Below are 72,089 nucleotides of genomic sequence, written 5' to 3'. Positions count from 1 at the left end.
CATTCTTGCTATCTCGATTAATATTTGTTAAAGTTGCAAAGATGATGAAGAGATTAAACTATTGTTTGAGTGTAGTCATCGTATGGGGTTTCTCATGGGAGTCAAGATGAGAAGTCATTGCGAAGCGCAGAGCTGGATGGGTGTTCAACAATGAGTGCTTGATTGTTGGTGAATGTTTCTATGCTGTTTCCTTAATGTTTCTCTTTATGACTTTATGACTCTAATACCCAGTGAATATACAACTTCAACACAAGTAAAGGCAGCAACACTGCAGCAGTACACAGGCAATGCAGAAACCAGTGACTTGGTGAAACTTGTAAATATGTTAAATCGGTTTATTTATATTGAAAAACAGATAAGCAGCTTAGGTCATTCAATACCAATTATGAATGGCAGTTGTTATGTTAAAGAAATCATCCCTTTAACTAATATCAAGCTGTAAATAGAGTCAAATTATAAAGCAAACCATGTATCAATAAACTTGTGCTGGGAAGTGGTTAAGTCCAGTGCAAAACGCTAAACAAAAAAATGACCACAACATGTCAAGGAATAGACATTTGAGCAGTATGCCTCTTCTGGATAATGGGGTGTAAGCTTATTGAGGTCAAGAAGCTCAGACCAGAGCTAATGAAGTCTTATATATGAACAAGCTGAGAGTGTGTATACATTATGATGAAACTATCTCTGGTCGCATAATCTACCTCAAGAGTTGTCAGAGAAAAGGAAATGCAATTACTGCTTGTAATGTAACAAACAGTGATTGAAGATAAAATGTTGTGCAGCACTCTTAGCTGTTGTTGATTTCATGCTAGGATGTGGTATAAAAGGACTTGTTTGTTACTTGTGGCAAGTGGCCTCTCGAGTACTTGAGTGATTGACTTTCCATCAGTATTAATTCAAGACCACTTGAGGTTTGACCAAAATATCTTGTATTGCATATGAGTGTAAAATACTTCGGAGCTGACTAGCTGCTTTCTGGGTTGAAAGAATATTTTGTGAAGTGTTCCAGTGCCAGGGGATGAATAGTTTTTGAACTCTTATGGGCAGCACACCTGTGGAGCAGGTAAAGCCACTGCCTCACGAAACCAGTTGGGTACAATCCTGACCTTGGATACTCTGTTTGGAGTTTACATGTTCTCCCTCTGACGACATGGGTTTCTTCCGGTTGCTCCAGCTACCTCTCACATCCAAAGACTTGAGGTTTGGTAGGTTAATTGGCTGCTGTAAATGACCTAAATGTGTAGGCGAGTGGTGAAATCTGTGGGAAATTTATGATATTGTAGGAAAAGTAAAATGGGATTGGTGCAGAATTGGTGCAGAATTGGTGCAAATGAGTGCTTGATAGCTGGCACGGACTTGGGCTGCAGGGCTTATGGGTGTGCTGTAACTTGTGTATGTGTAGATGCAAACACGTGTTACATGAGGAACTCACACATTTGTCTAAGCTCTTCATGTAATGTGTATGTGTCTGCACATTCTTCAATGCAACCCTCCTGGCTCATATACTTTACGCTTGGTGTGACTTATTATTTAAGCCTTCCCCACCACAATTTTATCAGGTGGTTAGCAGTGAGAATGGCTAGCTCACTGTGACTGCAAATCCTAGGACAAAGAATCATCTTTGGTAAAGATGAATTGGTATTGTGAAAGAAAACCATGATTGGTTTTGCTTTGTCGCAACTCAATATTCCATTTAATTTGTGTCAAGGTAAAAAGACTTAGCCTTTGCTACAATTAGTTATTCCTCCCAGTCTCCTTACACTTCTGCAGTCCTGATGCTATTTATGTTGTCAGATACAAGCATGAAACCCAGCTGAAAAACAAGTTTCCTTTCATATTACCACTTTCACAGCTACTAGTACATGACTTTCACCTTGCTGTTTGAAGTAATCTGTCATTGGACGCTTACTTTGACAGGAATAGCAATGCAATCTTTAATTCATTTTATCTATTCGTTTAACTCAAGGGCCTTTTGGCTAAGAATATCTTTCTGTTTATCTTCTCATCTAGAAGGCTTTGTTTCCAGGTGGTGTTTTAGATTGAGCAAAAAACAAACTGCTGGAGGAACGCAGTGGGTCAGGCACCATCCATGGAGGGAATGGACAGACATTTCAAGTTTGGACCCTTTTTTTCAGATTGAAGTTGCTTGGTTTTAGGCTTCCTTGACTAAGAATTTCAACACAAACAATGACAGGGTAGTTGAGAATACTTGTTAGAAACTGTAAATGTGAATTATAGTAAAAAAATATATTTCTAATTGTTCTTATGACTGGCTCGCCTTGTTCCTTTCTGATTAATATACTTGACTTTTATGCAAAATAATCAATTCCTTCACATTTATCATGCCAACTATTATGTATATAAGTCCAACAAGACTAGTAGCTAGAGATGGTTGGCCAGTTGAGAATAAAATTAATTGAAATAGAGGATCAGTTCCAGTCTGGCAAGGATTTAATGCCTGTGTTGCAAACAATATCATGAACAGGCAAGGCTTAAATCAAAATATATTGCTTTTCCTTCTTTGTTGCTGAGTCAATATCCTGGTGTTTCCTATCCAATAGTACCGTGGAAGAACCTTTGCTGCACAGACTGTAGTTGGCACATGTGCAGCCTCACCCCACCTTCCAGTCTTACTCTAGCAGAGCAGCATAGAAAAGTTTGAATTCCTTTAAACCTGAAAAATATGAAAATGTCAGTGTAAATTCAAATTTAAAAGTACTTTTATTAAATTTGAAAATTCACAGGAGTTACATCTGATGCAAAGTAGTCGTGCCCCACAGACAGCCCTCATTGGCTCAACTTCCAGGTCCTGACCTCAGAGAGTAATTAAATATCCTGTTGCAATTATCATTTGTGAGCTGGTACTGATTAATTATTTTTACTACAATTTTCACTTAAATTTGCTCAATTTCTCCCAAGTGTAAAATGTTTTAGCCTCTCTCATTTGTCTACCTGTAGTTTAATTATTTTCTTTTCTCCTGGAATTTGAACACCACTGGAAAGATCAGCATTTATTACCCATCATTAACTGCAGTTGAGCGGTTGTGATGAATGCATTGTTGAACTGCTGTATCTGCATAGTGAAGATTCTTCTACAGTGCTGTTAGGTCGGACATTATCGTGAAAATGAAGGAAAGGCAATATATTTCCAAATCAAGATGATGTGGTAGGGAATTTACTAATTGTGCACTTCCATGTTCCTTGTCCTCTCTGTCAGTCAGGAATTTGGAAGGGGATGACTTGAGTTCCTCTTGTAGTTACAACTTGCTGAGGCATAATGCACTGAAAATGGAGGGAATGTTTATGCTTTTGGATGGGATGACAACCAAATGGGTTGATTTGTCCTTGATGCTGCTGAGGTGTTGAATGTTATTTGAGCCATACTTATTTAAGCAAGCAGGGAAAGCCTTTCCACCAGCAATGTACGTCACGAGATAAGTTGCTTGTCAAAGGATGTCAGCCTCTGAAGTGCCCTTGTGGTCACAGTACTTATCTGACAGGTTCAGTTAGGTTTTGACTGTGTTGACATCAGGATGATGATGGGATGTAAGATTTAACAATGGCAAAACCATCAAGTAGCATGAGAGGTGGCTCGGAATGAACTGCAGATGCTGGTTTAAACTGAAGATAGACAAAAAATGCTGGAGTAACTCAGTGAGATAGGCAGCATCTCTGGAGAGAAGGAATGGGTGACGTTTCGGGTCGAGACCCTTCTTCAGACGGTCTGTGTGCCACATTTGTTACTTAGATCTTCTCAATACATACTGGAATGTTATCCAAATCCCATTTCATGCAGGCATTTTTTGATTATCGGAACTTAGAATGAACCTGCGCATAATAATCATCAATGAACATTCCCACTTGTACCCTGATAATAGAGGAAAGGTGAAGATAAAGTAGGAAAAATATATTGCACTCAAGAACTCCTGCAGTGATGTCCTGGGGATGTATTAAATGCTTCCAACAACTACACTTGAGTGAGGTATGACTCGAAACAGTTAGGTGCTTTCCATTTGACGCCAGTTGACGAAAGCCTCTTGAGGCTACGCTTGGTTAAATGCTGCCTTGATGCCAAGAACGGTCTTTGTATCCTCACCTCACCTCTGGTATTCAGCAGCAATGAAATCAAGAGCCAAGTAATCCTGATGAAAACAAAATTGGACATCGGCGAGCCCGTAATTCATGGTAAGTAACTGCCACTTGATAGTATAAGAAAATAACTGCAGATGCTGGTACAAATCGATTTATTCACAAAATGCTGGAGTAACTCAGCAGGTCAGGCAGCATCTCGGGAGAGAAGGAATGGGTGACGTTTCGGGTCGAGACCCTTCTTCAGACACTTGATAGTATGGCCCTTAACAGCTTCCATCTCATTGCTGATGATTGACAGTATACTGATTTGACTCCAATTAGTTGAATGGATTTGTCCTGCTTTTTGTGGACTGTGAAACTTTATAGATTGTCAGGTTAATGTCAATGTCATGAATGACTATTTTGGAGCAACTGGTCTAATGGTGAGGCTATTTCCAGAGCAATAGCCTTTGTCACTGAAACTAGAATGCTGTTTGAACAGTCTTTGCTTCATCCAAGGCCCTGAGCTATGTCTTGATATTAATTGGAGTGTATTAAATTGGGTGAATGCATTTTCTGTTATAGAGAGGACCTCAGAAGAAAGTTGAGATATCACTTCTGACTGAACATAGTTGGGGATGCTTCTGCCTTTCCCTAATTAAATGCTCAATTCCATCATTGTTGCAAATGGGTTTCTTGTGGAGCCTCTTCCTCCTGTTATTAGTTTAATTGATTGCCACCATTTACAACAACCTGTGGTAGGTTTGCAGACATAAATTTGATTCATTGGTAATGGGATGGCCCAGCTCTGACCATATTATACTGCATTTTTGATCATTCTCCTTTCCAAGCAGTCTGAGCACATCACACCAGCTTCCTCATGTAATCTCACACCGTATATTCTTTTTACACCTGATAAATGACTTGGGCAAGCAACTACCAATCTTCCAGTTTGTCACTCCCAGCAATGTGCAGTAAATAAATACTTGAACATTCTTAACAGTGGACAGTATCTCCGTGCACATTTGTAAAAACTTCACCACTTCAATAAAAAATGTTACATACAAGACTGTATTAATTAACAATATGATATAATTTGTGCATTTTTTGGCTGAAATCATTTCTAAAATCATGCTTCATGAACCTCTTTTTAGTGCTCAACATTTGAAAGTAAAATACAATTTTGCCAAAAATGATAATGTGGCATTTTAGGTTGAATGAATAAGTCAACTTGCATTGACATGGGTTATATTTGCCTTTAGGTTTAGAAACTTGGTGGGCGGCAATAATTAAAATTTTAACATGTTAGCAGAATTTAACATTCCAGTTAAACAGAATATTTTTTGACTGAAGTCTCCAGAGACTCCAGAAAATTAGAGGTGAACCATTCAGAAGTGAAACCAGGAATCTCTTTTGACAGAAAATATACAAAAAAGTGTAGAGATTGTTCCAGACAAGGGTTTGTGGGTTGGATCTGATAATGAATCCTAACCTACTTGCTGTAAAGGGTCACGCTTGAATCTCCCAAAGTTGGGGAAGTTTTTCCCTCTTGTCAGTACTCAGCATAAGCCAGCAGGTGCCAACAACAGGGGTTTAGGACCCTGCACACACTGTCCAGTTAATCTCCCACTTCTACCCCGGGCCTTCTGCTGTGAAACTGAATTATAGTGTGGCAGTGGAATCTTTTTTCCTTTAGTTTCCCCTGAACCCGGGCAACGCCGCCATGTAGAAACAAGGAACTACAGATGCTAGTAAATACACAAAGGGACACAAGGTGCTGAAGAACACAGCAGGTCAGGCAACCTGACTGAAGACCATGGATAGATGACATTTTGGTTCGAGGCCCTTAATGCCATCATATTGCGTGACAGAAAAAGTTGGCGCACTTCTGTATTTACACAAAGAATGAAAAGCTTCCCATATTAAATGTTTTTACTACTTTAGCAGAAATGTGTCTTAAGGAATCTGAATAATAAATGCAGTTTAAGCGTAAACTAAACTGAACATCTACATTATTCTTATGCAAAAATCTAGCACATCTTTTGCCTCTAGATATTTCATGAATAATTGTGTTTTTCATTGTTCATTGCACAAGAGGACAATTAGCATTCAATTTGCCTTAAGCATTGTTAGTGCTCAGGACCTTGAAACCATAAGTCCCCTGCAAAACAATTCAGAGTTTGCTGGTCTTATCTTTATCAGGCTGTTCCTGTTTGAGAATAATCAGCACAAAAGAGGCTATCTACTTGATGAGAAGCAGCCATTGGAACTGCATATTTTAACTGCAATAGGACAAGAGACAATGGTGCATTGGTAAAGTACAGATGGATTATGGAGAAAGGTACTCTTTTGTGTATTGGGATAAGCACCCCATGTAATTATCCCTGCTACTTGGTTTCTGCTTCAGACCCAATCTCCATGGATTACTTCCTGTGTACAAGTGTGCCCTACACAACCTTGGAAAAACACTTCCGAATATAAGAGATGAATATACCTAAGAGAGGCAAGCGCACGTCATTGAGGGTGACAGGAAATAATGCATTAATGGGAGTGGAGGAGCGGAATATTAGCTCCAATAGGTGGTCACTTACACACCTTTTATTCATTTAAAAACATATCTTTAACAGGATGTCTCATGACCTGTAGCAGTCTGCTGGTTTACATGTTGTCTGCATGAGACCCATCGTGGATCCAAAATGCTTTGTTTAATGATCAGCAAAGGAGGTTTAGAACATTTTATTGTGGAGAAGCCCATGAATCATGACAATGCTGCAATCAAGGTCTAGCGATCCATTCTCTTGGGCTGGTGGTTTGATTATTGTGGTTGGAATTGTGTAATTATGCTGGGACAGTGGTCATACACAAATCCCAACAGTGCAGGAAACAAATATTTTTAACCATTCCTCAGAGTTTAGTAGCTGCTGTTCTTGTCCCATTGCAGCAGCCCTCTGTGGCATTAATCCTTGTTGGATGATGAGGAACCTCTCTCTCCCATATAAATGACATTGTGTAAAAAAAAAACAATAAAATGTGTGCAAGTCCCTCCAGTGGGCAATAACCTTAAAGTCCCCATCCCCTGGAAATGGCCATCATTACCCAGAAAATCTAATGTGATTTGCATTATGTAAACCTCTGCATTAAATAAATATTCAGCACTGCAAGATAAAAAAATTTAAAGAATCAAAATAAACTATTCAAAACATATTTTGCATGGCAGTGTTTCATGAAGCACAGATTGCTGACTGTTCCATTTGTGTCACATTCAATATTAGCTAATGAGGCCCCTTAAGCAAAACTAATAAAGGAATGAGACCTTCCTCTTTAAAAAACTTCAACTGCCTTGATGGAAATAGTAATTGTTAAATCTACAGAGAGCTGAGATGAAAGGAAACAGAACTTTGTCAGAAGTAATTATTTTGTTTTCAGCTGTTACTTACCAATATTAGTGGAGCCTCAAAGTCTGAGTTGTGTGACCTGCCACATCTGCTGTAAAACCAAATGTTGCAGCAATACCGGAACAGTGAACTGGATTGACTGAGTCAAGAGAAACAAATACACATTGTACCACCGTCACCACCGCCCACACCTCACCCTGGTCCAAACGCATCCCACAAATAAAACTATACCCCTAGGGACTGAAATCATTTTTTGTGCTGATTTATAATTGAAACTGGAATGGTACAAAGCCAAGAGGAGAAATTGTCATCCAAGTTCAGTTGTTTAACTGTGTATCAAGAGATTTTGGTGCTGAAAGCTTGAATAATGTCTCATGTAAGACATGCAAGGGTCCAAGTGATCCAGAGAACTAAACCATCTGTCTCATCTGTCTCATTTAATGACATCTACTTCTGGAAAACAGTCAGATTTAAGTCTGGAGATGAGTAATTAATGTTAGCTGTCAGTGCTGCCTGGGAGGGGTCACAGCTGATGGGAATTTTGACAGTCACAGTCTGGTCCCCATGGAACAAGATCTTGTAGTACAAAATATTCCAAATTCACCAATCTTACCTTTCATCAAACCTAATATGGAGAATAAATATCAATTTTTACTTAATAGAATTGGCTCTATTGAATTCATTCAAGCACTGCTTGATGATAACTGTTTAATACTATCACCTATTGATCCTGAGCACAAATATTAAATGTTTATGTTACATAAATTATTGACTACGTGTACACCAAATCCTGCCTATGCCCAAAACAAGCTGACAAAACAATCATGAGGCTAATGGCGCTTGACTTATTAATGTACAAGATGTTCAGGCAGATACACATTTAAACACAGAAGTTGAGAATTTGCTGACAATGATATGCCATTCTACTGTTAGTTAGGAAAATTACATCCCCTTGTTGAGTTCAGCATTAAAATGCATTGAATCGTGTTAAATTCCTGGACAGACTGCGCTGCCACATTATGTTATATCAATTAATTTCAAGTCTAATGACAATCTGCACAATGTAGTAATATCTTCAGTTTTGAAACTTAACTCTTACAAACAAGCAGTCTCACTCCTTCAGATTTTAACTGCTGGCAATTCAAAAAACAAAAATGATTTACTAATTTGTTCAGCCTCCTTTACTTCTGTTTATCCAAACTCTCACCTGTATAATTCAACTCCTCAATCATGATGCTGTCCATTTCACAATCCTTCAATCTGACTGATGAATGACTACTTGTCCTGTACATTCAAGTCTCAGTTACTCTGGAGAAAATGCTGCACAATTCCATCTTCGAATTCTAGCAAATTTTAGGAAAAGTGCAATGCCAGTCATTTCGGATAACTCTTGAGCAAATAATATGCGTGAACAGGCCATGTATGTAAAATTGAGAATGTATTTAATTTCAAATGGTTTAGTGAATGCTTCAAGTAAAATTCTCAATCCTTTCACCAATAGAAGTTTCAGCCTATGTATATTTCAATATGTAATAACAGCACTCTAATGCAAACAGTGATTAAAAATAAATCCAACTAATTATGCTTAGAATTAGTATTTTTCTCTTACAATTAAATTGATCTCATCATCTAGCACTAGATCTATTTCATTACAATATTTTTCTTACATTAATGAGAATTCTGTAGTGTTCATAGCTTTCATAATTGTTTTGATCTCTGACACGTAGTTTGCTTTATAAGTGGGAAAGGAAAAATCAGCGGGATTGCAAAACCGTATTAGTCAACAATACCTTTGAAGTGAAAAGCGTAAGGACTATCTACCAGGCCTTCTTCTATAAGAGCTCTGGAATATGTCTCCCTTGGGATATGTTTCCAGCCTCCAGACATTCCCTAAACACTCAAAGTAACTCAAAGCTTTCCATTCAGATTCATGCTTCTGATTTTAAATCTTTTTTTAAAGACCAGCCAATCCCCAAAAGAAACATTACACTTGCAAAGTTAACACCTTTTAAATCTTACAGGCCAGAATATTACCAGTTTTATTGATAAATCGAAGAACAAAATCAGTAGATAACCTTATGACAATCCTTAGTTAATTTTTAGTTGGCTGAGAAAAAATACAATTAATTCTGATAAATGTATCTAATTTTACAAATTTCCAATGAAAAATTATATTTTGGTTTCTAACATAATCATTACAATTTGGGTTTCAAATGTAATCTAATTTGAGAAAATTTTGATCAATGTCAAAATGTCATTTGGATGTTAATATTAAAAATAAAGCATCTGAAACATCTTTGGATACAAATTCAATCTCAATCTGTACTGATTTATCAGAACATATCCAAGGCGATCAAATGCCATTACATTTCGCACTGGTGATAAAACAAGATTCTCACTTACAAATCCCATACTTACAAAAATTCACAATTCTAACTCATACATGTGGTCAATTTTGGATGGATATTAATGTCTGCAGATATTCAGCACAGTATAAATTTGCACCATCAAGCAGGAAAAAGAAGGTAATTGTATTCATTAGCTTATAAAATGTATTCAAAACTGAAGATAGACTCAAAAGGAATGATTTGGAGAGAGGCAAAACAGCTTCTATTGCTCAAGTTTCCCAGGTGCTGTTGAGTGTATGTTGCCAGACATTGGAGGATTCCATTGACATTGCAACAAAATAAAGAGTACTATTGAGAGAGGAGAGTCAAGAATCAAGAGACGATAACAGTTTTGAAAAATGGTTTCCTTCCAAAAAATTATCCAGCCTTTCCTTTTCAAATGCATGTGAACATGCTGCACACATTAATAATACTGTTGAAATCTGAACCTTATCTTTAGCAGAACACTCTTTGTGGTCAACAATTTTAGAGGTTTTAACACAAGCATGTTTTATTCGTGCCCTAAAATATCCAATTAATTCTGAGAAGAAAACACAAAACAAAAGGGAAGCTAAATAATCTAGGTCAATGAGTGGAATACAAATGATGATTGCCAAATTAAAACTATGTATGCATCAGATCCCAAGATGAACCCAGTAGGTGGTGTGGTGGGAAGTAGTGCTTTTCAGCTCTTGGAAAGATGGATTAAAGGGCTTCTCTGTTCCATGTCTATCCTGTGATTAGCCAATGTAGGTTAACCCCCTTTTGTAAAAGTTATCATAACATCTTTTATAAGTGAAAATGGGTTTTTGATTTTCTCCCTTCCTCCTGAAACAATCTGAATGTGAATTTTTGAAGGGAAACTACACATTTTAAAGTTAATGTGTTTCTACTTTGCTGAATATTATATGTTTATTGCAAGAGTAATGTGGACAAACCTTTCTTACTGTACATATTCACAAAGTCAGGATTGAGCAATTACGCAAAGTTGTCCTCAGGAAATGCTAATTGCTCAAATCGGTGCAACTGTGTTGAAAAATTTAAGACTTTCTGTGGAGAACTTTCAAGTTACACAGTGCAGTTTGCCACCAGTGGTAGTGATGTCCCCTAGTGGCCTGCACTTGATAGTGTTCCTCTACCAGCTTTGAATGAGGTAATTGCTAAACATGAATCCGCAGCTCCTAAATTACAGAACATATGCTCTCAATTCCTTCTGATGAATTCAGTAACAGATTAACCGTTCTGAAAATAAGAGTCACATTGGCGAATTACAAGTTAATGAATAAATTGAAATAAATAGAAGAGCACTGGGAAACATGTCATTCAAATAGTACAATTGAATATTTTATCCAGCAGCAATTTTCTGCCCACACTTTTGTTTAACGGATTATTACAGAGTATTTGCCACTTCCGAAGCACTGAATAAATTATCACTATTAAAATAAATGGTTTTACCACCTAGTGAATGTTTATCGATGACGTTTCTGCTGTGATTTAAAACACTGCATCCTAATGCATGCACTTCATCAAGTCCTGGTCCTGACGTAGTCAACAATATATATGAATATTAAGCAGGCAAGCTAGCAGGGATTTTGATTTGAATGATGCACATCTGTACAAAAAATAAGAAAAGGTAACTGTGTTTGATTTAGTTACCGGATAGTAGGACTTGTATTTTGGACTGTTAATGTTTGGGTCATAGAGAATTACAGCACAAAAAAAACATTCGGCTCACCAAGCCTTCACCAAGTCTTCACCAAGCCTGCACCAACCATCAACCGCTAATTTACAGTTGTTTTCCAATAATCCCATTTTATTCTCCTTCAATCCTCATCAATTTCCCCCAGATTCTACTACTCAAAAAGGGTATCTATCATACCATTGCAAAAGAAGCGTGTGACGGGTATTCAACTATCCAGGCCCAAATGGCTTTCAACATAGCAGCAGAAACTGGCCAAGGTTGAAGAGACCTATTGTTAGTTGAGGTAAGCTTCTGTCTAGTATACTTTGCCCATCATCACAGCACGGTGGCGCAGCGGTAGAGTTGCTGCCTTACAGCGAATGCAGCGCCGGAGACTCAGGTTCGATCCTGACCACGGGCGCCATCTGTACGGAGTTTGTACGTTCTCCCCGTGTCCTGCGTGGGTTTTCTCCGAGATCTTCGGTTTCCTCCCTCACTCCAAAGACGTACAGGTAGGTAGGTTAATCGACTGGGTAATATGTAAAAAAATTGTCCCTAGTGTGTGTAGGATAGTGTTAATGTGCGGGGATCGCTGGGCGGCGCAGACTCGGTGTGCCGAAGGGCCTGTTTCTGTGCTGGATCTTTAAATCTAAATCTAAAAAATCTAAAATCTTGACATTACCAAGGGAAATAATGCTGATCATGATGACTTTAGATGTTAACATTCTTGACCTGAGAATTGATAAAGGAAAAGAACCATAAAGTCCACAGTACCTTATCAATATTGGATTATTATAAGAAACATAAAGCCCACAGTGATTTAATCAAGTCATGCCATCCACTTGGCCTAGTCAATGTAGTTGCAAAACAACACATGCAGATGATATCAACCACTAAGAAAACTGTAAATGTTAGAAGACAGTGAGGGTGGTCAGGAATTACAGAGAAAATACACAAATTCTATTCTTCAGCCTCGACGGATGACTTTTTTGTCTGCAACTCGTTTGTATGGTATTCTAGTTTTATAAGTACTGCACATGTTTTGGAAGTGCTTTGAAAATTATAACCTCTGTAGAAATTTCTCTTCAGAAATAAATGTGCTTCATTTAAAAATAGAACTGTTTTTTATCTGCTTCCTGAGCTGGAAGTATCTTCTCCTTGGTTGGGTGGGGGGAACACAATACTCTAAATAGTAGTTATTGACAGCAAAACCAATTCAGAAAAGAGACTAAAATAGTGATGTAAATTAGTCTTTGAAATATAGATTTACACAGCATAATCTCTAGAAAGTGAGGGCACTAGTAGATGCTTGAAACAGATAGAGCTTAACGTTTTGACCAGTTGCGGACTCTGGAAGAGGTACACTCAATAACTGTACACGAGCATGGTGATCTATCTCAATGACTGCTGTACGGTAGCACTTACACTCACCATTATGAAGAGCTTTGAGAGGTTGGTTCTAGCACCAATTAACTCCTGCCTTTGTAACGACATGGATGTGCTTCAATTCACCTAACACCACAACAAGCCAACAGCAAATGCTATTTCACTGTCCCTTCACTCTGCTCTGGATCATCAACATAACAGAAACACATACTAGAGGCTGCTATTCATGGACTATTGTGTGTAACACTATCATCCCGTCAAAACTCATCAAGTTCCAAGACCTGAGCTTCTATACCTCCCATTGAAACTGGTGAGATGTTGTGCTTTGAAAGTTCAAATGTATGGGGAAACATTTAATGGGAGATCTTTACAGCACTGATATATAGAAGGATCTTGGAGTTCAAGTCCATAGCTCCCTAAAAGTAGCAACAGAGGTACATAGAATGGAAAGGAGTATGGTGTGCTTGCCTTCGTCAGTTGGGGCATTGAGGATAAGAGGTAAGAAGTCATGTTACAGCTTCGTAAAATATCGGGTTGCCGCATTTGGAGCATAGTTCAAAGACTACAGTTCTGATTGCCCCATTATAGGAAGAATATGGAGGTCAGGGAGAGGGTGAAGAAGTTTACCAGAATGCCATCTGGATTAGAGGGTGTCAGCTATCACAAGAGGTTAGATAAACATGGACTGTTTCCTCTGGAGCATTGAGAGGAGACCCAATAGAGGATTTTAAAAAAAGATGAGAGGCATAGGTAGGATAGACAGTCAGAGCGGGCCATTTTTCTTTAACACAAAGAGCGGTGGGTGCCTGGAAGCCTGGAACGTGTTGCCAGGGGTGATGGTAGAAGGAGATACAATTGTGACATTTAAAAAGCTTTTAGAAGCCATCTGAATATACAGGTAATGGTGGGATTGAGATTACATGCAAGCAGAAGGAATTGGTTCACTTTGGCATTTGACATCACAGTCCACTCAGACAATGTAGGCCAAAGGGCATGTTTCTGTGCTGTACTGTTCCTTGTTCTATTCTCCTGAGTGGATGAGTGGTATCATTTTTGATCCACAAGAAAATGTTTATCCTGATATAAAACTATGAAAAGTTCAATGTACAAAAAAAGCAATTACTAAGCCAAAATGTATATAATAAGAGCATAAGAACATATGACAAAAGGAGCAGGGGGAAGCCACTGTCTCTCAAGTCTATTCTGCCATTCAATATGGCCCATTCATCCCAGGTCTCACCTCTTTTTGTATGCCAATTCCCATTGACCTGACTCCACCACTCTTTCCAAAATGTATTTACTTCTTGTTTAAATGCCCGAAATGATTAGAAAATAAGTAGTAAAGTTGTGCTGCAATTACAGAAAATCTTGTGACATAAGTCTGTAGCACCATGTAAAATGTTGGTCACCTTTCTTAAAGAACAGTATACTTGCCTTGAAGGCTGTGCAAAATGATTCGCTTGATCAATTTCTGGGATGAGATAGCTGTTCTCTGAGAAGAGATTGAGCAGACAAGCCTATGTGCTCCTGAGTTTAGGAAAACGAGAAATGATTGATTGAAATGTCTAAGTTTGTAAAGTGCTGCACTGAGTAGATGCTTGTTTCTCCTGGCTAGAGAATCTATGACTGTTGCTCATGGCTTCAGGATAAAGAGGCAGTCATTTAGGAATGAGGTGAGTAAACATTTCTCCAGGCGGGGGTTATAAATCCTTGAAATTGTCTACCCCAGAGGGCAGTGGATGCTCAGTCAAGGAGTATATTAAATACTAAGAATACTTAAGACAACCCACTCAGTCCCCCTGTTTGTGTACCTAGACAGAGTTCCAATGCTATCTTTGAATTCATCAATGTTGGATTAGGAACTAAATCGTCAGAGTACAGGAGGAAGATTTAAAAATCTGTTTGGGATGTTAAAAATATATATTTCCTTTAAAATAGAATTCCTATTTTTTTTCAAATAAAACCATTGGACTGGTTGTATGAACATTCAAGGCTTGCTGTACCTCTAATTAAGTTTAAACAAAAATTAAAGTCCAATTATTTCAACATCAGTAATCAGCAATGCCTTTGTAATCTTTTTCAGGGACATTATCAATTCTCATCCACTGAGAAGGACACACAAAACAAGAAATACTTGTGGTTTAGAAATCAATTTAAAATCTTTGAGAGAGTATAATTTAAATCGAAATGGTTGTCGAATAGTTTTGTCTGAAAATGAAACATAGAATTGGGCAACAAAGCCTTCCCATTGAACATCATGAAACAAGTAATCAATAACAAATAATTTATTCTGAAGCTTGGCTTGCCAAAAAGAGAAAACTAATAAAGGATGAACTTATTATGGGGCAGAAATGGAAAAGGAAGGGGCAGGATTCTTGCATATGCAAAAGGAGGAAAAATGAACATTTTGGTTTTGAGATGGAATTAGCCCTGGATTCCAACAGCAAAAGTAGAGTAAGAAAGTTCTATAGAGATTATACGTTTTTTAAAGTTATTGAGTCTGATTTTAAGTCTGGATTACATGTGAATAAGATAAGAATAGTTTATTATTGTAAATTATATTTATTTTGAAATAATCATGTAGAACTGTGACCTTCCAGTGTTCATCAATGCTGAAATAAACTAGATGATATGAACAAAAAGGAGTAAGTCCTACTGCAGAACGTCAGTACATTGACACATTCCCCCTGCAGAATGTCATTACCTTTCCCTCACAAATGCTGCCTGACCCGCTGAGTTCCTCCAGCACTTTGCTTTTTATTCAACATCTAGATCACCATTGGGGATCATGTGAAATGCAGACCTATCTTTTCCAAGAATGTGACAGTAACAAGGAGCTGAAAATTTTGTCAGTGCACATCTAAAAAATAGTGGCCAATCATAATCATAAGATGCAATAGACGTGACGTTTCTCTTACTAATGTTTACACAGAAAACTTGGGTTATTTTATGCAGTAAGAGCCCCCTCCAGGAAACATGACATTCAGTGAGTTCATAAGAACCTTAAACCCAAGAATAATTCTTACATTCTAAATTGAAACTCAAAGAACTAAATTTGCTGACACTGAAAATGAAGTGGTTACATGATTTAAGAATTTGAACTGAATTTACAAAATTGGATATTGTAAGTAGATAATTCACAAGATGCAAGATTGGAACAAACCCTATTCTCACAGATAAGCCGTTGGAGGTAGGTGGAAAATGTTCTTAATCAAAAGTCCAAGGAACAGTTAGTTAACTGGATAAGCATCTTGACAGAAAGAAAATTGACTGTTAAGTGCTGTTGAAACGCTCAAAATACCTTATGGAATTACCGAAACCAATGCTTTATCAATGTCTGAAACCGAGGACAGTAAAGATAATATAGATATTTGGAATCTTACTCAATTTCTTTTGATGATCACATTAGAGATTATGTTGGGTGGAGTCAGTGACAATATATTTACTAAAATTTATCATTTGAATGGAACAGTTGAAAATAAAACATTTTCTGCAAAATGTATAATGGCAGTGATGTATTGTCTGGAATGTGCATTGAGTGAAATGGATATCTCAATATATTCTGTTAAAACTTTAGTTTCCAATTTTTGATTTATTATTTTGTGTTGAACATATTTTAATTTCTATTGAAAATATGATTTATGTACCCCAAATCAAATGTTGTTTTCCAACAGCAGAGCTTCAAATAACCAACTTTGTGTATTTTATTTTAACAAAGTCTTAATATAGATTCCTGAAATTATTATTTACATGGCTATAATTTGCACAATGTTACATTTTTGTTTAACTTGCATACCTATACATTTTGATGAATGAAACACGACCTAAAGGCAACCGTGCACTTCTGACTAGTTTTACTTAACATTGTTAAATAATTACTTTCAATTCAAAGTTCAAAAAGGCATTAAAATCCTACGGTCCATTAACATTGCAATTGAAATAATAGCTTGCACCTTTACTGCAGGTAAACATCACCAGTCTTTTTAAAGGTACACTGTCAAAATTAAGCTAAGAGATGACCAAGTCATTTAATGAGTAGAAGCAACTTTTAATAGACGGATTTGTGCTGCTTTGTTCTAAAGCATAGCAATTCATGGTGACTTGGGAAAATATGTATTTAAATATTGTTTCAAGCAAGCTCGTGTGTTTTTTTTAAAACATACAACATCCTGAATTAACCTAGTAAATAAATTAAAGTAAATCTCAAATGAACATAAATGCCAACAAAATTAAAAGTATAAAACAAGATTTCCTTGTGAAGGCAGGCAGATGATATGTTGAAACTATGAAATCCTCAGTAACCACATCTGCAGTAAATGTCTGCGCCTTAAGAAAACATGGCTCTGTTTTATTGAGCTCAAAACATTTGAATGCAACAGGGAATGGAAGAGCTGCCGATACAGTCTGATGCAGAGCCAGTCACACCCCATTAGTTAGGTAGTAGACCGGAGTTCAGCACTTTTCAGGGTCAAAGGGGCGTAATTGCAAGTGAGCCAAGTATTGTGATTCAAAATGCAGTGATGCAGAAACCTTAGTCTTTGGCCTTGTCTGATGAAAACTAGGTACTTCATATCTATGCCAATATGAAAAGATAATTTTGGGAGCATAGGTAACTTGATCATGACACAATGGCACAGGGGATCAATTGAACAGTAGTCAGGGATAAAGAAATCAAATGTAGCAGTGATAACAGACAATATTATCATGGGATAGAAACGTTGCCCTGGAGCCAAGACCCAGAGTCACAAAGATTGTGTTGCCAGGTTTTAATAATATTGAGATTGGATTGGGGGGCAGATGCTCTGGTTGTCGTGATCCAACTGGACACCAATTATGTCGATAAAAACAGGAAGGTAGTTCTTTTGGAGAGCTCAAAAAGTTAAGGGCCTGTCCCACTTAGGCGATTTTTTAGGCGACTGCCGGTGACTGTCAAAGTTGTAGCAGATCACCAAAATTTTCTTTTACCCTATGACAATGACCACGACAATGCCGAGTCAGGTCGAGATTACACCGTCTTCGGAAACATTGCGAGATTCCCACGCTGTCAATGCTTCTCTGGCGTCCTGATTTTCGCTGAAATAGACAATAGACAATAGATAAAAGGTGCAGGAGTAGGCCATTCGGCCCTTCGAGCCAGCACCACCATTCAATGTGATCATGGCTGATCATTCTCAATCTGTACCCCATTCCTGCCTTCTCCGCATACCCCCTGACTCCGCTATCCTTAAGAGCTCTATCTAGCTCTCTCTTGAATGCATTCAGAGACTTGGCCTCCACTGCCTTCTGTGGCAGTGAATTCCACAGATTTACAACTCTCTGACTGAAATCTTTTTTCCTCATCTCCATTCTAAATGGCCTACCCCTTATTCTTAAACTGTGGCCCCTGGTTCTGGACTCCCCCAACATTGGGATATCACTGACAAGTCGGTAATTACTTGAGAGTTTTGCATCTTGCCCGGGTTACTTGAAAACCAAGCTTCACGGTAACAAGGCATAAACTGGATTGACTTCCAGTTTATGAATAGCAGTATTAAGAAATTTAATTTTAAATGTGGTTAAATGGATTTTTGTGCGGAGTGTGGGCATTCTTTGAAAATGTACGGAAGATGCATATTTGGTTTCCGGGTTGCATATCTGGGTTGGGAGCCTACTTTAAATGTAATCGCTGATGGCCATAAACATCGCAAAAATTCCCACGCTTACCTGACCGTCAAACTGTCGCCTCAAATCTACCTGTTAAATGTCCTGACGGTAAATAAATTGGTTAAACACAAGTATTTTTTATGGTATCTTCAAATGGCTGTACTTAATTTAATATTACATGCTTCCAAATCCATCTGAGAACCTAGCAAACCTGAGGACAGCATGCAACAGCGCCTGCAATAAGCAACGATACCTGGCGACAAGCCAGCTGTTGCCAAGAAATTTCATACCAGTTGATTACTCAGCGATGCACCGGGATCCACTACGATTCTTTGAAGAATCCTCACGATCATGCCCGCGACACCCCGGCGAACTGTCGGCGACAGCCCAGTCGCCAGCAGTCGCCTTAAAATCGCCTAAGTGGGACAGGCCCTTTAAGGACCAAATTAAAATACAGACATTTAAGAGGTACATTTTCAGGACTGTTATATGAGTCACACACAAATTGTTGTTGGCTTGACCAAATCAAAGAATCTATGAATAGCATGGGCAATAGATGAGTCACTTCATAGGTTATTGACATGTGCTTAGAGATGAAGAAATTATTTCATGAGAATGGAGATTGTTTAAACCAGGCTAGGACAGATGCCCTGATGAATAGTGTTGTGTGCAGAGATATATACTACTAAAGAGGATGGAAGTGCAGGTATCAGATACAGATTAGTTTATTGTCATAGACTCCCAGATGTAATGAAACTCCTTGTTCACATGAATCTCATAGAGTAAATAGTTTACATATAGTAATGACAAATACAATCACGAGTGCAAAACAGCAGAATGGTGTTAGAGTGCAGAGCAACCTAAATCTAGGTGCAAATACTTAAAATACTTCAATACTTAAAGGAAAAGTTCAAAGCCATTGTACTGTATCTAGCAAAGTGAAACAGGACAGGGTTTAATGGCAATAATGCATTTGTAAACACGATAATAGCTTAGAAAGGAACATATCAGAATGGATAAAGGATTCATAATACAGAAGGTTTGCTTTCCTAGAAAAGCCTCTCATATTATTTTATTGGCAATAATAAAGTGAACTACCACCATTGTTTGACAGATGAGGCCAATATTAGATTTGAGTGATGGACTAAGCTTGTATATTAGGAAAGAGTTTAGAAAGTTTGGATATCAGGGAAAGGAATGGGATTCGAACATTAGGGTTCATGGGAGTAAGGTGGTGTAGAGTCAAGAGTGTGGTGATGCTGCACTCTGAGCCATCTGTTCACAGTCCTTGAGGCATCTGTTCACAGTCCAACCCAATCAACGTAGAGACGTTTTCTCTAAATTTTATTCCCTCTTTGAGTGACTAAAAATAAAAAAAATGTTAAGATGTTTTGTTTCTATTGTGTTTTGTGTTTATTTTCCTCTTACATAAATTCCATAAAGTAAAGTTTTATTCTGTATCTCAATTTTTTAGTACTGTTATATGAGTGTAGGAAAAAAACTGCAGATGCTGGTTTAAATCGAAGGTACACACAGAATGCTGGAGTATCTCAGCGGGTCAGGCAGAATCTCAGGAGAGAAGGAATGGGTGATGCTTCGGGTCGAAACCCTTCTTCAGACTGAAGAAGCACAGCAGAAACTAAAGAGAAATAAACTGGAGAAATCCCCTGTGTTATGGGAATAGCGCACCCGGTGGTGCAGTACCGGGGATATATTACCCATGAGGCTGTAGCAAGAGTGATCCTGAATTAAAAATGGCTGAACCCAAGACTCGAGTGTAAAGCCTCTGTTAATTAGTTGTGTAGCTGTACTGTAGCAGGTTACAGAAAGGAAACACACTAACAAAACATGGTGTCAGATCGGGACCTGCTTCAGGATCAATCGAAAGGACGACAGCAGACGACATTTGTGAATAATTACTGCTGAGAGACGACTGTGGGGCCTACATTGTTTCCATTGATAGAGGGGCGGATTTATCAGGAAAATGGAGCAGCTGAAGCCCCCTAGGCAAATGAATTTTGAGGCAAGGGACCTGCCAATGGAGTGGAGACAATGGAGGGAAGAGTTTGAGCTCTATGTTGATTTGAGCATGGAAGGGAAGGAGGACAAGACAATGAGGAAACTGCTAATGTACCTAGTTGGACCGCAAGGGAGAGAGCTCTACCAAACGCTCGAGACACGGACGCCGGAGGGCAACTTACAAGAAGTTACGCTAGCGCAGGCACTCGATGCTTTTGAAAAGCATTGTCAACCCGTGAGGAACGAGACCGTCGACAGGTATAGATTCTTTATGCGGAGCCAAGAGAGAGGGGAGACTTTTGATTCGTTTTTAATAGAACTGAAGCTCTTGGCAGCTCATTGCGGTTTCAGAGAGTTGAAGGATTCACTGATACGTGATAGAATAATATGCGGCATAAGGGATGACATGCTGCGGGAAAGACTTCTCCGAGAAACCTCACTTGACTTAGAAAAGTGTGTGAAGGCATGCCAGGTTTCGGTGCTGGCCAAGGCCAGAGTTGATGTCCTGGTAGGGGACCAGCGACAAGATGTCTGTGCAGTGAGACATGAGGGGAAACGATACCAGCCAACCATACAGTGCAAATACTGTGGATACAAACATGAGAGAAAGAAGGAGAAATGTCCGGCATATGGCAGGGAGTGTTTCAAATGCCATCAGAAAGATCATTTCGCCTCACAATGCAGGGAAAAGCAGGGGCAGCAGAAGAAAGAAAAGAAAGGGAAAAAACCTGTGCATGCAGTGGTGGAAGTGGAGAGTTCCAGTGATGAGTATGATGACAGTCAAGAGGTTGATGAAATTCACACAATGGAACTGCAACCAGAAGCAGGAAAAGCAGAAAGTGTGCACAGGGTTGAGGAGACTCAATTCCCAAAGAAAATCTTTGCGACCATGATGCTGAAAGGGAAGGAAGTAAAATTCCAGGTGGACAGTGGAGCCACATGTAACATCATTCCCAAGATGTATGCGAAGGATGTGGATGAAACCAAGCAAGTATTGTCCATGTACAACAATACGACAGTGGTGCCTCTTGGGAAAAGCACGATGAGACTGGTGAACCCGAAGAATGGAAGGAAATACAAAGTAGAGTTTGTAGTCCTGGAGGAAGACTGCATTCCAATCCTGGGAAGCAGGGCAGCCCAGCAGATGGGGCTCATCTCAGTTTGTACAGAGAGACCATGGGCGAAGGTGAGTGGCAGTTTGAACATACGAGCACATCACCCTATTATCCACAGAGTAATGGAAAGGCGGAGAGCAGTGTGAAAGTTGCGAAGTCATTGCTGAGGAAGGCTAAGGCTGCCTTACCTGAGCCTACTAGCTTTTCGCAACACACCAACACCTGGCATGAGTAGCAGTCCAGTTCAAAGATTGATGAACAGACGTACCAGGACCATTCTACCGACTACTCAGAGGCTGTTCAACCCTGAAATTCCAAAAAATGTAAGAGATGAGTTGAGAGCAGCTAGAGACAGACAAGCAGACTACTACAACAGAGGATCTCAAGAGCTGATTCCCCTGAAAGCTGGCGATCCAGTTCGAGTGAAGCCGACCGATAATCGACATCATTCCTGGAGGAAGGCTGTGGTTGTAGGCCGTGTTGCGCAACCCAGATCTTATGAAGTCAGAACCGAGGACGGCGTCATCTATCGTCGGAATCGGCGCCATCTGAGGAAGACCAACGAGCCATTTTATCGCGTTGATGTTGACCTAGATGACCTGGTTACGTTGCCTGAACCGGAGCGAGAAAATCGACCTATGAGCCGACCACCGGTCCCCAGGGAGCATCAAACCCTGACAACAAGATCTGGTAGATGCGTTCGAAAACCACGCTATCTGCAGGATTATGTGCCCAAATAAGGATAGGGCCTGTACATGTAGTTAAATATAGATGTAAAGGCTATTAGGTTATGTTTAAAAAAGTTAATGTTATATTTTCGGTTATAGTTTGATATGCCTTGTTTTATGTAATGGCTAATAAAACTAAATAAATAAACAAATAAATTAATAGATAAAAAGGGAAAGGGAATGAGGAACCAGACATGTGTTGTTCAAAGTTTAGATAATTCCGAGCACTGAACTGTCGCAGATCCAAGGGAGGAAAATTTGGAAGCTACCTCGGAAATGGATTGTCAAAGGCATGTTGGAAAATGGACTGTTGGAGACATGTTGGACTCAGTGAAATAAGATACCATGGAAGAATTTAATTTATGGCTATACATGTAAAGTTCCTGTACATATCTGTTTTGTATATGAAGGGGGATGTTATGGGAATAGCGCACCCGGTGGTGCAGTACCGGGGATATATTACCCATGAGGCTGTAGCAAGAGTGATCCTGAATTAAAATGGCTGAACCCAAGACTCGAGTGTAAAGCCTCTGTTAATTAGTTGTGTAGCTGTACTGTAGCAGGTTACAGAAAGGAAACACACTAACAAAACACCCTGGACTTGAACCCCTCAGGCTGGGACATTAAAAGAGGTGGCTGCAAACTGACTCGGTACACTAGAGGTGATTGCAGTACAGTTCAAGCTGATTGCAAAGTTGCAATGCCATTTAAGAAAGGAGAAAGAGAATAAATATTGAACTATAGGCCAGTTTACCTGAAACCTGTTGCTACAAACTGCTGAAAAACATCATTAAGAATAAGGAAGATAAGCTAGTTAGAAAATTATCGTATGATTTGCCACAGTAAGCAGTATTTTACGAAGAGAACATTGGGATTATCAAAAAAGTATAGATTCTGGAAACCTGACATTTAAGCAGAGAATGATAGAAACACAAAGCAAATCAGGAACATCTGTGGAAAGAGAAGCAGAGTAACAATACAGGTCAAAAATGAAGTATCCACAGATGCTGCCTAACCTACTCAGAGGATCTGAAAATGCTGGAACATTTGACTTTTTAAAAGACTAACTAGTCGGCTGCATAAGGGGGAAACCAGTGATCATATTTGTGCTTTCAAAAGGTATTAGAAAGGGGTTTCAACAAAAGTAAGAGATTCCAGAGATGAATATTTAAATAACAGAAAACAAGGTAAGAATAAATGAGCCATTTTCAGGCTGGCGGATGGTATTTGTGTGTATCAAGGCACCAGCGTTAGAAACATAGACATAGAAACATAGAAAATAGGTGTAGGTGTAGGCCATTTGGCCCTTTGAGCCAGCACCGCCATTCAATATGATCATGGCTGATCATCCAAAATCAGTACCCCGTTCCTGCTTTCTCCCCATATCCCTTAATTCCGTTAGTCCCAAGAGCTATATCTAACTCTCTCTTGAAAACATCCAGTGCATTGGCCTCCACTGCCTTCTGTGGCAGACAATTCCACAGATTCACAACTCTCTGGGTGAAAAGGTTTTTCCTCATCTCAGTCCTAAATGGCCTACCCCTTATTCTTAAACTGTGACCCCTGGTTCTGGACTCCCGCAATATTCTGATCTCAGCTATTCATAGTTTTCATTAAAAACAAATGAAAAGGCAAAATATATTATAACCAAGTGTGCTACGGATGCAAAGCGAGTTTACGAGGCGGAAGCAAAGAATCTGCAAAGAGTTTTTTTTGCAGAAGTACTAGCTACAAGGAGGAAGTAAAGAATGCAAGAAGTATTAGCTACAAGGAGGAAGAAAGAGATGTAAATGGATTGAAGAGGTAGGCAAACTGGTGGCAAATCAAATATAGTCTGGGAAAATGAAATTATAGAAAAATAATTTCCTGAAAATTCATTCAGATTTCGCTGACTTTTCAGTATTATTTATTGTTCATTATTTTTATTATTTGGGATGAAGCATGATAATGACCTTTATGTCATCTTTCATCAGTCCTGAAATTTGAATGGGCACCTCTGGCAATGAGCCACTCCAGTGCCCTTGATATGATTTTCCTGCCAGGAGACATGGGGCGACATCATTTCCCATATAATACTCCCTTTAAATCATCACATGGAGGGTTGGACAAGATGTCCCTGGGAGCATGCATTACAGGGCATTTCTCGTGCAACGGATCTTCCCAGTGTAACACTGGACCAAAACTCCTCACATACAAGCTCCTTAATTAGTTCATTCTTCAGAATTAATCATTGCTGCAGAGGCTGTATATTCCCTGACAAGCAGAAGGTTCTTCACCATTGTAAAGCTACGTAGGAACAAGATATCAGATTTTCATTGTGTTGCTTGGCATAATTGGAAAGAAAAATCACTTTGCATGATATTAGAGCTAGAATCAACTTAATAAAGTCACAATCTTGCTTCTCTTCCTCTGTTTTCAACTTGATATATTGCAGATCCATGTAATCACATATTATTCATATATCTAGAAATATCAAGTCAGTCTTCTTTATTTCTTCAGTAAAGTCTGCAGAAAAGCATGATCGCAGTTCACCAGGCAACTTGCATTATGGAGATCTGATCCTTCAAGATCCTCCGGAGAATATCCAGGAGCACAGAAATGCAACATAGCATATGTCATGAGCTTGGCGGTAGTAAATTAGGAATTTCTTTCCTTGGTTTTCATAGTGCAGACAGTAAACAACTTAACTTGTGGCTTGCCTGCTTAGCAAAACAGGAGTGCTGGCAAAAGTACTGCTTGTTATTGATGGTAAATGAATCAACTGTACTTCTGTGGCAATGATTTATTCAAAGCATGTGAGGAACAGAGGAAGTATTTTAGGAAGTCTGAAGTTTCTGGAGATTTAATTTTAGGTATTTAAAATAAATGAAAGGGCTAACATTTGCTGTTTCTAAATTTATTTAATGTATTTGTCCTCATTACTAAACTTGGAAGTTTAAGTTTTAAATTTAATTTCACACAGCTCTTTTTTCCCATGCTGATAAAACCAATATGGTATGTATGCATGCTCTGCACATAAAATGGGTCACACTCCATGTGAATAGGGATTTCAACAGTCATGCAGGGTGTTCACACAAAATATATTCCATAAATGCCGCAAGCATTTCTTTCGGGTGCAAATTAAGTAAATTATGCATCCTTAAATATGCCCTTGGAGGCTATCCCCTAAAATGTGAGAGCAGGATTTTATTAAAAATTGTATTGCTGATCCAGACTCTTCACAACCAGGCATTGCTCACCCTGATCCTGAATGCCTTTGACACCTTGGTCTCCAGTGAAGCATTTGGCTTGTATCAAAATTGGCTGAATTCATTCCTACCCTGTAACTGGCATGCTGATTGAAGGACCTTAGCTACTTGCAATTCCAGCCTAATGGTCAGCAAACTGAGAACCTCATACTCCTGCTATTGGACTCATTAGGCACATTTAACATGCACTGCCATGGGATTGCAGTCTGATGAGTTCAGTGTTTTTGAAAGCAACATATTCACTTATTGTAATTGTCTAGACTTTGCATGGTTGAAAACCCAGGCAGAATATCTATTGCAGCTCCAATTCTGATTCCCCAGCACGGATACTCGGATTTCCTCTACAGTTGCAATCTAACTTCAATAATGGAGGGAAAGTTTCAAAGTTATTTGATTTGGTTTTCGAGAACTTTCCATGTGTGAGAAAGAAGGAATGAAAGACAAAGGCAAGAACAGGAGTACAATTGGGAATCCATGTCCAGCTGTGGGACAAGCTAACATGGGGTAGAAACAAAGACTATCTTTAAAAACGCAGGAGTGGATTTTGTATGGTAAACAGAGTCCCTCAGAGCTGCTGGAGAGAAATGGGAGATTTGCTGAAGATAAGTAATGGAGTGATGTTCTGTTTAAACATAAACAGCCCTAATCTAAAAGGAGAGCAGTGCAACAGCAGAAAGGGGCTTCCAGTGGAATTACTATAAAAATAAGACATCTTGTATGACAGCTCAGTGATGTACAAAGTTTAACGATGCTATCAGATTTGCCTACACCATACTAAAGTATACAAGTGGTCTCCTGCATGCTGCCTGCAGTGTTGTCTCTCTCTCTCTCTCTCTCTCTCTCTCTGAAGCCATCTTAGAAAAAATGCTGCTGCAAACAAATTTCTATTGTATCTGTATCTCAATGTACGTACATGTGACAACAAACTGACGACTTCAAAATGTATATCTGAATTGATCAATGTCTGTATCCAGGACTGTGACGTGCACCCACGTTTTTTTGAGAGGCAACCTATACTTGGGTATCTTCCCCCACACATAGGCTTCCATGCATTCCCCTCAATGAAAACCTCTCCAGATTTTCAATTACTTATAACATGTTTGACACCCCTGGATGTTATTGAATCTAAGACCAAAGACTTTCTCACTGTTTATATTCTTTTAAATGGACTGAAACACAAGGCAGCAAGATTAGCTGCAAATGACAAATCCCCACAACACCCCACCTCATCACCATTCACTAAAACAGTTTAGAAAATCCTCTTGCGTCTCCAATAAAAATCAATGGGATCTCCATCCTCAACCATCTATTCTATCCTTTCCTATACTTTAATATCTAAACACATAAACATGGAAGAGTTCACATTATATCCCAATGTTTCTATTTTACAGGAACATTCATTAGTCCAGAAGTATCCAATTCTGACAAGTTGGAGGATGTACAAGAGGGGACGTGCGATGGGGGACGAAGAGTGATAAATGTGGCTTAGCTGTGGGAAAGGTCAAAATGTTGTTCACTGGAGGACAAGGTTAAGGAGGATAAGGAGCTGAAGAATCCCATCGCATACCATCATCTGCAGTCTGCTCCATGTGCATAAACTCACAGCAGTATCCTTAACAAGGATTGTGAAATACTTATTTAATATTCAGTATTTAAGAATATTTGTTTTACTTTGTATTATTGTGTTGGGTTTGTTTGTATTGTTTCGTATTGTACGTATCGTTTTTGTAAATAATTGATGAAAATTATTTTTGGTTAATATTATTTTAAAAACTCACAGCAGTCCCATTTATTGCCCTTCAAAGCCACTTGGCAAATTATCTGTGGACACGTCAAATCAAATGCAGGCCCGTTTATTTTTGAACCTTGCATAGAGTGTGCATTATATCTTCATTCTTACAATCCAACTCTTCGGATCAGTTTATAAAGCATATGTGTATGCACTTGAGAACTTGTCCAGCATAGTAGATGCGAGATTAAATAGAAGAACGCATGCAGTTCTCCAACAGATGACAACATTCTGACAACTCCAAATAAATCTACAACACAAGCTTCTCAATGAAACCGTAAAGGCAAATTATGCTTTCTCCATTGATGTTCTAATTATTTCCAAAAGGCCTGAACTAAGTCTGTAATGGGCCCCAAAATAGAATATTAAAAGTACCTTAAAGCTCTGACCCAATCACTTTGATATCATGGTATCTAATGGCATCATAAATATGGTTTCAAGACACATTGGATCAAAACCACATTGTATCGAGTCCCTCAAACCTGACTTGTGAGTGAAAGAGCCCAAGTTATCTGTGCAACCTGTAGTATAACATAGCACAGGTCATTTTGGAACTTAAATCTACAAAATAAAGGCTGCTTCTGTCTCAAGAGACTTACTTTGGATCCAAACTGTAGCTAGTTCCCACAGAGCACCTGGGAGAATCACTATATTAATTTTACGAGAAATGTAAAAGTAAAATAATCCAAGTGTTGAAAATTAGGGAATAAAAACAGAATCTCAAAATGTTATCTTTCTTTTTCTCTCCATGAGTGCTGCTTAACCTGCTGGGGATTACCAGCATTTTCTGGTCTTTATTAAGTTTTAGAACTTTGTGCACCAGCCAAATGGCCATAGTGTAAAACGATTTAAGAGGAAACCCATATACTTTATCCATCTCCATTAAAATTACATCTGTATTAAAGTTGCTGAGCTTGCAGAAATTAATTTTGACAAGGTTTACATGTGGCTTTAATGAAGGCAACAAGTAGGGACTGTGTAATTTGCTGAGCACAGAGAAAGCTCTATAGATGATGGCATGCTTGAGTGGGAGGAAGGAGATGTAGGAAGGATTCATCCAGTGGCCAAGGAAAATTTCTCTTTAATCAGAACATCCACAAAATAATGCCTGTAGCCAAACTGCTCAGTTTATTCAATACAGACATCTACTCACCAATGTGGAAAATTACGCAGGTATGTCTTGTCCACAAAAAGGCAGAAAAAGTGCATTCCACCCAATTACTGTCTAGTTTACTCTCGATCATCAGCAAAATGATAGAAGGTGTTGTCGACAGTGCCATCACTGACACTGAACGTGGTAATAAATGTCCAGGATGTATAGGAAGGAACTGCAGATGCTGGTTTAAACCAATGATAGACACAAAATGCTGGAGTAACTCAACGGGACAGGCAGCATCTCTGGAGAGAAGGAATTGGTGACCATTCAGATCGAGACCCTTCTTCGGACTGAAGGAAGATGTTTGTGGCTGTTGAGTTCAATCATCCCGACCCCTCCCGATATTGTCCCTCAGGACGATGTTTTAGACTTGACCAACTTCAGATGCCTTATCAGCGACTTTCTTTGCAATACTGTGGGGATATTCAATGATGTCAAATCCATTCTGATCCTCAGGTCTTACTTGCATGCAGCTTGATCTAACAATATTTAGGCGTAGGCGTCTAAATGGTAAAAAAATATTACTGCCACAAAAACGATGAGCTCCAAGAAAAAAAGAGGCCAAGAGACATTTAAAGGCACTGTTAGTGCTGTTGCCCTGTCACCAATATCCTGGGGAATCACCATTGAGAAGAAACTCATATGAAACAGAAACAGTGTGTTTGTAAGGACAGGCCAGAGGCAGTATTCTGCAGCAACTGATACACCTCCATTTCAGGACCAATCAACCTGTTGCTTTGACACTCCAAATGGTCCCTTCTCAGCAACCATAACCACAGAGTTGTACCACTCACAAAATGAAGCAGTTCCTCACCTGAAATATAGCAACAGTAACCGCAACATTTACCATGAAGAAAAATTACGACATGAGGCATATAAGGAAACCACCACCTGCAGGTCCCCTTCCAAGCCACAAATCATCCTTAGTTGAAAATTAATTGCTGTACTTTCATTGTTGCTTTGTTGAAATCCTGAAACTATCTACCCAACATCAAGATGGCACTTAAGTTAACAGGGTGAAGAAGGATAACATCTTATGTGACAGTCTAGCAGCATCCACCATAACTGGAGAGTATAATGAAAATAGACACAAAATGCTGGAATCACTCAGCGGGACAGGCAACATCTCTGGAGAGATGGAATGGTCACGTTTCGAGTCGAGAGCCTTCTTTCAGTATAATGATAGATTGTATAAGCCAGGGATTGTTCCAAAAGACTGCTAATGGACATTGTACGAAAGGTTAAACATGGTATCCAAGGGCCAATACTCGAGTGATATCCAAAGCTGTAGGGAGTTCCAGCACTGTGAGGAGGCTGTAGTATTATAAAAGGATCTACTCATGGCATGGTACACACTGGAACACACTTGGCTGCCACTGAGGTAATTTAAAACAAGGACCAGTTGATGGAGGCTAACAACTTGTTCTGCCATAAAAAGGGTGCTTATTTGATCGATAAGACACAAAGGCATCCAATCAAATTGAATCAACCAGACAAAGTAATTTGTATGTATAACCAGATAGTCATATTAATTGACATTTTAGGCATGGTTTTTGCCATGTTTGGTTAAGTAATGGATAGATTCTTTAGAGTTTTTGGCATATTCATAATCTGCCTCTTCACAAACTTATCCACACCAACACCAAGATATTATTCACGGTTTTAATATTTTGATCAAGCATCAACTTGCCCAGAAATCATTTAAACAAGCTAGGGCCCATTCATACCTCACACCAGTCTGAGATAAATTCAAAAGATCCTGGAAGCACGCAGACAGCACACAAGGAGAGAGAAACAAAGTTAATTTTTCAAGTTGATGATCTAATGAAAAGCAATTATTCGACAGCCTTGTCGTACACTGTCTTTACAATTTATCCAGGATCTTAATTCTTCTGAACCTCTTATTCTACCATTCTATTCCTTATACCCCCTATTTGGTCCATTGAATGGCTCAACTCCCAGCCACATTGCCTAAATTTCTCCATTTCCTCCGAAATCTTGTTGAAATTTACATCTTCAGTTAATTATCTCTCAACACTAAAAAAGTTTGGTATCCATTTCATCTTTCTGTGTCTCGGACTTTGTGTGGGATGAATTTCTAAGCTGACAATGCTCAATAAATATAGGCTTTGGAAAGGAAAGGAGGCCACGAAATGCAATTGGGGATATACATTTTGCGTCTAATGAATCAGACATGTAGAGAACACAGCTTGGACAGAGGACTTTGTGAAAAACATCCTGTGTTTAATAAGGTTTGGGCAAGATTAAATTTATGAGTTTGAATTGAAGACCTGTGGAAGATGACAAAAAACTAAGCTTTAAAATGTCTCAGCTGGCGATATGAAGAACTCATTTTATAAAATAACAGTAATCACCAAGCCCAGTTCCAATTTCACCAAAGTTTTTGCAGCTTCACGTCCTCAACTCTTAACATCAGCCTAGACAAGACAAAAAAAATAAAGACGCACCAAACATTCCAAAATGGCATCATGGTCAAATTATGTCGGCAGGCAGCAACTCCAGATAGCTTTGTAGACATGTCTGCAGAAGATACTTCTAATCTAGTCAATGAAATAATTCAGGGTTGCACATCATTGGTCAGCCTTTGAGGCAGCCTGTCTGGGAAGGTACGAGACAGGGTTAGTCTCCCTGAAGTGAACTGAAATTTTTTCTTGCAAATAGTCTTCTTTTATCCCTTTACCTAAAAAAGGGAATAGCATCAAATTGCATAATCTTGCGATAAAATGCTTTGATTGAGTGCAACTTAAAATTATTAAAATATAACTGAAGATGTCTGCAATTTTACTTTCATTCAGGGTTATTTTTTAAATCTTATGTGCATTATTAATTTTAAAGGAACTGGAACACAATTAATCACCCTAGCATTTCATCGCTTTTAAAAAGACCACTGTATGAAAAAGAAATATACTGTCAAATCTCAGTAAGCAGTAAACCATATTGCGACCTTGATGCTCCTACAATTTTACTGCTGGTATGACACATTTATTGAAATGAGTGATTCATCTTCACGTTCAAGTCCCTGGATGTTAATGCAATTGCATCAAGCCATCTGTTTTCCAACTTTTTGAGCTCAAACATAATATTAGCATTCAGAAAATGTTGTCAGTTTTACGGGAAGGAAAGATTGTGAAGAGCTTTATCATCTCTCAGACTAGATAGATTATGTCTTGTACTCCATTGAAATTATTTGAATTAGAAGAGTAATTTAAGTATCCGTATTATGTTGAAATGGAGGCATGGATTTCTATTTGACCCACAATATGAGTAGGAATTTTAGAATGCCTTTCAGATTAATATAAAAAATCTGGCAAATTCAATTATAACAGCACCAATATCAACTGCCATCTAATGTATCTGTAAATTCATAGAAATATCTTAAAATATCAAAGAGTAAAACATGAATCAAACAGCAATTTATCCCACAGTTACCGTATGTAGACACAAGGAACTGCAGATGCTGTTTACAATTATTTCAGTCAAGCTTGTGCTTCAGATGGCCTTGCAGACAAATTAGCTCCCATGAAAATTCCAAAACAGCAAAGTTTAAGTCAATACAGTTATCCCTAGACTGGACTGCTTGAGAGAGAACATTTTACCGTTTGTTCAGGTCAGTTTCCTTACATTGTTTTTGTTTTTGGCAGGTACGATATGAAGCCATTTTACATATGATACACACATACAGTATCTGCCACCTTAGCATTTTTTACCTTAGTATTAATGATTGCAGCTCCACAGATGATTGTCACAATATTGATAATAATCTGTGAATTAAAACAGTTCAACCGATTTTGATTTCTAAGCTGGTAATTTTGCTTGGGCAGTTTTGAGATCGGGTGGTGTTGGTGGAGATTCTCTTCTATGTTAAATGTCAGGATATAGCCATCTAATAGTCAAAACATTTCAGTTATAGATATTATTGACCAACGTGGACCCGTTGGGTCCAAATATCTCCTGTGGGGGAGGGGGGAGAGGGGGAGAAGGAGAGAAAGAGAGAGAAAGAGAGAAGAGAGAGAGAGAGAGAGAGAGAGAGAGAGAGAGAGAGAGAGAGAGAGAGAGAGAGAGAGAGAGAGAGAGAGAGAGAGAGAGAGAGAGAGAGAGAGAGAGAGAGAGAGACAGAGAGAGAGAGAGAGAGAGAGAGAGAGACAGAGAGAGAGAGACAGAGAGAGAGAGACAGAGAGAGAGAGACAGAGAAAGAGAGACATAGAGAGAGAGAGACAGAGATTGAGACACAGAGAGAGACAGAGAGAGCGAGACACAGAGAGCGAGACACAGAGAGAGAGACACAGAGAGCGAGACAGAGAGAGACAGAGAGAGACAGAGAGAGAGACACAGAGAGCGAGACAGAGAGAGACAGAGAGAGACATACAGAGAGAGAGACACAGAGAGAGATACAGAGAGATACAGAGAGAGAGAAATAGAGAGAGAGATACAGGGAGAGAGATACAGAGAGAGAGACAGAGAGAGACAGAGAGAGAGAGAGATACAGAGCGAGAGATACAGAGGGAGAGATACAGAGGGAGAGATACAGAGGGAGAGATTCAGAGGGAGAGATTCAGAGGGAGAGATTCAGAGGGAGAGATTCAGAGGGAGAGATACAGAGGGAGAGATACAGAGGTACAGAGGGCGAGATACAGAGGGAGAGATACAGAGGGAGATACAGAGGGAGATACAGAGGGAGATACAGAGGGAGATACAGAGGGAGATACAGAGGGAGATACAGGGGAGATACAGAGGGAGAGATACAATTACTCAGTTCAGAAGAAGCAAGTTTTTCATGTTTTATACTCTCTGTATAACCCTTTATAGGTTTTAAAGCTCTTGCACCAATAATAGCAAATGTTCATTGACATCTGACTAAGTGATATACAATGCTGTCAATCATTAGTGCAGAAAAAGTTCATTTATGATCATGCAGACAATCTGATAACATCCTAAATTACTTTATATTTAACTACAATAAGTTAAGGTATCTATGCTTCATTTTCTGAAGACATTTCCTGAATCACAAAGATTATCTATTAATTTTTCAGTGCCATGGCCCTATGATGTATGGCATTTCGAGCTCATATCTGTCAAAAGGTCTTAAAATATTTAATGCATCCTGAAGAAATGCCATTTTCTTTCTTGTTCTCATATTAAAATGGTAATTTTGAGAGGCATTGTTGACTGCTTGGAGCCTCAGTAGATAGGACAGTGGGTCACAAAATCATTATAATCCCATCTGTGACCTATGCTACCTTCAGTTTTAAGGAAATCTTATTACAAGTTCAGAATTTAATCTAAGAAATCTTAAGCGAGTTCAACTATTTTTTCAGCAACAAATAATTTGATTATAGAAGTAACTAAATTCTCTCTTCAGTGATAAACTCCCATCTCTGAGTTACTAACTTGTTCATGGGTTAAATGCAAAAACAGTACTTACTCATTCACTATCTCCAAATTTCCCCAGAACAGAATGGAATGTTTAGTTTAGTTTATTATTGTCACATGCACTGAGATACAGTGAAGTGCTTGTTCTGCATGCTATCAAATCAAATTATACTATACTATACTGTACAATGGATCCTCTTCTGGAGCACCACGCCTGGCACGGTCTTGCAACTCCGAAGTCTCTGAATAGTCCCATCTTGGCCACTCCACCGCTGGTCTGTGCAGCTGCCGCAGGCTGCACCTGATCCACTCGTTCACCTGGCTGTTGTTGGGCCTCCCACAGCTGCTTCTGCCACCATTAGAACCATTGAAACTGTGCCTCCAGCAGCCACCCCGTCCACTGCTGTGCACGGAGGCCACCATGCCCCGCTCCCTGAATCGATCACGGAACTTTAGGGCGCTTTCTGAGAGCGTGAAAGATGAGTTTGTGGACCATTCACAGCCACCCACTTTCCCTTCACCTCCTATCATCGCCATCTTGGAGATGTTGTGCAATGCCAGAACAATGGGCAGCCAACAGACAAAACACACATGGACCAGGTGACAAATAGACCTAATTAAAGAAGGTTAACAAATTAGGTTGACCATCCAAATTCCAGTTTTCCAGGTACACTTTGCCACAGCTGACATTTGAGTCCAGTAATGATAAAGTGTTGCATTCCCAGAGATGCTATAATTTGGTTGAGACTATTAAGATGAGGGTCAAATATAAACAAAAAAAAACCACACCTTGATTCAAACAAAAGCAAGAGTTTCCAATACCTTGGCAACATTGCTCCCTCAATCAATATAAGAAATATACTTAAGCAAAACACAAACTGCTTGAGGAACAGAGAAACATAGAAAATAGGTGCAGGAGTAGGCCATTCGAGCCAGCACCGCCATTCAATAATGTTGTGGAGGGGAGATGATCAGAAGGGGGAGGGTGATTCCTTGTAGAGTGATACAGGATGGAAACAGGCCCTTTGGCCCAACTTGCCCACAGCTACACTAGTCCCACCTGCCCACGTTTGGTCCATATCCTTCCAAACCTGTTCTATCCATGTACTTTTCTAACTGTTTTTAAATATTGGGATAGTCCCAGCCTCAACTACCTCCTCTGGCAGCTTGTTCCATACCCACCACCCTTTGTATGAAAAGTTCCTATTAAATCTTTTCCCCTTCACCTTAAGCCTATGTCCTCTGGTCCTCGATTCACCTACACTAGCCAAGAGGATCTGTGCATCTACCCGATCTGTTCTGTCTTAAAAGTAAAACCCTAACAATAGAATTAATTCTTCAATTTTATTGTAAAATTATAAGCCTTCTCTTGTTTTTCTTAAGAGAATTAATCGTACAATGACAGTAAATTGATAAGAGGTTGAAAGAACACAGTGAATACTGTAGATGTTAAATTAATCAACTATTCTACAAAATCCAAATTCTTGCTGCCTAGACAACTAAATGTGGTTTTATAAGTAATATTTCTTAGCAATTGTGCTGACTGCTGCAGTAAAAATGTTGGTTTGCTGTAAGGGTTGCTTCTCAAATGGTCAGGAAGAGAAGCAATTTAACTTTTCACTTCTTATTTTCTGTTTCCTATCATCACAGGAAACATTGGTTCAGTTACTGTTCATTGCAAATATCAGATATGTATGAATCAAACTTGAGTGTTAATTCTAAAACCATCCATTAATTCTAAGAATAAATTTAATGAAATTTAATGAAATTAACAAATATGTACTTTGCTGATATCTTGAGTGGCTTGATTTAAATTGCTACATTGTTTCTGAAAAATCATAGTATGTGTATGAATGTTTTTTTTTTAATAGGGGCATATATATACACATTATTTTCAAAAATAGAAAATATGTATGAAATGCAAGGGCAGATGGAAAATCGATACACAGTAACAGTGAATTTTTATAACTTTCCAAAAAAAACTATAGAATACCCAGAAAGATACTCCATCAGAAACCTTAGACTCAAATAGTATAACAATGTAGATAGGACATAGGAGGGAGAAGGGTGCCAAATAAAGTTAAAGTGGAAAGGATTGTGTAAAGGATGATTTGAATGAAATATTGACCGTGGTCAGACAGCTGCAAGAGCTGCCATCGAGGCCAATAAAGATGGCCAAGCCTTGGAATATCTGCCGACTATCCAATTATGATGATTCATTACCTAGAGCAGACTTGTCTGCACAAACATGACAAAACAGGTTTTTTTCAAGTTTATGAAAGTGAAGAACAGGATTGGACCTGGGAAACCATTGGGAAGTTATTTGAATAGAGTCGGATTGGAAAATAGGCCTATACCTGTACATACCCCTGTATTCTTAAACAAACACTGCTGAGACAAAGTTGGGTTCTAAATCCCACTTTTAAACACGTTTTCTCCTGCACCTTCCAGAAAGTGTAATACAGAATATGGGAAATATAAATAAGACAATATGAAGAAGTCCTAAAGTTTATGTATATCTGTAGTTCTGGACCACATCAATTTTTAATTTTACATTATCAACTGATGAATATCCATGAATAGAGAAGAATGTGAGTAATCCAATGAAAAGAAATAAACTTTCTCTTGAAATAGTTAAGTTTAAATGCATAAATTCAATGATTTGGTTATCTTGTAATAGATTGGAGAAAGGTTAAGGAAAAATAAAGGCTGTAGTTGCTAACGATTCATCCATCATTGTTTTCTCCAGTTATTCAGCAAAAATCAGAGCTACAAAATTAAATTAAGGTAGAAGCAACATGAGATTTATATTATCACAAGACTGAATTTTCTATTAAAAAGAAAAAAGGTTTCAGTACACAAGGATCATAAATAACCTGGAGTAAATTAGGTAAGATGCATCACATCAGTCAGAACCAGGCCTACCCAGCATGCTTTGCCATGACCTGTAAATGCTGCAATGCAATTCACTCTTTTTTTAAAGCAAAGATAAATCAACCTCCAAAGGTCTGCTGATGTCAACAAAATATATTACTCATACTATGTGCTATTCAAGGAAAACTAATTTTCTATATCCTGGTAATAAACTACCTGGGACTCTGGTCTTTTTGGCAGCCCGCCCATCAGAGCCAGGGCAATGTACCTCATTTATCTTGACAAACAGCTGATCAAACAGCATTAGCCACATTGAACCAGATGTTCCTGGGTCTGTTGTAAGATTTGATTTTAGTGGAAGCCTGACAGCCTGCTCTACTGGTTCTCTCTACAATCATGCCTGGTCTGTCTATGCCTCATATCGTCTGTGCTAATTCCCATAGCCTTCAATTCCCATATCTTTCAAAAAATGTATTTACTTTCTCTTCAAATATCCCCCCAGGATCTGGCCTCCACAACCCATGGGGGTAGCGAATTCCAAAAATGCACTACCTTCTGCAAGTAGTTTCCACACATCTATGATCTTAGTACCTGCTCTCTAATCTTGCAACTTTAGCTACAGTTCAAGATTCTCACACTAGTGGATTGATAAATGCAAAGGTGCGGCACTGTGGCGCAGCGGTAGAGTTGCTGCCTTACAGCGAATGCAACGCCGGAGACTCAGGTTCGATCCTGACTACGGGCGCCGTCTGTACGGAGTTTGTACGTTCTCCCCGTGACCTGCGTGGGTTTTCTCCGAGAACTTCGGTTTCCTCCCACACTCCAAAGACGTACAGGTATGTAGGTTAATTGACTGGGTAATATGTAAAGATTGTCCCTAGTGTACGTAGGATAGTGTTAGTGTGCGGGGATCGCTGGGTGGCGCGGACTCGGTGGGCCGAAGGGCCTGTTTTCGCGCTGTATCTCTAAATCTAAAAAAAATCTAATCTCAATTTCTAACACCTTGCCTCTTAAGGATTTTATCTGCGTCACCCCTCATTCTTCTAAACTTCAAATATAGAATCTAAAATCCTTACCTGCTCATGATGTTTGAAAGGGTTCACCATATATTTGCAAGTTACATCTCTCCCATTCCTTGAATTGTTTCCATCAAGATGAAGTTTTCCATAGACATCAGAGATGTCCTCATTCTTTGGTGAATGACCCTTACTGTCGTAGATGGGTCCCTCATGTGTATCTCCTTTGTGTCCCATAATTCTGGTTTCACTCCCCCTCCCTCCAGATACAACAAGGACAGAATTCCCCTGGGCCTCACCTTTCACGTCACCAGCCTCCCCAGAAACATCATCCTCCAATATTTCCGTCACCCCCAACATGATCCCACCACTAGTCACACCTTCCCATCTCCACACCTTTCCGCCTTACGCAGAGAGTGCTCCCTCTGCAAATCCTTGGTTATCTCATCCCTTCCCTCACGTACAGGTTTGTAGGTTAATTGGATTGGTAAATGCAAAAATTGTCCCTAGTGCGTATAGGAGTGGGTGTAGGATAGTGTTAATATGCGGGGAGCAGGGCTGGATAAACATAGTAGCAAATGTAGCATTTACTACGGGCCCTGCGATTTACTACGGGCCCTGCGCCCTACGGGCCCTACGCTCCCCAACCGCCATGGTTAGAATGTGTTGCCAATGCTGCGGTTAGACTGTGTTGGCGACGGGGCTGCGCGGACCAAAGGGCAGCCAGAGCGTCACCACCCAACCGCCAATCCCGAGGCACAGACCCTCACCCCCCCCCCCCCAACCAGGGGTACAGTGCTACCAGAGCTCACCGGGGCGCGGCTCTGGCACCACTGGTTTGAAGAATGGTTTCGATACGAAACATCACCTATTCCTTCGCTCCAGAGATCCCGCTGAGTTTCTCCAGCATTCTGTGTTTATCTTCGGTCCAAATCAGCCTCTGCAGCTTCTTCCGACGCATAACTTCCCAACGGGCTTCGGCTGTGGACTGGGAACGTGGCCGGAGGCCTTCATCGCGTTGCCATGGTCTCGATGCCTCCTGAATCGCTGCGTAGAAGCCCGGGTCGAACGAAGCAGCCAATGGAGCCCAGACTTGGGTCGACACCACAGAAGCGTGAAGTGGGACGTCGATAGCGGTGAGGCCTCGGCGGCGGCAGCGGTGAAGCCTCGCGACCATGGGGCCGTGGCTGCAGCGATGCCTCGCGGGTCAATGGTCGATGAGGGCGTGGAGGACCACCATGAGGGGAGGGAGGGCAAGAACAATGGAAGACCCGGCGTGGGGGATCGCTGTGGGGGGGGGGGGGGGGGGGGGGGGAGAAACAAAAGGAGGAGCCGCCGTGCTTTGTAACTTTGTCATGTTTTGTACACTGATTCAAATTTGAAATTGAAATGCATTAAAAGCTAAGATGCTTGAAATATGAAATAAAAATGTAAAAAATGCTGGAAACACCCAATCGGACATAAGAGAAACGTTTAGCCGCTGTAGAACCAGACAGTGTAGGCTAACTAGGGTTGCCAACTGTTCCGTATTAGCCGGGACATCCTGTATTTTGGGCTAAATTGGCTTACCCCGTATTGGGGCTATCGGAGGTTGCGTAACAATTCGGCCCGGGTGGCCGCCATTGGTGGAGCAGGGGTGGGGGGAGGGGAAGGAAGAGTCCTGTCCCATCCCAGTGCGGGGATGTTCAGTGCGGTGGATAGATGGCGGCGGCTCTCCCACCAACGGCCCTCGGGGTGCCAGAGCATGTTGCTGCGTCGATGCCGCTGGGCGACGTGGGGAAGGCGCTGAGCCAGCCGGGGAGAAGAGGGTGGACGGGGGAGCCAAGGGCAGGCCCACCGCCAGGCCTAGGTCTCGGCCTCCACCCAGCCTCACCGCCACTGCTGCCGCCTTTCCCCCTGGCCCACCTCAGGTTCATGGTTAGCCGGTCACGTCCAGGCCCTGGCTCCGGTTGCTTTCCCCGGCACCAGGCCTGGCTCTCCCTTCGCTATGGAGCCGGCAAACACGCCCCCAAGAGGTTCAGCCAGAAGATGGATGACGTTTCAGGTCAAGGCACTTCGGAAGGGTAGGAAACAAAACCCTGCACATTCTGGTTTAAATCAAAGGAAGACACAAAATGCTGGAGTAACTCAGGGGGTCTCCCTTCGGAAGGGTCTCGACCCGAAACGTCACCCATTCCTTCTCTCCCGAGATGCTGCCTGACCCGCTGAGTTACTCCAGTATTTTGTGTCTACCTCCAGACACTGTAGGCCCGGGCGTCGCTGAATGGAGGTAGCATAGCAACCCGCCTCCCGGCCCGGGCGGCTACCATTGGTGGAGTGGGAGGACATGACCACTGGCTGGGTGAGGGCACATGGGGCGCGGACTGTGACATCACCTTGTCCCGTATTTAGGGCTCCTTTATAACATATGTTACGGGCCCTGCATTAGCTTAATCCGGCCCTGGCGGGGAGCACTAATCGGCGCAGGCTCGGTGGGCCGAAGGGCCTGTTTCCACACTGTATCTCTAAACTAAACTAAATTAAATTGCCCTTAGTGTGTAGGAAGTGGATGAGAAGATGGGAAAACATGGAACTAGTGTGAGCAGGTGACCAATGGTTGGTGTGCAGTTCGTGGGCCAAAGGGCCTGTTTTCATGCTATATCCCTATCCCAAATTACATTAGCCAAATTGCACACTACACTGCATGCTGGTAATTTTACCAGCACTTACTGTAAACCATTTCATTGCACACCTTGGATTTAGAGTCCCTGATAAATTTCCAATGGAGTTCCAATGAGATCGGTGATCTGAACAATGGTGGTGAGCACAGCATACACTGAGGTCCACATGGCTGATCTTCATGTGCTGATGACAAATCTAAGTAAAAGAATACACCTTTTTTTGTATCATTGTTCCCAACCTCATTAAACAATGTACATCAGTAGCAGAAGATGCCAAATGTATTGTCTTACTATGACACAATGCTGATAAACCTAACCTCTTTGCTGTGCCTTATTTATTTTTATTGAATTCTTCAGCTAAAAATAAACTATATGACAATGACAAACATCTTACATCTGTTGATAAATGAGAAGGAATGTGATAGCATTTAAATGTAATTCATCTCATCTCACAAAGGAAATTCTTGTAGAAAATTAGATAGCATCTTCTGTAAACAATGCCACCTCGTTCAGTTTTTAGCCACAAGATTAGCTGCCTTTGAAAGTTTCCCTTAATGGGGAAAAAGTTACTCAAATCTATTTAAGAACCTATTGTTAGCCAGAATATAAATTATTTCCATTAATCTTTTCTTGTAAAAGCTGCTCCAGTTCTCTGCTCTCCAACTGCATACTGAAGTAGAGAAAATATATGAAGCCACCCGACTGTAAGTTTTTGTCATTAAACATTCATACTTCATATATTCCGATATATTTATTATGAACAATTGATAACTAATAGATGTGATCTAACAAATAGATACTTTTAATTCAATAGTCAGAAACATCAGATAATATTTCTTAAAGATTTGAAGGAGCAGGATAAATCAATTTCAAGGTGGCAAACTCTATTCAAATATATACAGATGGGTCCAGTGAGTCGTGTTCGGTGTTTCAGTCTGTGGAGTTCTACAGAGGCTCTTCGCTATGTTCAATACTCACAGCTGGATTATCTAATCAGCAATGAAGGGACTTGGAAGAAAGCTGAAAATATGTTCTCAGTCTGAAGGGTTCTGACCCAAAAAGTCACCTATACATTTTCCCCAGATGTGTTGCCTGACCCGCTGAGTTTCTCCAGCATTTTGTGCCTATCTTCAATATGTTACAAGCTAGGCGCTGGGAATATCGTTTATTTACTGGAGCCAATGCAGCTGTATTGAAAAATTCTCAGAAATCAGTCCAGGATAGAAAACAATATTTATTCATGATTTTAAATCATTACAGAAAGTAAATTAAAAATGAACCATTCACTTAAAGGGAGCATTGAAATATTGTAAAATAAAAAAATTACAAAAGTTTGAAATATTATTCTGAAGAAACAGCTTTCCTTCAGAAATGTTTTGAGCGCCAGAAAGGTTGTTAAAAATTGGTACAATTTAGAACATTTAAAAGTCATCTTAATCAACAGTGCTGAAATGTTTACAGTGTCAATCAAATAAGTTTTGAATTACTCAATACGTCAGACTATATTTGTGCAAGACACAGTTTACACTTCAATAATCTTTCATAATTCTGTTCCCCGTTTCACATGTATTTCCTGACCAAACAAGTATCTCCAATATTTCTGCTTTCATCTATGTGTAGTAGTGTGCACTTGTATTGATGTATTCAGTATGTATATTCTGCTCAGCTGGGTATTTTCTTCCTTACAAGCCTCTTAAAAGTTTAAGTAAAAAAAAGTTGTGTGATTGATCAAAGATGGCAAAAGTATATTTTTTCCGTTTAATTAGGCAAAAAAACATGAGCAATTCCTGTCAATTTGATCATTAACTCAGCTCTATTAATCCGAATAAATGAGAGGTGATACGGAATCAATGATGGGTAGAGAACAATTGTAATCTGCTGAACAACCTGTTTAAACTGTAAGGTCACCAAAATAATTATTATGACCTCCTTATTGCCATTTACACTATTATTAAATTATACAATTTTGGCAATGTTTCTTCAAATGGATTTCGATATTGTACTGTAAAGGAGGTCTAGAAATGGTTCCCAGATTTAAGATGAGCAGCACAGGAAAATTCAGCCTGCATTCCTTGCAATTTTTTGCCCATTACATTCTGACAAAGTGTATACTTTTCTTATAAAAATATCCAAGTAGAAATTGTATTTTGAATTAGACTAAAAAACTGAAAAGAAAGAAGCAGTATTTAAAAAGTTTCCAATAAAAGGACTACTTGTGAAACCCCAAAGTGTTTGTAACTGATTAATTATTTCTAAAAAGCGGTAATTAGTGCTTTTTATGCCATTTGGAATCTAACTTTTCCAAAAATATATGGTATAAACAACAAATCAGATGATTTGTCAAATGATCCATTTTGTGTTGTGGATTTGGGATGAAATATTGACCAGAATACCTGAGGAAATTTCAGACAGGAGCTCTTCAATGTCCATCTGAAAGGCAAATTAAAGATTTGGGTTACAACTTCACATAAAAGATAGTGGTTACAAAATTGATGTGCCATGCAATAGTGTGATAGAAAATTATGAAATTAAATGACAACTTTGCATGTTACATTTCCAAATGGAAGTCCCTGGACAAGTCACAGCAACATCACTTCCAGTGGAGAGCACAACAGACCTCATTGCTCCAATTCTGTGGCGCACGTGTCCCACAGGCCTGGCGTGAAAGAGCAGGCCTTTATCAAGGAGTGGGAAAGGGGCTGTCATATCCAGTGCATGGCATGAAATCTGTCAGTCTTGAACCACTAAAGAGGATTCCAATATCTTCACCTGACAAACAAGTCCTTTTTCCTTTCGTGTTGATTGACAGGCAGGGAAATGGGAATAAAAAGACCGCAGCAATCCTTGTCCCATGTGCCCACTTTCAACAGTATTAAAACCCACTGGATAGAGTTGCATTAACCCTGCTCTCATCATTTCCAAGGGCGAATCTGCTCCAAAGTGACCCGCCTGATTTAAAAGCTTCCATCAAGGCTGGAGGTCATGCTTCTGAAACAATGGTGTGAAGTTTGAAATAATGGTGTGGCTTCTGTGTATAATGGCTATGGCGAGTTTAGCAAGTATAATTAGTTTCCTGCAGTCTTGAGTCTTGAATGATGTGGGGTACATTAAATGTACATTTTTTAATTTAAATGGCTTGGTCAGATCCTCCAAAAATATAGTGCATTCCCAATATTGCAATGAATTGTCAGCCTAAATTGTGCTCATATTTTCCAGATCATACCGAGGAGAACATCATATGCCTTGTTGGCCTAGCTCTTGATGAGTAAACTAGTTGGTCCTATTCCCCATGACCGTGCGCCGTGGTAGAGTTGCTGCCTTACAGAACTAGAGACTCGGGTTTGATCCTGACCACAGGTGCTGTCTATACGGAGTTTGTACATTCTCCCAGTGACCATGTGGATTTTCTCCAGGTGCTCCAATTTCCTCCACAATCCAAAGACATGCAGGTTTGTAGGTTAATTGGCTTCTGTAAATTGTCCATAGTGCGTAGAATAGAACTAGTGTACCGGTAATCAATGGTCGGCACTGACTCGGTAGGCCAAGGACTTATTTCCACACTGTATCTCTAAACGAAACTTACACATTTTTAAAATCTTCAAATATTTTATAAATACAATTGAATTTGCCTCCACCACATGTTCAAAGCAGTATATTCTTGATCATAACTGCTCACTGCACTGACGTTTCTTGTCAAGTCCATCTGGTCTTTTGTCAATTATTATAAATCTCAGTCCTCTGTTCCCAGATTCCTCGCTAATGTGAACAGTTTCCCTCTAACTAAAGTCATTTTTTAGTATACTTCCACGAAAAATTTATCTTCACAAAATTTTATGCTCCAACATATAACACACATTGTCCTCATTGTACACAAAGGACTTTCCATGAACATTAATATAATGCAAGCATTTTATAGACAAGGCTTCATAAAATTAAGATTCCTATTTTCTTGGTTTGTTGAGACTCAATTATATCTCAAATCCTATCATTAGCTTTTAAAGGAAAGGATGAAAACATTGAAGCAGGATGAGGTAAAGTTATTTTTCAGAACAAGGTTTTGTCTAACGCACGTTAGACAATAGACAATAGGTGCAGGAGTAGGCCATTCAGCCCTTCGAGCCAGCACCGCCATTCAATGCGATCATGGCTGATCACTCCCAATCAGTACCCCGTTCCTGCCTTCTCCCCATACCCCCTCACTCCGCTATCCTTAAGAGCTCTATCCAGCTCTCTCTTGAAAGCATCCAACGAACTGGCCTCCACTGCCTTCTGAGGCAGAGAATTCCACACCTTCACCACTCTCTGACTGAAAAAGTTCTTCCTCATCTCCGTTCTAAATGGCCTACCCCTTATTCTTAAACTGTGGCCCCTTGTTCTGGACTCCCCCAACATTGGGAACATGTTTCCTGCCTCTAATGTGTCCAATCCCCTAATTATCTTATATGTTTCAATAAGATCCCCCCTCATCCTTCTAAATTCCAGTGTATACAAGCCTAATTGCTCCAGCCTTTCAACATACGACAGTCCCGCCATTCCGGGAATTAACCTAGTGAACCTACGCTGCATGCCCTCAATAGCAAGAATATCCTTCCTCCAATTTGGAGACCAAAACTGCACACAGTACTCCAGGTGCGGTCTCACCAGGGCCCGGTACAACTGTAGAAGGACCTCTTTGTTCCTATACTCAACTCCTCTTGTTATGAAGGCCAACATTCCATTGGCTTTCTTCACTGCCTGCTGTACCTGCATGCTTTCTTTCAGTGACTGATGCACTAGGACACCCAGATCTCGTTGAACATCCCCTCTTCCTAACTTGACACCATTCAGATAATAATCTGCCTTTCTATTCTTACTTCCAAAGTGAATAACCTCACACTTATCTACATTAAACTGCATCTGCCATGTATCCGCCCACTCACACAACCTGTCCAAGTCACCCTGCAGCCTTATTGCATCTTCCTCACAATTCACACTACCCCCCAGCTTAGTATCATCTGCAAATTTGCTAATGGTACTTTTAATCCCTTCATCTAAGTCATTAATGTATATCGTAAATAGCTGGGGTCCCAGCACCGAACCTTGCGGTACCCCACTGGTCACTGCCTGCCATTCCGAAAGGGACCCATTTATCCCCACTCTTTGCTTTCTGTCTGTCAACCAATTTTCTATCCATGTCAGTACCCTACCCCCAATACCATGTGCTCTAATTTTGCCCACTAATCTCCTATGTGGGACCTTGTCGAAGGCTTTCTGAAAGTCGAGGTTGACAGCAATCATCTAACATCCTTGGAGATGAGAAAACAGCAACTAAAGCATAAGTTGCTCAATGAAAGACAACAAAAATTTGTTGAATAACCATTTTTCAACAAAATTAAAGATGATTTTTGAAGGAGTCATTAGATAAAAAGAATGCAGTTAAGAGTTTTCTTACATTTTTAAGCATCTCCTTAGATTGTAAAAATAACTAAACGGTGCTATGATCTTCACAAATATTCAAGTGTCTTACAAAAACTTCAGGCATGTTTTATGAAAGCAGAACATACAAAGGACAAAGGAAAAGAGGATCTTTATGGGATCAAGGAGTTGGATCCATTTTCAATTCTAACATCAGATTCAAAGATACACCAATGATGCAAAAGTTGGGTCTTGGGAACAAATAAGAACATGCACGCCACGCATACCTCCTTGCTTCCCACCTAGTTACCAGATCCTGAGTCTAGCCAATTACTGGGCCCAGCCTCTGGCTGTAATCATACCATGTTTAAGTAAACTACCATAGGTGTGGTGTTACTCTTCAGATATATTGGGGAAACTGTTCAACCTATGACATACTCCTGAGCCATGGTCCCCTGAACCTCAGTAGATGAGCTGCAGAATGCAGATATTTTTATATGTGTGCAATTGAAAGCAGAATTCCTAGACCTTGTCAATTCATTCATCCAAATTACAGGAGAGGATGGGGATTAAACAACATCCACCAGACCAGTGTCCTCTCTTAACTTACTGCACTACCATGCCCTCCAAAAATAAATGTTCTCAACAAGACCCTAGAAAACAAATACCACTTACCACATTTCAGGAACCACTTATCTGCAAAGGAAAATGTATTTTCACATTTCCTTGCGACATACGAGGCCATTCAACTTCTCAGAACAATCCCATTTATCCCACTTGTTTCCCTGTAACTTTTTCTCATTTGGCCCATTAACACTGCCCTTATCCTTCCAGTGAATTTGGAGATTGGACAGTGTCTGTGCTATTTTTCCAATGCCATCAGGTGCTGCTGTCAGTACTTCAGCACTAAGAAGCATTTCGGAAGGAATCACTTCTCCTCCGGAGCCCATATATTTTCTGATAGGTCTGAGATATTTATCCTTAAATAACCTCAATCAGCCAAAGGCTTTGCTGATGCATTGAAGGTGATGGTGAATTTCATTGTCAAGGAAAGTCAGTGTACTTGTCTAAGACCTCCAGTAATCCAAGTTCAAGACCGTCCTCTTGTGCTTTGTGTGGCATTTGCATATTCTTTCTGTGTCTGCATTTATTTCCCTTACATTCTCGTTTCCTCCCACAAAACAGTTACAGAATCAGTCATAAAGCATGAAAACAGACCCATGCCCAACTTTCCCATGCTGACCAAGGTGCTCCATCTATACTAGTCCCATCTGCCCACATCTGGCTCATATCCCACTAAACCTTTGCTATTCATGAACCAGTCAAAATGTCTTTTAAATCAACTACCTCCTCTGGCACCTTGTTCCATAAACTCACCACCCCGTGAAAAAGTTGCCCCTTGGGTTCATTAAATCTTTCCCCTCTCACATTAAACCCACGAACCCTGGTTCTTGAGTCCCCTACTCCAGGTAAATTTACCTTATCTATTCCTCTCATGATCTTATACATTTCAACAAGATCACCCCTCATCCTCTTGCGCTCAAGGAAAATAGTCTTGGCCTGCCCAACCTCCCCCAAAAGCTCAGGTCCTCAAGTCCTGGCAACATCCTTGTGAATCTTTACTGCATTCTTTCAGGCTTAACAATATCCTTCCAATAGTAGGGTGACCAAAACTGAACATAATACTTCGAATGCAACCTCACCATCATATTGTACAACTGTAATGAAACATCCCAACTTCAGTACTCAATACCCTTGCTGAGCAATATACCAAAATACTTCCTGAACACCCTATCTACCTGTTACAGCATTGTCAAGGAACCATGTACATCCATTCCTAGATCCCTTTGCTCTACCACACACCCCAGGGTTCTACCATTTACTGGGGAGTGTTTGGTAGAAGGATTTGATCACTGGGTTAATCAAATAGTACAAATTATCCCTATTGCAGGTAGGTGGAAGGAAAATCAGGAGTGTCATGGAGGGATCGATGCATGTTGAAGGTAGGAGAGAATGGATTGTGGGGAAGAAGGAATTAATGAGATTGCTCTCCGAGCCAGTATACACCTTATGGGCTCTATTGTTTTCTTCTACATCAAAGACAAACATTTACAATATGTTTGGAGAAATGGATGAGGGAAGGAAATGTGCAATAAATGGGATGATTCCAAGTGGTGTGAAGGATCCTTCAAGATTGCAATATGATTTAGATTACAATTGAATATGATTAAATATTCAAGATGTTGTTTTCTTTATTAGCATTGGCATAGAATACAAAAGCAGTGATAAGGTGGAATAACCCATTCAGTTATCTCCCAGGAGGTGGTGGCAAGCTACTGCCTCGAGTCCTTTTGCAATGCTGACACAAAGAACTGCAAATGCTGAATCTCAAGCAAAACACAAAGTGGTGGAATAAACTGGATGAACAGCACCTCATTCTGTTTGGGTAGCTTACAACCCACTTGTATGAACGTGGAGCTCTCCAATTTTAAATGAGACCACCCCCCACAGTCTTTCCTGCGTGCATCCATTTCTCCCACAATTCCACCCTTTTCCTCTTCTCCCCCACCCACCCCTTCCACCTCTATCCCTCCTTTGGCTTGACATTTCATTCCTCTTCTCTATCCTTATCTGACATCCTGGGTCTCCTTATCATCTCCAGCCTTTGTCGTCTCGACTCCACCATCTGCCCATCAACCCCCCTCACCTGTATCCACCTTTCAATTTCCAGGCTTTGTCCTACCACTCTCTCCCAGTTTTCTCCTCCCCTACCACAATCAGTGTGATGAAGGGTCCAGACCCGAAAGGTCATTCCCTCTGCAGATTAATCCATTTCATCCACAGAAATTGCCTGACTCGCTGAGTTATTCCAGCACTTTGTGTATTTGCTCCTTCTACAATGCTGTTTCGGAGAAGCTGGGAAGCCTGTGGGGTGTCAGAAGCCAAGTCGCTCATTACGTATGACCTGCTCACATTGCTGCAGATTTTATTGATTGGTCCATGAGAATTTCTTGTCAGTGGTGACCCCGGAACATTAATTAGGTATAGGACAGTGTGTTGGGAAAGGGCAAAGTTAAGGTCAGAGGTGCAGGTCGGACTCTCTCTTGTGCTCAGCCATTGTCTGGTATTTTGTGACAAATGTAACTTGGCACATTTGCTGAGGCATTGTGAACAGAATGGAATAATAGAAAATTAATGCAGCAACTGAAGATGGTTGGACCCTGCCTGAAGGAAATCCTGCAGTGATTAGCTAGGCAATTGACCTCCAATGTCGACAACCTCCAACATCCACTATCATCTTCCTGTGAGGTATGACTTGTTTTTTTCCTTGAAGACTGCAGAGGAAGGAGCACAAGATGCCAACCTGACAAACCTACATACAACAGGCTGAATTTAATCTGCATGTTATGAGTATAATTAAATTGATCTACAATCAGCAGATCAGAGTAAGGCTCTTAAATTCCAACACTAGAATAAAGATTGACAATTTAACAACTAGTACAAGGAAGCTCCATGATCATAGCTAATTCTTAATGACAGTATACAAATGCAAAACACAAATTTGAAGCATTTATTACAATTTGCATTAAGAACTAAGGAGACAATTCATCCCTGGCTTCTTTCAAGATTCCTACCAATGATAAACTCCAGTCAATTTGATCGCTCCACATGATAGCAAAGAGCAACTGGAATTCTGATCAGCTGAGATTAAGCAAAATGTTGTGATACCAGAATTAATAGTATATCCACGTGATCACCAAAGCTTTCTTGTTAAAAAACATGTATTTTATATTTGTTTTACAATGGCTACAATTTCAAGGAAGGCTGCATCTAATTGAATTAGCAGCAGTTTACAACATATTCCTCAATAAGAAACATAAAATATTCCAGTATTCAGAATCTACAGAATACAGAACTGTATTAACAGTGATAGCGTGCACAATTCCAAGCCATTCAAAAAGGTAACATTGCTTTTTTTGAACTGATAGAAATTATTGCAAGTAAATCCTGCTTGAAAATGAAAGTATTAAAAATTATTTCCAGTTATTAAGTGTCATTAAAACATATTCAAATGACATTTCTATATTTAGTAAAATAATTAAATGTCAAGTTAAAATCACTGTGCATAGGGATAACAACTCTTGATAGAGTCCCCTATATTTCCATGTAATTCACTGAAGTTTAGTATTTTAAAATAAATTATCTTTAAATTTTTTAATTAGCAGCAGCAACAAGAAAAATTCCAAATTTCGTTCTCAAATCAGAAGCTTCATTAAAACTGATATTCTTCAAAAATGTTCCAATTTAACATTCATACTTATTTTAATAGGACTAGGCAACAAACCCTTACAGGTTTTATGGAAAACACAAGTGCTTATGACAGTATATTTAAGTCATTACAGCTTATTTCGCACATGCCATTATTGATGACTTTTAGCAAAGCTAAAAAACATTGCTCAAGCGCAGAGTTCAATAGTGTGCTACAAATGAGAAAATATCCAATTCATACAGTACAGTTATTAATTGAATAACTCAAAGTACAGCTTCATGCATAGGTGTTATCATCTACATGCACTCCATGAGGTCAGATAGAAGATTTGCTTTTATTGCCACAACGGTGCACCAAATCAACAGATTTCCCAATAACCATTATATTATTTTGTTGAAGGATGTCATTTTTTTACAAACATAAATTATATTTAACAAATCTGCACAAATGTGATTTGGGCCAAACATGCCAAATTAGACTAGCTTAGATGGAGCACCTTGGTCGGTATGGACAAATTGGGCCCAAGGCAATGTTTCTGTGCTGTATGACTATGTACAGTAGCAATCTACAGTTAAATGAATTCATGATGTCACAATATATTCAGACAGATACCTGCTGCCAGTGCCATAATACTAATATGTGGAGAAACCTCATATTTGGCTTTTGCAGATTTCCTAGAGCCTAATTACTGATAAATAAGGTCCGTCATAGATAATGAAACTCTGAACAATGGTAGGGAATTGCTTCACATAATGCCACTACAAGAGTGGGTCAGAACAAACCCTGCCCTCAAAACAGTTGTCAAAACCTGACATTTGGCAAAAAAGAAACCTCAGATTCTTTCAGTTGTAAGAGCTGTCATGGATTTTGAATGCTTCAGAATGTACCTGACATTCTGAACCATTAAAAATTACAAAAACAGACTTTTGGGGGTATGTGGGGAGAGTTGTGGATGCCAACAGTATTGATATTTCCGAGCAAATTCTTGCCCAATAATGCAGCACCACATTACTTCAAGTCACAATTCCTCTTCTGTCAATGGTGATTTCAATGTACTGAGTATGAAATAACATTCATGCTGTAACTTTAGATTCCAGTTACCTGGTCTCCTTTGCATATCATTCCCAGGCCATCAGAAAAGTGTATCCACCCAGCTCTTTACATTCATCTAAAACATTATATCCACTTTCAATGCCCCAGACTCTCCCCCACCCCTGCATTCTAATTGCTTGAGAAAACAATTCATTGAAATTCTATTTTGCAGTGTTATTTTTACTCGCAAACACAGCCGCCTTTGTCAACTTGGGAAGAGGGAAATGACAGTCACAGCTAAATGGCAAAGAAACAGGCCCTTCAGCCCAGCTTGTCCATGTCAATCAAGTTGTTTAACTGAGCTAGTCCCACTTGCCTGCACAATCTCATACTCCTCCAAAACTTTCCTATCCATGTCGATGCCCAATTGTTATTTTTAAATGTCGTAATTGTATCTGTCTCCATCATTTACTTTGGTGTATTCTCCTAAGAGGCCTAATCATATACCCAGAGTATGGTGTTTGCAATGATAATTTTCTTTATAGGACTGCCACTGCTGGGACAGACACAAACTGCTGCAGTTGTTTTTTTCTGAAATGTTGTTGAGCATTTAAAAAAGTAGAAGATTGGTGAAGGTGGAAGACAAGTAAAAGAATGATTCAAATGGCAACTCATAAGTACCTTAAAGCCTCATCAAGAGTCTCTGATGCATTTATGGACTGTGGTAGGGCAGCAAAAATAGGACATCTAATAGCATTAAAATAGGTTACTGCAGCCATCAACCTGACCTCTATGCGCAGGAACCATCTCATGTTCTGGAACAGGTATATTGAGCAAGATCAAGTAATTAATTCAATGTACAGGAAGATAGGCACACAAAGCTAGAGTAACTCAGTGGGTCAGGTAGCATCTCTGGAGAAAGGGAATAGATGACGTTTCGGGTCGAGACCCTTCTTCAGACGGAGAGTCAGGGGAATGCCTTTCCCCTGACTCTCAGTCTGCAAAAGGGTTCCGACCCGAAATGTCACCTATTCCTTTTCTCCAGAGATGCTGCCTGACCCGCTGAATTACTCCAGCTTTTTGTGTCTATCTTCAGTTTAAACCAGCAGTTTCTTCCCACACAATTCTTATATGTTGTTTTGACAAAAACAAAAAAATCACATTGCATCTCCAGATCATCACTTATGGGTTGGAGAAACTGGCACGTACAACGGAAACCAATGAAATCACTGCGGCATAACTGGAATTTGAAAGAAAATCTCATCTGCAACAAGAAAATCTCATCTGCAACAATGATTTACTTAAAGTGCTAAAGTAATTCTCTAGTATGGGATGTAGGTGTTCAGAAAATGGGAAATAAATGCCATATTTCCACCCACATTCCTTTTACATCATTCTTTAGTTCCAAAGGAAAGAGCAAACTAGGGAGATGAAGTAGATTGTATCACTTAATCAGATAGTTTATTTATTTTGTTGATTAAAACACCTTCCATAAGACTCTCAATTTCAGTGTTGGATGTGAACAAGACGTTTGTCAGGGGTATGACAGACGGAAAACCATGATAATCTGGAATAACAAAAAATAGCTATGGAGATGCAGCAGTAATATTGCTAAAGATTGTCAGGCAAATGATGTGATGAGCCAATACACTCAGTTTCGAATCAGTTCTTTTACATTGAGACTTAAGCATCAGAGCTGTAATATGCACTATCATTAAGGACATGGTGGATAGACACAAAATGCTGGAGTAACTCAGGGGGTCAGGCAGCATCTCTGGAGAAAAGGAATAGGTGACAATTTGGGCCGAAACCCTTCTTCAGATAGATTCAGGGAAGAGGGAAACTAGAGGTTATGAAAAGGTACAGAACAAATCAGAGCTATCACAAAATGCTGGAGTAACTCAGCAGCTCAGGCAGCATCTAGGAGAGAGGGAATGGGTGACGTTTTGGGTCGAGACCCTTCCTCAGACAAATCAGAGCTGGTACTGATGACTCAGGAAAGGTGGAGCCCACAATGGTTCATTGGTGGCTGTGGAAGAGGTGCTAGCGAAGGGATACGAACAGTGAAACTAGCAAGACGACTAGGATGGGGAAGGACGGAGGGAGAGGATATGCCAGAGTTACTTGAAATTGGAGAAATCAATATTCATACCGCTGGGTTGTAAGCTGCCCAAGCAAAATAGGTGTTGTTCCTCCAATTTGCATTCGGCCTCACTCTGACTGTGGAGGTGGCCCAGGACAGAAAGGTCAATGTGGGAATGGGAAAGAGAGTTAAAATGTTTGGCAACGGGGAGATCGCGTTGGCCAAGGTGGACCGAGTGTAGGTGTTCAGTAAAACGATCGCCCAGTCTGCACTTGATCTCGCCGATATATAGTCCACACCGAGAACAACGGATACAGTAGATGAAGTTGGAGGAAGTGCATGTGAACCTCTGCCTCACTCAAAAGGACAGACAGCATCCCTGGATGGTGTCAATGGAGGTGGTATAGGGGCAGGTGTTGCATCTCCTGCGGTTGCAAGGGAAAGTACGTGGGGAGGGGGTGGGTTAGATGCGAACGGATGAGTGAACCAGAATGTTGCGGAGGGAACAGTCACTGCAGAAAGCAGAAAGTGGCACGAGATAGTGAAATATGAATATCAATATGGACATTATGCCAAAGGAGTCGAAAGTTCAGGAGAATGTGTGCGTGTTTTCCTTCATGAGCCACAAAATAGAGAAATGCGATTTGGAATGAGCAATCGTGAATGCTTTACAAATTGGTTGTAAATTAATTTTCACTGATTAAAACTAGTTACACCTCTTCAGTGTGATTTTAATTGATCTTATCATTAAACTGTAGGATATTTAATGAGATGGAGGAATGAAAACAATCCAGGGAATCCGAGCTGGGACCAGATTCCTGCGCATGAAATGGCTTTCACAAATGAATTAGTGAATGTAGAGTATAAGAAAATAAAAGAATCTCAAATTTCTGTTTTAAAAGGGTTGTGGTTTTTGATGAGGGTTTAGATAATGGTTTATATCTCATACTTAGACAATTCACACAATGATCTAGATTTTCTCAATTTTGTTTCTGATTTTTTTCAGCCATTTTTATTTTTCACTCAGACAAATGACTGTTCCTGATTAAATGCACCAGCCAGTAAAGATGCAATGCAGTTTTGAGATTGAAATTAATGCCAAATCCTTACAGCAGAAAACTATTACTCTATATTACGCAGTGCAGCACTGTGATTTTAAACAGTGAAGGCCAGATCCAAATTAGACGGGTGAATAGATTCAGATATTTTTAAACAATCAGTGTTGATTATTGTATTCATAATAGAGTATGACTTACATTCACAAAATGAAAGATTTTCATATTTTTATTAATAATAACCATTACCTCCAATAATATGAACTCATATGTTGCATTATTACTATGGTTTAAAATGCAAGCCCTCAGAAGCTGCAGAACATTCGAAGTCCTCCTTCTGTCAGCTGTGATTAAATATCTCCCCCTGAGGTGCATTTCTTTTTGCTGCAAGTCAGCAGTTCTTTGATGCACATTGCACTATCATGGGAAATCAAGTGCCAAGTGTTTCTGAAACAAGTTATTAATCACCGTTTTTAATTCAATATCAGATTGCAATACCCACTTAAGATATATCCACTTAAGTGCTACAATTCCAGAAATTAGTTATGTTCGCAGCAGTAGAAAATCTTTGTGTGAACATATATCCAATATATAAAGAAAGCAAGATTAGCCTATCAATAAATCACAGCTAATTGCAACAATCTTAATTATCAAACCTAATGTTTGATAAATTATAAAAAAAGAACTAGAAAAAATCTCTCATAACTACATTTTTTTAAACCTCCTAGTTGATAGTTGAGTGACCACCATGGATATTGTGTAGGAAAATAACTGCAGATGCTGGTACAAATCGAAGGTATCACAAAATGCTGGAGTAACTCAACAGGTCAGGCAGCATCTTGGAGAGAAGGAATGGGTGACGTCTCGACCCGAAACATCACCCATTCCTTCTCTCCAAGATGCTGCCTGACCTGTTGAGTTACTCCAGCATTTTGTGATACCGTGCATATTGTAATTAAAAAGTATCTCTTTAAAAAAATTTTAATGCACAAGAGTGTTCCTATTTCTGCAACACCAAATACAAATCAGGTCCAAATCTCGGAAACGATCAGCTGGCCATCATAATTCAAATGAACCAGACAAGCAGCCTAACATAGCAATCCATTCCTCCCGCAGGTAAAATGCAGGTCAAGGCAGTAACTTCAAACGCTATGAAAGAATATGCACCCTCATAAAATGTGAGTTGTGTACTCAAAATAATCCATGCTTTACTTCTGATCATATTGTACAAAAACATTTTTTAGATGAATGACAGGAATGGAAATAGCGACAGAGAAACTAACTCACAGAAAACAATCTCAAGATATTTATTTGACAATCTTTTCAATGGAACTCAAAGCCCATTTGAGGGAAACCAAAAAACACTTCCTAGAGTACCTTCATGGGGTAACCACTTACATCGACCGGAATGTAGTGAGTTGCACAAGAGTCTATTCTTGCCATCTCCTCCAAACACATAGCTTTGATATATCTTAATTTCTTATCTAAACTCTATTTAAATTCTAAACTCTATTTAAATTTCTTATCTAAATTCTATCTAAACTCTTAGTCATCCAAAATTTTAATTGTTTCATCACTGGAAACATAGAAACATAGAAAATAGGTGCAGGAGTAGGCCATTCGGCCCTTCGAGCCTGCACCGCCATTCAATATGATCATGGCTGATCATCCAGCTCAATAACCTGTACCTGCCTTCTCTCCATACCCCCTGATCCCTTTAGCCATAAGGGCCACATCAAACTCCCTCTTAAATATAGCCAATGAACTGGCCTCAACTACCTTCTGTGGCAGAGAATTCCACAGACTCACCACTCTCTGTGTGAAGAAATGTTTTCTCATCTCGGTCCTAAAAGACTTCCCCCTTATCCTTAAGCTGTGACCCCTGGTTATGGACTTCCCCAACATTGGAAACAATCTTCCCGCATCTAGCCTCTCCAACCCCTTAAGAATTTTATATGTTTCAATAAGATTCCCCCCTCAGTCTTCTAAATTCCAGCGAGTATAAGCCTAGTCTATCCAGTCTTTCTTCATATGAAAGTCCTGCCATCCCAGGGATCAATCTGGTGAACCTTCTCTGTACTCCCTCTAAGGCTAGAATGTCTTTCCTCAGATTAGGAGACCAAAACCACTCTTTCACTTAGCAAGGTTTTAAAGAATTTAACTCCCTCCCTGCGCCGTTGCTCTCTCCCTTTCAAATGTTCCTTATAACTCACCTTTTTGATAATTTAATGTACAAAAAACAAACAATTGTCATGGGTTTGCCATTGAATTCAATTTGCAAAGCAGTGGTAAAAAATGTAATAACTTTCAAATCGGAACCGTGATATGCATTTTAAAGGTTTGTTAAAAACAAAAAAACAACATGACTTTACTCAATCTGATAAAGGGAAATGGGAAATATTTTTCAGGTGCATCAGTCAAAAAATTTTGAGACAATGCACTTTTTGAAATTTTCACATAACATAAAAATGCTCCAATAGTTTCACTTCATTCAGAAGCCCACAAGTCGTTTGTTGATGCTGTTTTTTTTTGTAGTAACTATAGAAAGGTTAGTGGTGCTCAAAATTCTGATTTGTTTCTACCTTCAAAGATGGCTGTAAGACTGTCAACATCATCTCGAATTCGCAGTCCCAATATTTTCTGAAGTAACGAATGACGGTGGCTCTCCTGGTCAATGCCCATTTGTTCCAACTTTCCTGCAGTGAGTCTCAATAAAACACGTCCTGTTGATATAAAAGCATTTACTTATAAGACCATAATAAGTAAAATAATAGTCTCCAGCCTGCTCTGTCACTCAATAGATCATGGCTAAACTAATTTTCCTCACATTTTTCTGCCATCTCTCCAAAAATCTCTGTATTCATACTGATTTTCAACATCAGAGGACGTACACGCCACTGGAGATAAATGGGATTACTGTGGATAGGGTGAGCAGCTTTAAATACCTGGGAGTCCACATCACAGAGGATCTGACATGGACAACACACATTGCCACACTGGTACGTCTCTCTGAGGATCCTTCAGAGCTTCTACTCTGGGGCTGTAGAAAGCATCTTGTCTGGCAACATCTCAATCTGGTTTGGGGACTGCTCTGCCCAGGTCAGGAAAGCTCTGCGGAGAGTAGTGCGTTCGGCTGAACGCACTATGGGAACTACACTCGCCCCCCTGCAGGACCTATACATCAGGAGGTGCAGATCCAGAGTGCACATTATGGGGGACCCCTACCACCCCAGCAACGGACTGTTCCAGCTGCTACGGTCAGTCAAACGCCTCCGCTGTCACGCTGTGAAAACAGAGAGGATGAGACGGAGTTTCTTACCACAGGCCATCAGGACCGTTAACTCTTATATCACCAGGGTCTAATTTACTGTATTAATTTATTTTTTGTGTTGTGTCTTTAAAAAAAAAAAATCTATTCTGTTTGTAGTTTTAGCACAATCCGCAGGCATTGCCACTTTCATTTCACTGCACATCTTGTATGTGTATGTGACAAATAAAGTAGACTTAACTTGACTTGACTTGATTAAAAATCTATTCATCCCAGCCTGGAATATATTCCAGTATTCCAAAGAATCACAGTGCTTTAAGAAATTCTTCCTCAACTCACTTTGAAATGGGCACCCTCTTATTCTGACAAGCCCTTGAATCTTAGACTCTGATGGGAAATATACTCTTAGCACTTATCCATCTCCCTCAGAATTTTCAATGCCTTGATAAGATTGCCTCTAATAGTTTAAACGCCAGTGAGTACAGACGTTATATATGTTCGATCTTTCCTGGAAAATAAAACGATGACTCCAGACCAAGAAACATCTTAGAGGACCTTGGTTGAAATCTCCCCAATGATATCTTAAATATACATTACGCCAGGTGTGATCTCACATGCCCTTAACAACAACAGCAAACCTCTCTACCCCACCTCACTTCAAATGAAAACCAGCCATGTCGCACCAGCTTCCCATTCTCACCTAGCAAACAGCTACCAATGGCCTGTTTCCTTAATCTATTATTATTATCTATATACTACTAAAACTCAGATCTTGTAGCGTTGTATATATATTCCACTGATGTCGGCTGAATACGGCAAAACGGTGAACCGTAGCGCCACGATTTTTGTACCGCCTTAATCACCACGCGGGCCAATGCTGGAAAATGATTTTTTTATTTAATTCTGTCGCATATTTTTTAAGTTACACAGGTTTTAATGCAATGCCCCCCCCTTATTGAGGTTTCGATAGAGGGCGCTGCGGTGAGGCAGTGCTCAGTACGCATGCGCGGAATCTCCTCACACTGTGCTCAGCACGCATGCGCGGAATCTCCTCACTCGCAACAAAAAAATGGACGCCGTTAGCGGCGCCAGCCCGCGATCACCGGCTCACCTCTCCTCTCCCCCCCTGCTTCTCTCCTCTCTCCCACACCCTGGAGAACATCTCCCCGCTATCCCCCCCCCCCCCCGGGTCCATCCTCAACACCTCCCTCCCTCCACCACTACCTCACCGCCCAAGGGGAGGGTGTGGGGAGAGTAAGAGTGGGGCGGGGGAAGGAGAAAATGGGGGGTGTGGGGACGGGCCCAAAGGGCCCGCTTTGAACGGGCACACTTGTTCTAGTAATGTTACTAAAATTCTCATCTTGTATATTTGTCTGTCTGTTTGTGCGTACCCAAAATACAGCCAAAACGGTACACGATAGCGCAACAACTTTAGGCCCACCTTACTCACCATTGGCCTGCAGTTCAAATGGTTGTTATATTTTAAAAGCCATTCACTTTTTAAACTTTAATAAATCCCTTTTCCACTTGCCCTGCCCATCAGCCGTGCCTTCGCAATAATACCTCCATGTTCGATGTCACAATGGCAACCCAACGGGTCCACTCCAGTTGGGGTCAGTTGATCTAATACTTACGTGTTCGTCTTGGGTCACAATGGTAAGATGGTCGCCGGATCTGCGAGTTTGGGGGAGGGTTGCCATTTTGAGATCGTCATTTTGGGATCGCCATTTGAGTGGCTCTACCACCTCCCCCCACATGGGGTCCGGCACGTCCTGATTGGCTCCTGCCGCACCCCCCCATGTGGGGTCGATTGTTTGGCTCCGACCTGTTCGACGCCTGATTGGTCGCTGTTCTGGGACCCATGTGGGGGGAGTGCCGCCGCCACTGATTGGTCACTGGCTCTTCCCGCTCAAAGCAGGTGCCGTCGTCGTCGAGCCACCATTGCTGCTGAATGAGGGGACAGTCGCCGTCGAGCCGCCGCCGTCTCAATGGGGGTTGAGGGAGGGATGGAGTGGGTGAGGGGAGGAGGGGGGGATGGAGTGTGTGAGTGGGGGGGGGGGGGAAGAGGGGAAGGGGGTGAGGGGGAGAGAGGAGGGTGCTAGACCAAAGCAGGAGAGGTTTGGGCCCAACCCTTTCCTAGTAATAGTCACTTTTCTGCATATATTTCATTCATTTGATCTATATCTCTACATCACTGTCTATTTCTCTTGTTTACCTTTCCCCTGACTAGTCTGGAGAAGGGTCCAGACCCGAAACGTCACCCATTCTTTCTCTCCAGAGATGCTGCCTGACCTGCTGAGTTACTCCAGCATCTTGTGTCTATATTCCATTAGCCTTCCTAAATACCCGCAACCTATTCTATCACATGTTAACCAACTTACTACTCCCCTACACTACGAGCAATTTACAGTGGGCGATTAAGCTACTTGTAAGTCTTTGGAATGTGGGAAGAAATCAGAGCATGCAGTCACAGGACGATCATGCAAACTGCACACCAACAGCAGGATTGAAACTGGGTTGCTGGAAGAGTATGGTTGCAGTACTAACTGTGGCAAAATCATTCACCCATTTACCCATTTCAAACTAATCAATATTAGAAATTTCTTAAGATTTCAACCTGAACCCCCACCCAGGAGCTCTGATACTAATTGTAACTTTTTTTAAAACGTGAGTATCATTTGAGCCAATAATCAACAAATTCACGGTTTACTGTCGGAATTAACCAGGATTCTGAAATGTGCTGTTTTTTTATTTAATTGGCTATGAAAGAAACTCAAGTTTCAGCAACAAACAACAATAAACAAATAAAGTGCAAAACGCATTTTCCATTTGTGATAAAGAAAATTACACAATCTGTATGCTGAAGCATTTCAGAGAAAGATGATGCAATTTCAACAAAGCAAGCATTGAACTTTAGACCTTTCCACTTTAAAGAACTCTGATTTTTATAGATCATTCAGTTACAGACTGAAAGCTGAAAAACAAGTTAAATTCTGACAAGTGTCAACAAGACATATTATTTGAACAAAATGCCGTTTATGAGGGTCCATAATTGCTATTAGTGTCAGTTGTCAAACCCAGTTGTGATTCAGAACAGCAAAGCGTATCAGGTTAAATTGCCTACCATCCTCATGGCCTTCATCTGAATGTGGTTCCTTCTCCTGAAATAGTTTATTGTCCACATAAAGCAGTACAGGTCAGACAGGGTATTAATCATAGATAAATATCCTTTAAGAGCTCTTCTTGCAGTGACCTTGCATGAACCTTGTGAACATCATATGCGGTATAACAGCCCGAAACATGTGTTCTCTTCAATGTGAACTGCGCAAGTGCTTACACAGAGACAGCATTCCACGGGTTTATTCTGCACTCCATGAACCTGCTCAAGCTAAAATGAATGATCTGCAATGTTATAAAAATCAAGAATAAACTGCAGAATGTATAAGTTTAATGTGATGCACTATGTCCCTTCAAGGTCACAATGTCAAGTTTAGTTGAGAAGATCTGACTTTCTGTTAAGAGGCCATTTAGCGTTGCTCTGTCGTTACCTATGTTACACAAGATAATCTCTTGCAATCCCATCCTCTCCTGCCACAAATGGGTCAAACTGTTACTTCCCTGGATATCTTATTCCCCCAGCAGAACCTAGGCACCAATTTTCCACTCCAAAAGACATATTCCAGTTAGAATGAAGCGTGGGGACTATTGTGAAGTAGACAATCATAAGGAGGTAAATACACTAGGAACTGCTGATGCTGGCTTTCAAAAAGAAAAGACAAAGCGCTGGAGTAACTCAGCAGGTCAGGCAGCATCTCTGGCGAACATTGATAGGTGAGGTTTTGGGTTGGGACCCTTCTTCAGATTGATTGTAGAATGGAAAAATGGGTGTTGAGTCAAGGTGGGGCATATGGAAAGGGGGGTGGGGGGGTTGTCAATTTAGTCACCTAAATTTGTATAATTCAATGTCCATATTGTTAGGGTGTCTCCCTACCTCCAAATTATTTCTTAATATTTTTCTCTTTGACCAAGGTTCTAATTGCCATGACATTTTTGATGAACAATGCTTACGAAATGTCCTATCCTAAATAGATGTTTATAGCGACTTACTATCTGGACAATTTGATTTCAATAGATAATAGGTGCAGGAGTAGGCCATTCGGCCCTTCGAGCCAGCACCGCCATTCAATGTGATCATGGCTGATCATTCTCAATCAGTACCCCGTTCCTGCCTTCTCCCCATACCCCCTGACTCCGCTATCCTTAAGAGCTCTAACTAGCTCTCGAAGGCATTCAGAGAATTGGCCTCCACTGCCTTCTGAGGCAGATAATTCTGGCTCCTTCTTGAAAAATCATTCACTTCCCGTAGTCTTAAAAACATCAGGTTTTTACCAATTTAAAAAAACTTTGATTCTACTCAGTATGGCTCAATTTTCCTGCTACAAAAATATTGTTCATTTCACAGGATGTGTGTGTTTGGGGATGGGGCATCATTAACAAGGGTAGCATTTATTACCGATTCCAAATTGCCATCAAGATGATGGCATCATATTTAACTGGGACATTTGGGAATGAGGGATTACATTAAAATTAAGTTTAGTCTAATTTTGAAACATAACCAGGAAATGTATTTAATTGGCAAAGGGTGACTTTCAGTGAGCTGAAAAGGAATTTGGCCCAAGTGATACAGATTTTCAGGTAATCCAGTGCAAGAGTTCTGCAAAGAAGTAAAGCAGCATATGTAAACTATTCCAATTTAGTGCTTATGATGAGGTCCTTTTTAAATCAGGGAAATTAAATGCAAATTCTTGGCCAGTTTGCAGAACACATTCATTCAGTCCGAAAGGATGACCCAAAGCTTTTAGAACAGAAAAGAACAACACAAAAACAGACCCTTCGGCCTTCAATGTCCATGCCAAACATGCCTGTTTAAACTAACTTCCTCTGCCTGGACATGATCCATATCCGCCCATTTATTGCATATCCTTGTACCAATCCAAAAGCCTCTTAAATACCATTATCACATCAGCCACCACCACCCCTGTCAGACCATTCAAGCCACTCACCACTCTATATATTTTAAAAAACTTGTCCTGCAAATCTCCTTTAAACTCTGTTCCTCTCACTGTTAAGCCATTTCTTCTAGTCCTTGACATTTCCACCCTGAGGAAAACATTCTGATTCTCTACCCTATGTCTCTCATGATTTTAGATACATCTATCTATCTATCAGGTTTCCCCTTAGCCTCCGATGCTTCAGAGAAAACAAGCCAAGTTTGTTCAACCTCTCCTTACATCTAATACCACCTATTCCAGTAAACTTCCGGTAAACTTCTTCTGCACCGGCCAACAGTCTGTCTGTCCTTTCCTTCTGTGTATCTGTTTTGTATGTGTTAAATGTATGTTTTTTTAGTAGCTTGTTTTATGTGGGGGATGGTGGGGGGGGGGGGAGTTGTGGGAAACTTTTTCAAATCTCTTACCTCGACGGAGATGCGATTTTTTCCGTCTCTTATCTCCGTCCGAACTGCGGCCTAACATTGTGATGTTGGCAGCTTTTGCTGAAGATCAACCGAGAGCTCCAACGCAGGAGCCTGTGAACTTACCATCATGGAGTTTGCGATCCCTGTTGGGGGTTGTTTTTGGGGCTCCAACCGTGCGAAACGGGACTTTACCATTGCGGAGCCAGTGGTCTCTGGTTAGAGACTGACATCCGGGACTCCAAGCCACAGGAGTTTTGACCACCCTAACGCAGGAGTTCCGATCGCCCCGACGCGGGGGTTTCAACCACCGGCTGCGGGGGGGCTTTGATCACCCTGACTGCGGATGGTTCGACTGCCCCGACCGCGGGAGAATAAAGAGGACGGAGATTGGACCTTATTGCCTGTAAATTGGTTATTTCCTGCTAAACAATGGTAGCGCTTGTTAGTAGTTGCCCCGCCTAATATGCGATATATATTACCAAGAGCTTGCTTACGTAGGGCAGTTGGAGTAGCTGTGAGTCGCTGTGATGTCTTGCAGATCAATGCTATAAGTGGACTTTAATAAATGTGTTGCATTTTCGACGTGTGTACGACTCCACACATTACATGGTGTCAAGAGGGTTCTTACCTACTCCGTTCATTTTATCTCAGGTTTTGTTTTTTTACATTTGTTTTATGTGCCTGTTAACTCTATCGTGGCAAACTTGTCTCGCCGTCCTGATCCTCTGATCTTTGACTCTGACATTGCTGAACGCTGGCGCCTTTTCGAGCATGACTACACTCACTACATTCGCATCGTAACGATCCTCCAGATGTTCGTGCTTCCGTGCTGCTAAACCTGGCTGGTCCTGAGGCAATGAAACGTGCGGACCGTTTTACTTTTCAGCCTGCTGTTTTACGTGCAGACGGACAGATTCAAGTGCCTGCAGAAACGATTGATGACCCAGCTGTCCTACTTGCAAAGTTTAGACAGTTGTGTAACCTTCCCTCGAACTCTATTATCGAACGTACCAAGTTTTTTGCTCGTATGCAACAAGTTGGCGAGCCGATAGAGTGACTTGAAACACATGGTTGCGCGCTGTCAATTTCGAGATTTATGCGATGAACTCGTTGGTGGTACGCTTAATGACAAGGTGAGAGACGAATTACTTCATAACACTGAATTGACTCTAAATCAAGCCAAACACACCTGTCGCATTGCTGAAATAAGGGCTTCTCACACTACGTCTGTGCTCTCTAGTCAGCGTGCCCAGTATAGTGTTAACCGTAGACACCTCTTGTTGGAACAAGCATCCCCAGCCTTTCCCTCCCTGGCAGTGGACAAGGTCTGTTGCTCGATGTCCTAATTGTAGCTATTCTCACGCTCCGGCTCGGGTTTTGTATTGCTTATGGTAAAATTTGCAATTTCTGCAAGAAATTCAAACACTTTGCAAAATGTTGCCATTCCCGTGCGACTCAATCCGTCCCAAGGCCGAGTTTGCACCTGTTGCACTATGAGTCTGCTGATAACGAAAGCCGAGGTCATAACAGTCTCGCCATCCACTCTCTCCTCCCGTCCTCTAACGAGCAACTTGACCCTGAGGTAACCATGTTTGTAAATAACAAACCTGTGACCGCTAAAGTTGATACCGGTGTGAAATGTAGTGTCATCTCGCTGGCTGCGTTTAAAAAGATACGTAATACTGAACATATTGAAAAGGCCTGGGGCACGCTATGGGCCTACGGGGGTGAGGTTATACACCCGCTTGGGCAAACTGATTTAAACTGCATCATAGACTCTCAGTCTCATACACTGAACTTTTATATCATCGAGGGGGATTCTGAGACTCTGCTTGGTATCAATGCATGCCATGATCTAGGCCTAGTCTACTTTGGCCGCGCGGTGCATCACCTCTTTCTCGCTGAGGGCCCCACTCAGCAAATACTCTCTCAATATGGAGAAATGTTTAACGATGAACTTGGTAAGCTGCCCCTCAAGTACAACATCGCCATTGATCCCCAAGTCACTCCTGTGGTTCGTGCACCACATCGTGTTCCGCATGCCATGCGTGACAGAGTACACAATGAGCTCAAGCGGATGGTCTCCCTGGGTGTCATTGCTGAAGTCACTGACCAGTCTGACTGGGTTTCCACCATGGTAGTTGCAACGAAGAAAAACAAGGAGGAAATCCGTATCTGCATCAACCCAAGGGACCTTAACACAGCTATTAAATGCCTGCACTACCCTATGCGAACAGTAGAGGAAGTTGCTGCTCAAATAGGCAAAGCATCGGTGTTCTCCGCTCTGGATGCCAAAAATTTGTTCTGGCAGATTCCACTGGACCCAGACTCGTCCAACCTTATTACTTTCCGCACCCCCTTCGGCCGTTAAATTCCTGAGGATGCCCTTTGGCATCAACGCTGCAAGCGAGGTTTTCCAGCGCACGATGGAACAACTGTTTGCGGGGTATCCATACCGGGAGATGCGGATTCGTACCGCACACGCGCCAGTCAGGTCAGCAGGCCACCCATTAGATACGGCGATTTTGTGTAACCATCTATCTTCCCAATATGCGATATTAACATTTCGGCTACTATAGTGTTTAGCCACCATGTTTCCACATATCTATGCTTTATTTGTTTCTACAAGGAAAGATGTAGATTGGTTATTTCCTACTAACCAATGGTAGCGCTTGTTAGTAGTTGCTCCGCCTAATATGCGATATATATTACCGAGCATGCTTATGCAGATCAAAGCTATAAGTGGACTTTAATGTGTGTTGCATTTTTGACGTGTGTACGACTCCACACATTACATTGCCTTCCATCGCAGTGAGGAACGTGTGGAATCCACTGTGGTGGATGTTTATGTTAACTTTTATGTAGTTGTGCGCTTTTTTTGGAATGGCTGTATGGTAATTTGAATTTCACTGTACTTTAATTGGTTCGTGACAATAAACTGACCTTGACCTTGAAATATCCTTCCTATGATGAAGTCACCAGAATTGCATGTAATACTCCAAATGCAGTCTAACCAGAACCCCAAAATGTCCAAACTTCCTGTCTCTCATACTCAATGCTCCAACCACAAATGTAAGCATTCAATATGCCATCCTTACTACTCTCTCTACTTGTATTGCCACTAATTACTTATCACTTTAATTCTCCATGGCAATCCATCTGACCTCCATCTTTCGCCACCTCCGCTGTTGCAACGACGCTCAAAGCAAGCTTGGAGAAATTAATTTACATGTCATGGTGGTACTGGGTGAAATGGGGTGGTGAACACGTTGTCTGGATGAAAGATAAAGATAAATTAAATCAGAAATACCACAAGTGAGGAGATGGAATAAAGCAAAAGCAGTCTTTTGAAAATTATGTTTGTTTCTACTGTGGGCTCTGAGCTGGCTAGAGGCCAACATAGGGATTACAGATACTTCCACGGATGGGGAAGGAAAGTGGGAGGGGATGTGCGGGTGGGGAAGTTTGAGAGATGCTACGTTCCTTCTGCCATTTATACAGCACTTGTGTGCTCCTGATGCAAGGCCTGGCACATTGCAACCTCAGTAGTCATAACTAAATTCAACAGGTAGCAGTTTATTCTAGTCTTGTATAATATGTCTCCAGTTTGTCATAGCCAAGCTGCAGTAAGCAGATGGTACTTGCTCAGAGTTCAAGCTCCAAGGCATCATCAATTAATTCAGTGAAACATTTGAAGGGATGGATCTTATACTCAACAGCTGCAAGACGAAAGGCCATCTTCCAATCTGTCCCCAAATACATCACTCTTATAATAAAGGTTGAGGACAAGATCCTAGAAAACATCAGCCCTCAGTAATTGCAGACATCGATAATGAAATTCATCATCATCATTCGTGCCTCAGCACTGTATTTTATCGACCAAGGTAAGTGCATTTGTGGACCTCAGACTGGCATAAAACTCATGATCTACCTGATAGTATGAGCTGTTCCAAGCTGTTATGGGAATAAATTACCAGGCAGGCAGATGAATACATAAAAGATATGCTCTAATCTCCATAAATATCCATCCCCTCATACGCCACATCGCCATGGTATTCAGGGAACCTCTGGCTCATAACCACTCAATGTAGAGAGGAAAAAGTTACTATAAACCCACTGACTCGCACAGCTATCTGGACTACACTTCTTCCCACCCTGTCTCCTGCAAAAAGTTCCAGACGTAAACTGGCCCCATCCCGTACAGCAGCCAGAGAAGAAAGCCAATGGAATGTTGGCCTTCATAACAAGAGGAGTTGAGTATAGGTGCAAAGAGGTCCTTCTGCAGTTGCACAGTGCCCAAGTCAGACTGCACCTGGAGTGCTGTGTGCAGGTTTGGTCTCCAAATTCGAGGAAGGATATTCTTGCTATTGAGGGCGTGCAGCGTAGGTTCACTAGGTTAATTCCCAGAATGGCGGGACCATCGTATGTTGAAAGACTGGAGCGACTAGATTTGTATACACTGGAATTTAGAAGGATGAGAGGGGATCTTATTGAAACATAAGATTATTAAGGGATTGGACACGTTAGAGTCAGGAAACATGTTCCCAATTTTGGGGGATTCCAGAACCAGGGGCCACAGTTTAAGAATAAGGGGTAGGCCATTTAGAACAGAGATGAGGAAAAACTTTTTCAGTCCCAGAGTTGTAAATCTGTGGAATTCTCCGCCTCAGAAGGCAGTGGAGGCCAATTCTCTGGATGCTTTCAAGAGAGAGTTAGATAGAGCTCAATGATAGCGAAGTCAGGGGGTATGGGGAGAAGGCAGGAACGGGGTACTGATTAAGAATGATCAGCCATGATCACATTGAATGGTGGTGCTGGTTCGAAGGGCCAAATGGCCTACTCCTGCACCTATTGTCTATGTGGGTCCGATAATGGGCTATATTCTTGTGGCAGCCCTTCCCAGATCCTTATGATGGTGGGGAGGTCAGTACCAGTGATGGACCAGGCAAGTTTGCGGACTCCTTCATCCTAAAGCATTCAAATTTTCAAACCAAGGCATGACGCAACCAGTCAGCATGCTCTCCACCATATATCTGTAGATGTTCCATAGAGTATTTAGCATCATGCCGTATCTCCTCAAACTTCAGGCAGTGGAGGTATTAGTGAGTTTGCTTTGCAATTGCATTAACTTGCTGCATCTAGGGCAGATCTGTGTGCACCTAGGAACATGAAGCTGTTGACTCTTGTAACTGCTGTCCCGCCAATGAAGGCGGGTGCATGGTCCATCGGCTTTCTATTCCTGAAGTCAACAATCATCTAATGGTTTTGCTATTGTTGAGAACAAGATTGTTGTACTGGCACCACTCAACAAGATTATTGATTTCTTCCTGTACTCTGACTCGTTGCTAGTGGCATCATTGGCAAACTTTAAAATGGCAGAGCTGTGCATAAGTACACAGTCATGGGTTGAGAGAGACCAGAGCAGGGAACCAAGCAGCCAATGCTGATGGTCAGCAAGGAGGAAGTTTTCTTACCAATTCATATTGACTGAGGTTTGTCGATGAAGTCAATAATCCAATTACATAGGAGCATCAAAAGTGCTATTGACAACCTCAAGACCATGCATTGAGTGCACATATAAGCCCTGTGCAAATGGCAGAGAGGTGCAAAACCTTGCAAACTAGCCGCACCCCCACCCTTCCAGCCACCTCCTGCCCCAAGTTTAAAAGTCTGTGCTTCCCACATTGGCCTCGTTATCCACCCGTTTACTTTTCCTCTAGTTCTGGTATTTTAAATTTAATTTATTTTCTATTTACATGACCCAGCCATATCTTTTATCAGCCTCTCTCTCCCTGCATCACCAGGGTGTGCTTATTAATCTTCCCAACCTATCATAGATGTGCCCTTTAGCGTTCAAAATGAATTTTGAAATTCATATTTTAAAAATATATATATATATATATATAATTAATTAATTTTAAATTGATAATATACATCATTATTATATATATATATATAAATATGTATATTTATACAAATATATATATATATATATATATAAATTGAAGAGCCACATCTCCCTGGCCACACTCTCTGGAAAGGTGGTACAGGAACCTGAAAACCATGACCACCAGGTTCAAGAACAACTTCTTCCCAGCAGTCATCAGGCTCTTGAACATTGCACATCACTAACCACAACCTCAGAAACCATGATCTTCTGTGGATTGTATCTCTTGTTGCTCTATAGCCTTTGGTTTTCGCTCTATTATGGTTACCTAGCTCTACTGTTACTAATCTGTAACTTTATAATGATAAATATATATTTATAGTTGTGTTATTACATTAATATACCTGTTAAGCTGCAACATACAACATTTCATTATTCAGTTGCCAGTACATAAAACAATTAAATACTCCTGACGTTTAATGATTGTTTAATAAACATTTTTCCTCAGTTCCCTTGTTCAGGATGCAGCAGCAGTATTTCAAAGTTTAGATTCTAAGTCTTCAAACTCTACAAGAATTCTACTCTATTATTTTCTACAATTGCATTCATTTTGAACTCTGACTAGCCCATCATCCTAGTTTATTTTTCAAAGGGAAAGGACTCCTTTCATGAGAAGGATACTAATGAATATAAATAAAGCTTAGGTGGAGAATTTACATGGATGAAAACACCATCACAACAAGCAGGTGATGGAACACATTAATCCAAATGCACCTCCATTTCTGGCATTGAAAAATTAGAGAACTTGTGATGAATCCTGGCAATAACAATGTTAAATAGTCATAGATTATAAGCAGCACAGTCCTTAAGGGGGTAATGGCAGGGAACATAAAAACTGACTGCAAAAGCTTTTACAAATATGTGAAGAGAAAAAGATTAGTTAAAACAAATGTAGGTCCCTTGCAGTTAGAAACAGGTGAATTGATCATGGGGAACAAGGACATGGCAGACCAATTGAATAACTACTTTGGTTCTGTCTTCAGTAAGGAAGACAAAAATAATCTGCCGGAATTAGCAGGGGACCAGGGGGTCAAATGAGATGGAGGAACTGAGTGAAATCCAGGTTAGTCGGGAAGTGGTGTTAGATAAATTGAATGGATTAAAGGCCGATAAATCCCCAGGGCCAGATAGGCTGCATCCCAGAGTGCTTAAGGAGGTAGCCCCAGAAATAGTGGATGCATGAGTGATAATTTTTCAAAACTCTTTAGATTCTGGAGTAGTTCCTGAGGATTGGAGGGTAGCTAATGTAACCCCACTTTTCAGAAAGGGAGGGAGAGAAAACGGGGAATTACAGACCAGTTAGTCTAACATCGGTAGTGGGGAAAATGCTAGAGTCAGTTATTAAAGATGGGATAGCAGCACATTTGGTAAGTGGTGAAATCATTGGACAAAGTCAGCATGGATTTATGAAAAGTAAATCATGTCTGACGAATCTTATAGAATTTTTTGAGGATGTAACTAGTAGAGTGGATAAGGGAGAACCAGTGGATGTGTTATATCGGGACTTCCAGAAGACTTTCGACAAGGTCCCACATAAGAGATTAGTATGCAAACTTAAAGCACACGGTATTGTGGATTCAGTATTGATGTGGATAGAGAACTGGCTGGCAGACAGGAAGCAAAGAGTAGGAATAAACGGGTCCTTTTCAGAATGGCAGGCAGTGACTAGTGGGGTACCGCAAGGCTCAGTGCTGGGATCCCAGCTATTTACAATATATATTAATGATTTAGACGAGGGAATTGAATGCAACATCTCCAAGTTTGCGGATGACACGAAGCTGGGGGGCAGTGTTAGCTGTGAGGAGGATGCTAGGAGGCTGCAAGGTGACTTGGATAGGTTAGGTGAGTGGGCAAATGCATGGCAGATGCAATATAATGTGGATAAATGTGAGGTTATCCATTTGGTGGCAAGAACAGGAAAGCAGACTATTATCTGAATGGTGGCCGATTAGGAGAAGGGGAGATGCAACGAGACCTGGGTGTCGTGGTACACCAGTCATTGAAAGTAGGCATGCAGGTGCAGCAGGCAGTGAAGAAAGCGAATGGTATGTTGGCATTCATAGCGAGGGGATTTGAGTATAGGAGCAGGGAGGTTCTGCTGCAGTTGTGCAGGGCATTGGTGAGACCACACCTGGAGTATTGCGTACAGTTTTGGTCTCCTAATCTGAGGAAAGACATTCTTGCCATAGAGGGATTACAGAGAAGGTTCACCAGATTGACTCCTGGGATGGCAGGACTTTCATATGAAGAAAGACTGGATAGACTCAGCTTGTACTCGCTGGAATTTAGAAGATTGAGAGGGGATCTTATAGAAACTTACAAAATTCTTAAGGGGTTGGACAGGCTAGATGCAGGAAGATTGTTCCCGATGTTGGGGAAGTCCAGAACAAGGGGTCACAGTTTAAGGATAAGGGGGAAGTCTTTTAGGACCGACATGAGAACGTTTTTTTTCACAAGAGTGGTGAATCTGTGGAATTCTCTGCCACAGAAGGTAGTTGAGGCCAGTTCATTGGCTATATTTAAGAGGGAGTTAGATGTTGCCCTTGTGGCTAAAGGGATCAGGGGGTATGGAGAGAAGGCAGGTACGGGATACCGAGTTGGATGATCAGCCATGATGCAGGCTCGAAGGTCCGAATGGCCTACTCCTGCACCTATTTTCTATGTTTCTATGTCTATGTTTCTATGGCACACTCTCAATTGAAATAAAACAAAATGTTAACGCCTAGAGAATGTAGTTGAGGCAGATACAATAACAAGATTTAGAAGATGTTTGAACAAGTACATGGATACAAACCAAGGAAAGGTTTAAAGGATACAAACCAAATGGTGGCAAATGGGACTAGCTCAGATGTGTCATCATGGTTGGGATGGACAGTTGGGCTGAAGTGCCTGTTTCCATGTTGTAGGACTATAACTAATTTAATATTTCTGAACATGAATTATCTACAACTTAAGCAATGGTCCCAATTGCTGGCTCTTTGGTAGCCATTTCCCATTGTGACTTG

The 72,089-nt window shown here is 40.5% G+C and overlaps 2 long non-coding RNA genes across 2 annotated transcripts; both read right to left on the bottom strand.

The window, feature by feature from the left end:
* Positions 1-321: 321 nt before the first annotated feature.
* Positions 322-7,577, bottom strand: LOC144591058 (uncharacterized). The gene is made up of 2 exons (XR_013546676.1): positions 7,509-7,577; positions 322-2,674 (listed from the first exon to the last, which is right to left on the bottom strand). It is a non-coding gene; the product is annotated as an uncharacterized LOC144591058 (long non-coding RNA).
* Positions 7,578-41,775: 34,198 nt separating this feature from the next.
* LOC144591059 (uncharacterized) lies at positions 41,776-60,909 on the bottom strand. The gene is made up of 3 exons (XR_013546677.1): positions 60,786-60,909; positions 56,976-57,116; positions 41,776-42,989 (listed from the first exon to the last, which is right to left on the bottom strand). It is a non-coding gene; the product is annotated as an uncharacterized LOC144591059 (long non-coding RNA).
* Between the last annotated feature and the right edge of the window lie 11,180 nt (positions 60,910-72,089).

This window comes from Rhinoraja longicauda, unplaced genomic scaffold (assembly GCF_053455715.1).
Source record: "Rhinoraja longicauda isolate Sanriku21f unplaced genomic scaffold, sRhiLon1.1 Scf000534, whole genome shotgun sequence".
Classification (NCBI taxonomy): Eukaryota; Metazoa; Chordata; class Chondrichthyes; order Rajiformes; family Arhynchobatidae; genus Rhinoraja; species Rhinoraja longicauda.
This window is presented reverse-complemented; position numbering and strand designations above follow the sequence as displayed.